Source organism: Haliotis rufescens, unplaced genomic scaffold (assembly GCF_023055435.1).
Source record: "Haliotis rufescens isolate VD_foot unplaced genomic scaffold, xgHalRufe1.0.p SCAF_119, whole genome shotgun sequence".
NCBI classification, from domain to species: domain Eukaryota; kingdom Metazoa; phylum Mollusca; class Gastropoda; order Lepetellida; family Haliotidae; genus Haliotis; species Haliotis rufescens.
The window spans coordinates 237,057-295,836 of NW_025963801.1; the positions used below are offsets into that span (position 1 = coordinate 237,057).

Sequence of the window (58,780 nt, forward strand, 5' to 3'; positions counted from 1 at the left end):
CAGGTTTTTTGACAATTTCAAACATGCATGACCACCCACGAATATTTTCTAAGTTTATCATCATTTTACCTGTAAAAGTACATTTTAAGGGTAATCACAATGTAATCACAGGCTAGATTAGGTCAATTCGCGTTAATTTTGATATATGCTCTTTTTATAGTCCTGTGACTATATTTATGACGTGAAGCCAGAAAAGCAGTTTTCTAGCATTTCTAGCAACTTTACCGGGTAATGAACCTGATTACAGTAAACTACGGTTATAACGAACACGCTTATAACGAACTGAGCGGATATAACGAACTTACTTTTTTGGTCCCGACTATTTGCTGTAGTTATGCTGTATATATGCTTATAACGAACTACGGTTATAACGAACTAAAATTAGTAGTCCCTTTGAGTTCGTTATAACCGTAGTTTACTGTAATTGTTGTGTTCATTGTTATGAGTCGTGTTCGATTCCCGATAAAACCTTACGACGTTTATGAAAGCGATTGTTTCAGACAACGCTGTTCATGCATGGGCACCTTCGTCGTTCCGCTGACACTGAACAGATATGTAAAGATGGGAACATTAGTATTACTGTTCACTGTATAATCATTGGTCGACTGAATATAATGTTCATTTTGTCCCGCTGAGGTGCTCTCTAAATGCTGATTCAGCGTCAATCAGTTACAGTTCATCCAGTAGTTACGTGGGTAGCTGGCATCCCTCAGATCGTACGCTACGATCCACTTAATGTTTTCCCATACACGTTTATAGTATCGTTACGTAGTTTTTTGTCGAATGGCCAGACATTCATGCCTTATATGTATGTACATGCATGCACAATATGGCCTTAAAGCTGCAATAAAATCACAAGCTTGATCAGTTCCGGAAAGCTAAGTACACGCACTAAGTTAAAACAAGATAACACAAAATTTTGGAAAAGATGGTCCAGTCGTCTAAGGCGCCGCGATTCACTGTGCAGAGTTGCGTCCCCTGGACACGCCAGAAACCTATGATTGTGGGTTCGAATCCCGGTTCACCCTGATTATGTTCCTAGGTTTTTCAGCACCATACCCGTGCTCGTGGGTTTCACCGAAGTGGTAAACGTCTGAGACCTGCATCACTTCGGGCTTTCCTCCCACATTAAACTGACACGCCGTGATATAACTGGAATAATGTTAAAAGCGGCGTTAAACCCAACTCACTTACTCACTCACTCGTGGCGCGGAACTTGTAGTCAAGTCCATGCAGAACAAACAGGCTACCATCTTGCCACAACAAGCCACATGGACGGCCACCGTTAACACGAAAAGTCGTCAGTCCATGCTTCCCGTGCACGATCTTTTGATGACAATAATTGGATCACTGTCTCAGATATAGTTGTTAGTAAGCAGTAGCATATTGCCGATATCAGTACTCGGACGACTAATCGGATGATTGACAAACGCCACCTGATACTGGGTTGGAGACAAACAAATCAGCTGTCTTTAAGTAGCCCCCCAGTGCTCGTGTTTCAGTTGAAGTGCGCACAATAAGTTGATTGTTTCTGGTCAGGGTGACCCTTAAGCTTATTACATTTAGTTCTGAGGTGATCAGTTCTTGATCGAGAGGGATTGTCCTAAATAAATGGCATCAATCACGCGTACAGCACGTATCCATGCTAAAAATATCGACCTGTGAGTAATTGTCGGATACAGGCAAACCAGTGGTTGATAGCATGATGACTTCCCTCGCCGCCGGTACACGGTGGCATACATCCAGACAGGTCAAACATTATTATCACTCATTCATCTATTTAGGCTGTGGGGGACCTATTCTGGCCATTTGGGGTAGGGGATGGATCTGGACCCCCCGGATCCCCCTCTAGATTCGCCTATGCACAATGGAATCCACTTTCTGGAAACCAAGTGAACTCACACTGTCAAGATAGTGTAAGCCTCGTTAATTGGATGCCCCCCCCCCCCCCCCCCCCCCCCCCCCCTCCCTTTTAATTCATTTCCGGTGTGCGACTTCGAGCAAAAAACCTGTTTTAACCTGATATATATATTTCTGACATAGAAACCCTTTCAATGTGTTAGCCAAGATAGGATGACCTCCCAACAAATGTACGTCATGTTTTGGCCGACACTCCCTGTCCATTTCCTGCAACCCTCCCCATGACGCCGAATGAGTTTGTTATCATGCATGATAAGGCGGCGGTTCTCACAAGGACTGCTCTGAGAGTATGATCAGAGGGCAAGTACACAGAGCCAGGAGCTCGTTGACAGGATCCACAGATCTTCTGTATCGCTCTGCGTGGTAGTCTCTGAGCTGGATGTTCAAGCAAAGCACGTGAAAAGGATGTGATAACAAGAAAAAGGAAATTAAAAATAGGTACTGTAGCTGCTGAATGTAAAACAACCCAGTTCTGAACGATCTTGGGTATCAGTCTCAGTATAGTGATTATTTAGTGGGTTGGTCGAGAAGATGCTTGGTGGTTTCCGTTGCTGAAGCCATGCGAATTCGTACATCACCCTAAGCATCACCTGTAACATTTGAGCATCGCCCTAAGCAGCACCTGTAACATTTGAGCATCGCCCTAAGCATCACCTGTAACACTTGAGCATCGCCCTAAGCATCACCTGTAACATTTTGAAATCTCCTTAGGCTTCTTCTGTAACATTTTAACATCACCGGGAACATTTTGAAATCTCCCTAAGCATCATCTGTAACATTTTAACATTACCGGTAACATTTTGAAATCTCCCTAAGCATCACCTGTAACATTTGAGTATCGCCCTAAGCATCACCTGTAACATTTGAGCATCGCCCTAAGCATCACCTGTAACATTTTGAAATCTCCTTAGGCTTCTTCTGTAACATTTTAACATCACCGGGAACATTTTGAAATCTCCCTAAGCATCATCTGTAACATTTTAACATTACCGGTAACATTTTGAAATCTCCCTAAGCATCACCTGTAACATTTGAGTATCGCCCTAAGCATCACCTGTAACATTTGAGCATCGCCCTAAGCATCACCTGTAACATTTTGAAATCTCCTTAGGCTTCTTCTGTAACATTTTAACATCACCGGGAACATTTTAAAATCTCCCTAAGCATCACCTGTAACATTTAACATCTCCCTAAGCATCACCTGTAACATTTGAGCATCGCCCTAAGCATCACCCTTTAACATTTAACATCTCCCTAAGCATCACCTGTAACATTTAACATCTCCCTAAGCATCACCTGTAATATTTAACATCTCATAAGCATCACCTGTAACATTTAACATCTCCCTAAGCATCACCTGTAACATTTTGAAATATCCTTAGGCTTCTTCTGTAACATTTTAACATCACCGGGAACATTTTGAAATCTCCCTAAGCATCACCTGTAACATTTAACATCTCCCTAAGCATCACCTGTAACATTTAACATCTCCCTAAGCACCACCTGTAACATTTTGAACTCTCCTTAGGCATCACCTGTAACATTTAACATCTCCCTAAGCATCACCTGTAACATTTAACATCTCCCTAAGCATCACCTGTAACATTTTGAAATCTCCTTAGGCATCACCTGTAACATTTGAGCATCGCCCTAAGAATTACCTGTAACATTTAACATCTCCCTAAGCACCACCTGTAACATTTGAGCATCGCCCTAAGCACCACCTGTAACATTTAACATCTCCCTAAGCATCACCTGTAACATTTTGAAATCTCCTTAGGCTTCTTCTGTAACATTTTAACATCACCGGGAACATTTTGAAATCTCCCTAAGCATCACCTGTAACATTTAACATCTCCCTAAGCATCACCTGTAACATTTGAGCATCGCCCTAAGCATCACCCTTTAACATTTAACATCTCCCTAAGCATCACCTGTAACATTTAACATCTCCCTAAGCATCACCTGTAACATTTTGAAATCTCCTTAGGCATCACCTGTAACATTTAACATCTCCCTAAGCATCACCTGTAACATTTAACATCTCCCTAAGCATCACCTGTAACATTTTGAAATATCCTAAGGCATCACCTGTAACATTTGAGCATCGCCCTAAGCAGCACCTGTAACATTTAACATCTCCCTAAGCACCACCTGTAACATTTGAGCATCGCCCTAAGCATCACCTGTAAAATTTAACATCTCCCTAAGCATCACCTGTAACATTTTGAAATCTCCTTAGGCATCACCCGAAACATTTGAGCATCGCCCTAAGCATCCCCTGTAACATTTAACATCTCCCTAAGCATCACCTGTAACATTTGAGCATCGCCCTAAGCATCACCTGTAACATTTAACATCTCCCTAAGCATCACCTGTAACATTTTGAAATCTCCTTAGGCTTCTTCTGTAACATTTTAACATCACCGGTAACATTTTGAAATCTCCCTAAGCATCACCTGTAACATTTAGCATCTCCCTAAGCATCACCTGTAACATTTAACATCTCCCTAAGCATCACCTGTAACATTTTGAAATCTCCTTAGTCATCACCTGTAACATTTGAGCATCGCCCTAAGCATCACCTGTTATATTTTGAAATCTCCCTAAGCATCACATGTAACATCTTAACATTTCCCTAGCATCACCTGTAACACTTGAGCATCACCCTAAGCATAACCTGTAACATTATAACATCACAATGAGTTTCACCTGTAACCTATTAACATCTCCCTTATTTTCACTTGTAACATTTTAACCTCTCCCTAAGCTTCACCTGTAACAATTTAACATCTCCCTTAGCATCACCTGTAACATTTAAACATCTCCCTAAGCTTCGCCTGTAACAATTTAACATCTCCCTTAGCATCACCTGTAACATTTTAACATCTCCCTAAGCTTCGCCTGTAACAATTTAACATCTCCCTAAGCTTCGCCTGTAACATGTGAACATATCCAAACGCTTCACTGTAACATTTTAACATCACTCTTAGCATCACCTCTAACATTTTAACATCTCCATAAAGACTCAGCATGGTCTTACGCCTTTAAACAGCAATGAATAAGCAAGCTGCTAATGATCAAATACTTATGTCAACGACGTTAAGTTAAGCTTCTGGTAACAATCTGGCCCTCGGCGCACAAACGTCCCCGAAATCCCCTTCATCTCCCAATGCTGTTCCCCACCTGACTAGTGTGCAGAGGCTAATAGAAACTGGTCCGTCATCAGAAGCCGGGTCGATAAAATCAGAGATCGCATGTTAGGAAGCCTATGCTGAGTTTGCTGTGTGTATGATCACATTACGCTTTATTGCACAAAAGCTTGTCTAGATGTGCTCCACTTATCGGGAGACTGCTCCAATTTGCCGTCGACTGTCATCGACTGAGACGCCAGAATGGCGGGAAGAGCTTGATCACGTGACTGGAGCAGACCATCATGCAGATCAATGCCTGTTATGAAATCATTTTGATATTTTGTTGCCAACTAGTATGCTGAATATATATCGTTGACGAATGGCGGAGAAGGTCAGAAAAAAACAATAGCATTTTGACAAAGCACTTAACAGTTGCGAGTTGATAATGATAGAGTAGGACGCTTGCAGAACCCACACTATTTACGATTTCAAAGGCACGGCAAGACGTCATATTGTAGACTGTAGACAGATTCCATGCGTGTACGATGCATATTAACTGTTGGAAGTATTTCACCACATTTCATATGTGCATACGTCGTCCACAAAAAGATGAATTATTCATAACAAACTCTATATTTTCTCCTGGGTTAGCTAAAAACCGTTTGATATTTATATAGACAATAATGAATAGAGGAAATCCACTGATGTGAATTAAACTGACTTCAGTCATAGGACCGCAACAACCATTAGAAAATTCCCAACAAATGTACGTCATGTTTTGGCCGACACTCCCTGTCCATTTCCTGCAACCCTCCCCATGACGCCGAATGAGTTTGTTATCATGCATGATAAGGCGGCGGTTCTCACAAGGACTGCTCTGAGAGTATGATCAGAGGGCAAGTACACAGAGCCAGAAGCTCGTTGACAGGAACCACAGATCTTCAGTATCGCTCTGCGTGGTAGTCTCTGAGCTGGATGTTCAAGCAAAAATTAGAAAATTCATCGACCACGTCGATGTTAACCTGAATGAAACATTGAAACCGGCGTGTCTAAAATGTTACCCTCCTTGAGACACTAGGGGATCGTTTTGCCCATTTTCCAACGGAATAAATACAAAAATGACACAAATCGCACGAAACACCGCACTCTTGGGTGGTTGTCCTATACAATGTGCACTGTCGGCAATGCTGAGATTACTGAAGAAGCCAGTTTGGAGAAAAAGCTCCCATTTCACATCCCGAAGCAGACCTGGCTGCTTGGGCCACAAGATTTCATCTATTATTCAGAAGAATCAATACCCCTCCCTAATTTGAAAATACATTCGTTGTTTTGCCAAACTCAAATGCAATCGTCGTGCAAAGTAAGGTCCGTTTGTAGCTGTCCTGTCATTTGAAGGATGTCCTTGCTCCAAGACATGAGCTTCGATTTGACTCAGAATTCAATTTCTTGCCAAATCTGTCTAAACCCAGTTATCAGTGTTGAGTATTTGAGGGGTAAATTATACACGCTGGAAGCGAAGACGTAAGTGAACACAGCCTTATGGGAGTCTAACAAGTGCACGCATCGAAAGGTTTCTCCAAAACACTTGGCTATTTGAACACGATTACCGGAGAGACACCTTCAAAGCAGATTACAAAACCTGACATGAGATGTAGGTAAGGCAGTTGTGTGATATATGTAAACCAACTGATATTATATTGAATTACAATTCTTGGTACGGATAGGGAAAGCACATTCATAACCCGAGCCTTGCGTACAAATTGACTCCGGCCGTATCGCCTTGGGCGGGAGAGACAGGAACAATTTCTTTGGAGGAAAAGCTTTTCCAACGATTGCTTGCTTCGTTTGAAACACAGATGGGCGATCTGAGTACTCGTAATGATCTAGCCCTTGGAGACCGATATATTTTTACCAATTCTACACAGACGCGTCTCTAAATCATGGGGTGGTCAGTCGGAAAATTGGAACGATTGTGACAAAGGATTCAAACTAGGGGGTGTTTGAGGGTTTCATTGAAGGATTAAACTCGTATCAATGTTTGTCTTTAGAGGAGGCAGAAGACGCCAGAGGACAAAGGTCTCCAGGAATGTCGAATGTCTTATTGTATTGACGGGCTGTAAGGGATCTGGGTGGAGTGAGACTCCACTAGCAGAGTGTGAGTTTCACAGAAGGACATGTTGATTAGTGTATTGATCAGAGCACGATATGGTCCCCAGAGAAAAATGATGGCTTTGGGTCAGAGTCTATGGCGAGCCAGGGATCAGCAGGCAGCCCCAAGACTGCCCCTAAATCTTTGCCTATCAGCTCCCCCAACTAACGCAATTAAGGCAGGCGACGGGCGTTTTGGTTTCTGCAGTGGGCATATATGACCCTGCTGTGATGCTGACTTTGACAGAAATGTCGACCTGTGGGAGGGGCACATGCCGCGCCAAAATACAGAATTCAGAACCAGGAGATTCCTTTAGAAATAGAAGCATATAGAATAACGCGTAACAATTTGACAGAAACAGGCAAGTACATTTAAATTGAAAAGGAGCCCAAGTGAGATGGGAGATTCAGACCTGAACCAGTGGAAAATCGTTGTTTCATTTAGACCAGTTAGGGCTTCCTGGAAGGTTGACTGACTAATCTCTGTATATTTTACAGAAAAAACAGCTGTTAAATTATTGTTCTAAAATATAATAAAAAGGAGTTCAGAGACTTTCATCATTTTCAGATAATGCAGTAATCTAGACTTGCCAAACATAATAGACTTGCATGGGCTGTAGTGGATATATTTGTTTCAGGGTCTGTATGACAGACTGGGCGGAAGGGAAAAGTACTAGCGAGACAGACTAAAGAACATATATCCACAACGGACCTTAACGAAACAGGACTTGAATGTTACCGCAGATGCACGTCATTCACTTCTTGTGATTGGTTGTAATGTTGGTATACTATCATGAAGGGTTGTAGATTGACATAATACAAGTGCTCTCTATATGAACATGTAACGGCAAATGCAGGAGCGTCCTTCGTCGTATTAATATTCAATCTTGATCCATACATGTCCCTTAAGCGATCACAGGCGGCTCAGGCGCTGCTGTCAAGAGTTTCGTCCCCTGGATCTGATTATGAACCCTGGTCTGCTAACAATGTAGACTTGTTCTTGTCTTACCAACATCATAGACCTTCTCTTGTCTTACCAACATCATAGACCTCCTCTTGTCTTGCCAACATCATAGACTTGATCTTGTCTTGCCAACATCATAGACTTGATCTTGTCTTGCCAACATCATAGACTTGATCTTGTCTTACCAACATCATAGACTTGATCTTGTCTTACCAACATCATAGACTTGATCTTGTCTTGCCAACATCATAGACTTGATCTTGTCTTGCCAACATCATAGACTTGATCTTGTCTTGCCAACATCATAGACTTGATCTTGTCTTGCCAACATCATAGACTTGATCTTGTCTTGCCAACATCATAGACTTGATCTTGTCTTGCCAACATCATAGACTTGATCTTGTTTTACCAACATGATAAACACTTGACAATTTGTGATTTCACTGAACTACCTTAGTAATGCGACGTTAAACCCAACTCAATCATAACAAGCTGATGTCGAATAAGCAGTAAGTCAACTTGGACCAAGATACGCTGTTGGGTTCGTTATCACATTTCAAACAGCACTGCCTGCACATCTGATTTGGGACTCCATTGCAAGCTTCTGAAATGAGATTGTATGCTTTGACATGACCTTTTGCAAATCAAACATTTTGGCATAGTCACAATAGAAGGTTTCAAATGAACTCGCGCGTGCTCTTTCATGCTTCCAAACCCGTTTTATCAGAAGCTGTTGGCACTCATCCACGATCAGGGCTGTGTCAGTAACCACATGGGTCGGCTAGAGCATTTACAGATCATATAACCCCTGGAAACATCAATCGCTTTGGAGACGTGTTGGTCCCTTGATGCGCTAGGAAGACAGTAGGCTGTAATTATCAAGCAAAATTGATGCTGTTGCTGACCGGGACGCGACAGTCACTTTAATACGCCTTGTATTGATTGTAGTGGAATTATGGCAACCGTGGTGTGTTTGTACGCAAATCGGGTACAGTTATGTGCCCCTGGTCACCGTTTCGGCTTCATGGATGCCGTTAACCGATGTTATGCACAAGTAGCTGGTAATAAAACGATTGATTAATGCGCCTCTTCTAACATCTTTGACACAGTGAAACTGATAGTGTTGATTTTTTGCCCGGTTTTATTTACTCAATTAATCTAGGAACGCCTATGTGTTATTTAACAGCTTTTTTCATTCTGTGTATTTTGACATTTTGGATTCTGGAGCAAATGTATTGAGTTGGTAATCTATTTTAGCGACAGCTCGCGTTTCCATGGCTTTAGACGCAAGGAGAAAGAAAACATTCGAAAGAAATCCTGATGTTTTCAGGTATTCGAGGTGCTAGACGTAATGATGACACTCGATAGCTCCTTGATGATTTATGACGTCTCGTGTTTTATGTCAGACGGGATATCGGAATACGTGGACGACGAACAGAAGATTGATCGAGGCCTAACTGATTTTATTTATTCACATTGACCGACGAGTCGAGTTGGAGATCTTTCGCTCGATCACTTGGAAGTTTCAAGGTTGCTTCGGGCAATGCATGAATGCAACTGTATCTCTCTATCACTTGGTCCACATCTCAGTGACATAGTTTATGCGTCACCAATAGACACTCTTCCATATGCAGACTTATTGTTTATGAATAGGAAGATATTATGCTAACTTGTGTTTTCCCAACGATCAAGGTTCCGTATCACAACTCTCCCTACAAATACCCCTAAGGCCCACTGATCGGTAGTTTGAATCGGAGATGTACGATGATTACCCTTGGTCTCCCAGTACGATTATTACCATTGAGTTTCAAGTAAGATTATTACCATTGAGTTCCAAGTAAGATTATTACCCATGATCTTCCAGTACGATTATTACCCTTAGTCTCCCAGTACGATTCTTACCCTTTGTCATCCAGTGGGATTATTACCCTTGGTCTCCCAGTACGATTATTACCCTTGGTCTTCCTGTACGATTATTACCATTGGTCTCCTAGTAGGAATATAACCAGTGGTCTTCCTGTACGATTATTACCCTTGGTCTCCTAGTAGGATTATTACCCTTGGTCTCCCAGTACGATTATTACCATTGGTCTCCTAGTAGGATTATTACCCTTGGTCTTCCAGTACGATTATTATCCTTGGTCTCCCAATATGATTATTACCTTTGTCTTCCTGTACGATTATTACCCTTGGTCTCCTAGTAGGAGTATTACCCTTGGTCTCCCAGTACGATTATTACCATTGGTCTCCTAGTAGGATTATTACCCTTGGTCTTCCAGTACGATTATTTCCCTTGGTCTCCTAGTACGATTATTACCCTTTGTCTTCCTGAACGATTATTACCATTGGTCTCCCAGTACGATTATTACCCTTAGTCTTCCTGTACGATGATTACTCTTGGTCTTCCTGTACGATTATTACCCTTGGTCTCCCAGTACGATTATTACCATTGGTCCCCTAGTAGGATTATTACCCTTGGTCTTCCAGTACGATTATTATCCTTGGTCTCCCAGTACGATTATTACCCTTAGTCTCCGAATACGATTATTATCCTTAGTCTCCCAGTACGATTATTACCCTTAGTCTCACACTACCGTGCCAGTGTTCGTGGGTTTCACCAAAGTGGTGAAAGCAGACCTCATTCTAGATACGACACGGTCACCTGTCCACTAATTCCGAGACTAGTTGAACTCTGTAAGGACTACATGTTTCCCACCATAATTATGTCACATAAACTAGTAATCCGCGCCTTGGACTAGTTCGTATTTTATGGCGTCTACAAAAGGCTTTACGTGTTATGCTACATCAAATCAAATATGTTGAAAGCGGTCTTCCATCCAACTGGTCACTCTCTAATTTCTGTCGTTTCTTCTTTCAGAGGGACCTTTAAATGTGAATGCTAGTCACTCCCATGACGACATCAGGCTTGTTGATGTCATCGAAGAGAATGTGGATATCCAGTATGGCGGCAAGTGGAAGCCAAAATCGTGTTTCGCCAGATACCGTGTGGCGATCATAATCCCCTACAGGGATAGACTTCATCATTTAGTTGTGTTGCTAGCGCACCTGCTACCAATTCTTAGGAGACAACAGCTAGACTTTAGGGTGTTTGTTGTAGAGCAGGTAAGTCTGAATACTACACTCCAACATGGCTTCTTTCCCATGTCGCATTGATGCATGAGTGGATGAGAATGAATGCTTTTATTTCAGGTAATTTGGCCTCCGGTCAGTATTATATCATATTGCTGATACAATATTAAAATCAGTTATGGAGCACCGTTACAAGTAACTACACAATGCACATCAAATATTGGTTTTAATACATTGGAGAAATTTTGAACGTTTCTTTCAGCCTAGAAATATATGTTTGGCGAGACAATTCAAAACAAATACATTTTCTGAAGTGAACAAGCGTGCCATTTTATCGTACCATAGATATAAACACTAATACCTGGGCATAGTTTTTTTCTTAAGTTTTCAAAGACGGTACATTCAAACAATAAATGAAATTAAGACTCTTGAACAGGTACAAAACCCAGAGAAACTAATCTCTGCTCGGATGGAATATTTTGCTTTCTACCCTCCTTAATCGTAGGTCCATGCTTAGAAACATCTGAACTTACATAGCACAATACAATTGACCTCGACATTGACTAGGGATAAATATTTTTCAAAATTATAACATACTTTTGTCCTTAAAACTTCTCATAGGTACGTTTCTGATACCTTACTAAAGTTTCCATCTACTGTTGATGATCAATGTCAATACATCGTTGTTTTCAAGGCGACTTTGATTGTCGTAAGAGGCGACTAACGGGATCGGGTGGTCAGGCTCTCTGACTTGGTTGATGCATGTCATCGATCCCGATGTCTGGTCCAGATTATTTACAGACCGCTGTCATATAGCTGGAATATTGCTGAGAGCGGCGTTAAACAACCAACCAACCAACATCGTTGTTTAAAACTAGCAATAAACTATAAAATATGTTCCATACCTTGCTCAATGCAAACTGGTGGGGGCACGGGTGGCCCAGTCATCCAAGGCGCCGCGATTCGCTGTGCAGAGTTGCGTCCCTTGGGCACGCCAGAAACCTATGATTGTGGGTTCGAATCCCGGTTCGCCCCAATTATGTGTCTAGGTTTGTCAGCACCATACCCGTGCTCGTGGGTTTCACCGAAGTGGTAAACGTCTGAGACCTGCATCACTTCGGGCTTTCCTCCCACATTAAGCTGACACGCCGCGATATAACTGTAATACTGTTAAAAGCGGCGTTAAACCCATCTCACTCACTCACTCACTCAATCCAAACTGATGAATGAGTGAGAAAGAGCGTCAGTGAGAAAGTGAGCATGTGTGTACGCTGATTTGGTAATATGGCAGCAATATCACGAGGCACCAGTATTTAGCCTTACCTGTTTTCCCATGTAACGAATCGAACACGGGTTTTCCGCGTGGCGAGCGTACGCGTTAACCAATAAGCTACCCAGTTTAAGTGTTGATCTGCGTCCACATCAACATCACATTAACACTACAAAAATAGTGTATAGTCAGTACTTAATGTTTATATTTCTATGGATGTTATACGTAATCAATTATAATTGTGGTTGGTTTATTTCATTTCGCGATTCAAGTGTTTGAATAGTCCAAAATGTTCCATAGTTGCTGGAAGAGCTACATATACATGTACCTTGATTGACTTATAAGATTTGGGTATTTTTACTTTGGTTAATGTAGATTTGATTATACCTCTCGAGAGTTGGTTGCCCTAGGTGGATTAAAGGCCTTCCAGCAAGACTCCAGAGAGGTGAGGTGAAATGGAGTTTAACGTCGCGTCCAAGATTATTGCACTTACATAGCGACGTGCATGTACGTGTGTGTGTTTGTGTGGCTGCCTGTACTAGTCCGGACTGATGCCGATTTATAGTGCTAGCTCACTGACATACCATGCCGCAGTTTAACATAAATAACCCAGTCAGACACAGTATACTGACTCCGAACCGACCAGTCCTTGTGTTAGCCCCTTAATGCCGAGCGACAGACAGGGTAACAACAAGTACCATCTTTTAACGTCTTTTGGTATGACGCGTTCGGGGATCGAACCCCGGACCTTCCCCTCTCCGGGCGGACGCTCTACCACTAGACCACGGAGGCAGTACTCCAGAGAGAACCATTTGGATCGAACTATGAACTTAAACTTACAATGTTTTACTACAAAGCGTTTCTTTATTATCACCGAAACCCGCGATACGTTAATAGGCGTGCAGGTCGACACAACACTTGATATCCATTGGCATTTAGGCGTTTGGCTCAGTTAGGGGAAGACCTGTCCAAAGAATAGCATTAATTGTAGCGAAGACGTTTTCCCGAACCAGCTTGATTTTTTACCACTGTTTCAATGCCTTTAAAATCATGATGTGGACAAAGACCCTACCTCTGACTCTGATGGCCCATTAGTAAGATGGTGTGCCTTCCATAAGCCTCTCACGGACTGGCTGGGTTCGAATCCCAGATCCCACTAATAATGCCCGTCATCCTGGGTTTCCTGTAGTAAACGTCTATCACAAGTGCCACTTCTTTCGTCACACGCAAAGATATAAATGAAATCCTGTTCAAGGCGACGTTAAACCAAGGCCACCCACACACCCACTCCAAAAGAACATTTGATCTCCTATCTTCTATCTTGCAAGTTCCTTCCGCTTGAAGTAATATAATCCCGCGAAGGGATATAATTGGTCATAAATGATGATATGGAAAAGAAACTGTACGTCACATTGTTATAACGGGATATAGGTGTCATATTATCTCTAAGATCATTGCCCTCAATACGACATGAAGAGAAGATCTGTTACAAATAAGTCCCTGATTATGCTAAACACAGGGATGATCTTTAACCCGAACTACATCGTGAAGAGTTTCGTCCCTGGGGCACGCAAAAAGTCAATGGGTTCGAATCCCGGTCCCCCCCCCCCCCCCCCCCCCTCGATTATGTTTCTAGGTTTGTCAACACCATCCTCGTGGTCGTTGGTTTCACCGAAGTGGTAAACATCTGAGACCTGTATCACTTCGGGCTTTCCTCCCACACTAAGCTGACATGCCGCGATATAACTGGAACGCTGTTCAAAGAGGCTTTAATCCACACTCATTTACTCACTCATTTTGAATTTACATATGATACCCTCTAAAAAACATCCTTTCCGAGGAAGCAGATCAACATTCAGCATCTAAAGATAATTGAGATTCTGAAATTGAGATTACAACAAGCAGCGGGAGCAAATAGTCAATGATATTTGCTCATATTGGCCGACAGCAAGATATCCCCATTCAGCAGCAACGATGCTATGCACGAGTGTCTGCATCAATACCCGTCTCCTGCTTTTAAATGGCGTGTAGAGTTTGTTTCCATACATAACAGTTCGCTTTCGAGTCTGTTACAAATACTGTGCGTACTCTCGACCAACTCACAATCGCTCACCGCTAAATGTCATAGTAAATTCGGCAAGTACAATATAGTCTTTGACACATAGTCCGATCAATGCTTCATCGATCGAGTGAAATGCGATTGCTCTTGAGTAGAATGTTATTCATGTGGGTGTGAATAGCGCTCCAATTCATATCCTTAGTCATTTTTGGTCATTTTAGGGTAAATCTTCGAAGGAGGTTCACCAACGTATTTCTACTGATGTTTGATTTAGTGATGGGGTTTTTCATGGATACATCTCATCAATTACTGATGGGGATATTCATTTAGATTAGAAATGAAATCCTAAACTCATATGGGCCTAATGGTTGGTGTTATTTAAATGCCATGAATATAGAACACGGTCGTATTTCCCGAGACGTTATCTCTGGTCGTTGTCTTTAGAAGTCCTCCATTGAAATCATAATATCGCACGACAGCTAATTTTGCTGTAATGCCAAGCTTTAGCTGAGATTACAGTTGACATATACGCTCAGCCCTATAGTGTTGAAAGTGCCCAATCCTGCATGGTCGCAGTGAGCATGGCGCTATACATAAATAACAGAGACCGGCATCCAATACGAAAAATATGAAGTTTTAACGTGTGTTCGTCCTCTTGAATGGGCTCATCTGTAATATGATCAAGCGTGTTTCGATGTTTCGACATTACCCCTGTGCAAGGCTGTTACCAAGACGCGACCGTGACGGGAAGGGTTCGCGCCCCGGTCGCGTGCGTATAACGTTATTTTGACGAGGAGTGCGCAAACAAACATTCCTATGATCGCAACGACGACGCACAATATTCGACATGAGTCGACAGCGTTGAACGTTTATTTTATGTTGAGCATGGGTGTATATTGGTAATAATAAAGTCCCATGCGTCGAAGAACATTTCCGATTCATAAACGTCTGAGATATTAACAATAAATATGGTTGTTTCTGCAAACGAGGGCTACTCCGTCAGGCGCTATCCATCACGCTGTCGTGTTGTTCCTCATAGGCACAGCCAATATCAATTGATCCCACTGTCAAACCAAACGTGATTACCCCCTGTCTGGCATATTGCTGATGAACGCTCGTAGTCTCCAGAGACAACACGGACCGCGGGTTCTCGAGAAGGACAGACGAGCGCAGGGGACTGCCGACTTCAATTACTAAGATGACTATATTTGTCAATGGTCTTCAGGCTTTTACAAAAGATAACCGTTCCCTGAGTGAGTGAGTGAGTTAGTATGGTTTTACGCCGCTTTTAGCAATATTCCAGCAATATCACGGCGGGGGACACCAGAAATGGGCTTCACACATTGTACCCATGTCGGGAATCGAACCCGGGTCTTCGGCGTGACGAGCGAACGCTTTAACCACTAGGCTACCCGACCGCCCCCGTTTCCTGAACAAAACCAGAATATTAGATAGTCACTAACATTTTTACTGTTCTAGGATACAAAACTTGAAGAGACATACAGTTAACTACGGTTATAACGAACTCAAAAGGACCACTAACTTTAGTTCGTTATAACCGCAGTTCGTTACATGCATATATATACAGCATATACACATCAAATGGCCGGGACCAAAATATAAATTCGTTATATCTGTCTGTTCGTTATAAGCGTGTTCGTCATAAACGTAGTTTACTGATTTGTACTGTTACGTACAGTACGTAAGTCGGTCTCAAACAACACGTATCGGTACTGACTTTTCTTGATTGCACCTTGAAACGAAAAGCGTATGCGACAAGTTATTTATTTTCGTTTAAGACATATTTTGTGTAGAATCAGTGCAACATTATGGGTAAATCTCTATGACTTTACATTAAGCAGGTCACGAAAAGTAGCATTCGATACCACAACAAAAGCTGAGGTGAGGTGAAATGATGTTTAACGTCGCGTCCAAGATTATTGCACTTATATAGCGACGTGCATGTACGTGTGTGTGTGTGTTTGTGTGGCTGCTTGTACTAGTCCGGACTGATGCCGATTTATAGTGCTAGCTCACTGAGATACCATGCCGCAGTTTAACATGAATACCCCACTCAGACACAGTATACTGACTCCGAGCCGACCAGTCCTTGTTTTAGCCCCTTTTAACGTATTTTGGTATGACGCGGCCGGGGATCGAACCCCGGACTTTCCGCTCTCCGGGCGGACGCTCTATCACTAGACCACGGAGGCGGTCATACCACAACATAAATACTGAGAGGTTGTTTGAACTTTTTATCGATGTCATTTTCCTTGTTGTATGTCCAAATATTCAGGACCACTTCTTGCCCCTACACTGTACGTCAGATGAGGAAATTGTTGTCCATAAAATGTATATGCTGACAGGACAGTACATTACAGCTCGGTAATATTGAAACATTTCATAACGTAGGTCTGCATGATATCAGGCTTGTTAGGTTCCTTGTTTTAAATGAATGGATTCGCGGAAAGGGACAGAAAAGCTTTGTGCAATCTCCCAAAATAGTGAGTTGGGTTTAACGCCGTTTTTAACAGTATTCCAGTTATATCACGGCGTGTCAGCTTAATGTGGGAGGAAAGCCCGAAGCCCAGGTCTCAGACGTTTACTACTTCGGTAAAACCCTAGAGCACGGGTATGGTGCTGACAAACCTAGAAACTAATCGGGGAGAACCAGAATTCGAACCCACAATCATAGGTTTCTGCCGTGCCCAAGGGACGCAACTCTGCGCAGCGAATTGCGGCGCCTTAGACAACTGGGCCACCCGTGCCCAACTCCTAACATAAACGAATGTTATACTCAACTGAAACTTTTGTGATAAATGCTGATAAATCACATTTCTGGTCGAGCGATAACTTGGCACCTCCCTCCTCCAGTCTAAAACATAAGAAGATAGTGTTTATACAACCACGTTCGTAATGTGTAGAAAGAACTGGATTCGTCTGCTTTTAAAGGTTACTCGTGATTCATTTTTTGTAAAACTGATATGAAAATGATGGCGACAGACAGAGTCATCAAACTGTACATTATTGCTTTTGATTAAACCAAGAGTCTGTGTTGTGTAACAGAGCAAAGTTAGGTTGGTCTCTGACCTGTCTGATAATTTCAGAATATGAGAGAAATTAAGAGTTGAAATTATTTGAAAACTCACTCTGCTCTTTTGTGTATACAATTTAATTCATCACCGTCCAGTAAGCATAGCTGCACAACGAGTATGTAGTATGTTGGTCTCCCAGTGTTGAAAATGAAGACATTATTTGGCCTAAGTCTTATTAAATATTATTATAGAGGCATCTCATCTTCTGTCAAAATTGACCGCCTCCGTGGTCTAGTGGTAGAGCGTCCGCCCGGAGAGCGGAAGTGCCGGGGTTCGATCCCCGGCCGCGTCATACCATAAGACGTTAAAAGATGGTACTTGTTGTTACCCTGTCTGGTGCTCGGCATTAAGGGGCTAAAACAAGGACTGGTCGGCTCGGAGTCAGTATACTGTGAGTGGGGTATCCATGTTAAACTGCGGCATGGTATCTCAGTGTGCTAGCACTATAAATCGGCATCAGTCCGGACTAGTACAAGCAGCCACACACACACATACACGTGCATGCACGTCGCTATATAAGTGCAATAATCTTGGACGCGACGTTAAACCCAATTTCACCTCACCTCACCTTCTGTCAAAATTAATGAGATCGTATATTTGTCACATAGTGAGAGAGGTTGTACTCCGCATTTAGCAATATTCAAGCAATACCACGTGGGGCACCATATTTGGACTTCACACATTGTACCATCATGGGATTGAGCCGGTACTTTTGAAGTCCTTAACCACAAGGCTACACTCCACGAGAATACATGATGTATTGGTTTACATCAATCATGTTGCTTAGAACAAGATTTATGTGTTTTCCACTTGCCCATTAATCACCACAGTCATTACCACAATATCTACATTGATCGCAATGTTGCAGATGATCCTTGTTATGTAATAACGCACTAATCTGTTACACGTCTCACGCCATCTGCCCGTACATCATCTGTAAACTCGAAGCCTGTAAATAGATGAGACCAGGATTAATACGTCGTTTACCACATCGGAAGAAAGAAGAAAGAGGCTGGCATTATTGCTTATTACATAGACAGCTTGGAGACGTGGAAGCCGATTTCATATTAGGCAATCGATAGATTCCCCGGGACTTAATTACTGCGAGTAAACAAGGAACAATAACTGGTAATCTAATGGGTCTACACTCGCTGGCATTTCATAGAAACCAGATCGTTCAGAGACCTGATGATGTTGTTTGAAGGTCTGTAATGGTCCTTTCTAAGCGGAAGTGATACTGTTGGTACTTCATGTACATCGGGGTTGACCAGTCCCCAGTAAGGTGATATCTGAGTTTGACCGTCGCGCCAATCAATCAATCTTTTTTCAAGCACTTAAATGCCAAAAGAACGTATAGAACAGAGGTGTTACATTAAATGTCCTAGACTACAGAGGTGTAACATACACTGTCCTAGACTACAGAGGTGTAACATACAATGTCCTAGACTACAGATGTATTACATATAATGTCCTAGACTACATAAAATGTCCTAGACTACAGAGGTGTTAGGCAACCTACGAGCACGGGTATGGTGCTGACAAACCTAGAAACATAATCGGGACGAACCGGGATTCGAAACCACAATCATAGGTTTCTTGCGTGCCCAAGTGACGCAACTCTGCACAGCGAATCGCGGCGCCTCAGACGACAGGGCCACCCGTGCCCGCAACAATCATTGGAAATTTAATATTTGGCTCAATAATGTGTAATACGTGTATATCTCTGTCTCCTTCACGGGGAGTAGAAGGACATATACAATGTCAGTGAAGCCCCAAGTCGTGATATTCCTCCTCGATAGCTAGGATACTACACAACTTACACCTTTGATCTCGGAACGTCAGTATATTGCCCACTCACGATGTGGTGATCATGAGAGAAACATCACAATCATGCCCAAGCACTTCGATATATCTTTATGATTATATCAAATAGATACTGATCAGAATATACATTATATTTTAGCATTCTAAAATATTAACTTTGTGAGATAAAGTCAAGGAAAATGACCACGATTGTCATGTATAGAGTCACGTCGAGCAGGATTATCAATCATAACACGGTTTAACGTTTACGTGGTGCTCGTTCACTGTCACATCAATACCGATCGACTCTGTCTTGACCATTGGAGGGCAAAGATGTTAGAGCCATGTCGTGTTCATATTGATCGTTCTCAATTGCCGCTGGACCAATCGGAGTAAGAGAACAGAGAGCTAGGAAGCGTCCGTCTGACAAGACTTTCAATTAAACTCGACAGTTCAAACCGATTGCACCAGAGATCAGAAGTTATGTCGTCTGCCCTGCAGATTGTTGTCTGTTTCTGTTTCGACCGCCATTGTTGATGAGGCCACAACGGATCATGTGGGTCTCAGAGAAGTTGAAATCAATACTTGATGTCATAAGCATTCAGTTCTTGTTCGTGTACCATAGATAATATTTAGAATAGTATGTACGTTTACTCTAGAGATTCACTTTGTGTCACTTTGTGAACTGAGGCTTGGAAACGATTTTCTCCTGAAAGTATGTGAAAATCAAGTGAGGTGAGATGAGATGAAATGGGGTTTAACGTCGCGTCCAAGTTTATTGCTCTTGCAGAGCGACGTGCATGTACGTGTGTGTGTTTGTGTGGCTGCTTGTACTAGTCCGGACTTATAGTGCTAGCTCACTGAGATACCATGCCGCAGTTTAACATGAATACCTCACTCAGACACAATATACTGCCTCCGAACCGACCAGTTCTTGTTTAAGCCCCTTAATGCCGAGCGCCAGACAGGGTACCAACAAGTACCATCTTTTAACGTCTTTTGGTATGACGCGGCCGGGGATCGAACCCCTGACCTTCCGCTCTCCGGGCGGACGCTCTACCACTAGACCACGGAGGCGGTTGAAAATCAAGTAATCTGATGCCTCTGGCCTAAGTCTTCCTCTGTATGGATCTGTCCTCTTTGCAGCCAATGCCTGTCTCAGTCCATTAGGAAGCTGGTCAATTTTGATCAGATTGTAGATTTTTCGAGGCAATTCCTAAGAATAGCTTTGTGACTCAAACGTGGTTCCTCTTGCACTGGCTAGACACCAGACTTGTTGGTTTCGTTATGTGATACTGTCTTGTGTAAATGCTCGAGGAACTCTGGAATATCTGTGACCACACGTTACTGACCTGCTGACAGTTTTAGTACAAAACGAGATCCATGTAGGTATGGACATTTCTGGGAAATTGCACCAATGAGAGGAACCAGGAGATTTCCCTAGTCGAGGCTTCAAGTGAGTCGGATGACAACCTGACAGTGATTTGGCTTAGCGTCAAGTGTAGAATGCTTTGTGTGAGTCAACACTTGACCCTCGGAGAGCGGCTCAGCAGATTGTCCAGTAGCCTGTCTCCCAGTCCCTGGGCCAAATTATTTCCTCATCCGCATAGCCCTTTTTATGACGCAAAGATCCAAAATTAAGCAAGTCTATGTTTTCTTCGGGTTCTTCTCCCATATCATTGGGGCTCCTATTCATAACAAATGTTTTTTTTGTTTCAAAATTATATATTTTCAGAGACAAAGCGTTGGTCTTGTTGGTCAGATTCACATCTACAAGATGACCAGAACATTGCAGTATTGAATCTCAAGACGTCGAATGATTGTTATCAACTTTTCCCTAACAAAAGCATCATTAGTAAATAGAAATCAGATTTGATTATAAACATTGTCACCAATGTAGCACATTGACTCATTATCTGCAATAGAATATCTTGCGTCACCGGTTAGAACGGAAATGAGATGTTAATTAGTTGTACAAGTCTATTACGTATACCCTCGTCTAATCGTTATATAATGTCGCAATTACCGATGATAAAAACCACCATATGTTGCTTTTAACTCAGCTGTGAGACATAATACACTGTCAGATCTACCAATGAAAAGTGGCAGACTGCAAATTGACATCTCACAGCCTATAATAGTACACATGTAGAATGTTCTTTATTGGACTTCCACAAGCAATAATTATTTATTCAAATCATAATTTCTAGATTATGTAAATAATGATAACATGTTGTCCCTGTAAGAGACTGGAGTCCTTAGAACTTAGACTTGCACAAGTCTCTGAGGCAATAATTATCAGTTTAAACCATAATTTCTGGATTATGTAAAGTTGTCCCTATAAGAGACTGGAGTCTTGCACTGTCCTCATATCTAGACTTGCCTATTAAGAGGATAGACTTGCTACACATCCATGGACTTTACTTTCATTACAGACTACGAGCAAGGCTAGTTCTTTATTAGCACTGTTAGAGGTAAATTACGCATTGTTTGTTGATATTGTGACACGTGGGTCAACTCCCTCCTTGTTCTGCTGATGTCTGGGTTGGTAGGTTGCGATCTGTGTGTTAGACTAACGCCAAGTGCCTGGAATGAAAAAAAACAGTTGTTAAGTTACAGTTATAAAATATTGTAAAAAAGGAGCTCAGAAACTTTCTATACTGCGGTAATCTAGACTTGCCAAATATTGTAGTCTTGCATGGGCTATATTGGCTATATTTGTTTCAGGGTCTGTATGACAGACTATTTGTGTATCTTAGAGCTGCCGTTTGGACCCGTGAAGATCCGGGGTAGAATAGGTCTTCAGCAACCCATGCTTGCCGTAAAAGGCGACAATGCTTGTCGTAAGAGGCGACTAACGGGATCGGGTGGTCAGGCTCGCTGACTTGGTTGTGTGGCTTCCATGTTTTCGGGAGCCAATCTATGGTTACGTTCTCATTGTTTTCTGTTGCCGATTCCTTACATTGGGAGGCCTGAGTTTGAATTTGGTCGTCCAACCAGAATCGTTGTTCTGACCAAAGTGCGACCACCTTTGACGGAGAGGCTCCAAGACGCTATCACACGTACATGTACTTATTTGCCACATCAGCTGATTGGATAGTATCGATTACAATACGTAGGAGGTCAAATGGGGGTTGAATGGAGATTAAGACAATCGATAACCTAATACAAAACGTCAACGCCAGGGAACAACCAGTCTCGATTATCCGCCGAAACAGATTCCATTGGGTATAAAAGGCAAAATAGCCTTGTATGATATTTGTTCCAAAATAGATTATTAAACAGAGTGAGTTGGTGAGTGCGCGGGGTTGAACGCCGTTTGAACACGTTTACTACTTCGGTGAAACCCAAGAGCACGGGTATGGTGCTGACAAACCTAGAACCATAATGTGGGCGAACCGGGATTCGAACCCACAATCATAGGCGTGTCCAAGGGACGCAACTCTGCACAGCGAATTGCGGCGCTTCGGACGACAGGGCATCCGTGCCAAGACTATCACCAGCAACTGACACTATTAAGTGAGTGTGAGTGTGTATGGTTTTACGCCGCTTTTAGCAATATTCCAGCAATATCACGGCGGGGGACACCAGAAATGGGCTTCACACATTGTACCCATGTCGGGAATCGAACCCGGGTCTTCGGCGTGACGAGCGAACGCTTTAACCACTAGGCTACCCGACCGCCCCGACACTATTAAGGTATGACATTCGAGTTGACCGGGCTAACTGATCCATATAAACAGAACGCCCCTTTCTGTATGATAAAACTGCTAACAGCTCGCTACAGATGTTCGAAAGTTAGACCGAGGTTAGCCTTGCTTGGGCATAAGGACCGGTTAGTCATCGTACGTGTTTAATCATATCTCAACCTACTCTATTAACCAGACGTTCATTTTTCGCTGTCGTACAGAACGCCCACGAGCTTCTCATCACAACGATAGATTCTGTGTGTGATTATTACCGAGTAGAAGGCTGCTGGAACAACGGCTACTGCAGACATCCGTTGCGAAAACCAGACCCAATAAATATCGACCACAACTGTCGAAAGGCTGAAAACAATAAATAGTTTTGTCAAGTAGTATCTGTCACGTGATTTGTCATTCTGTTCCAGGAGGAGTGATTTCTAGATTAAGACTAGTTTTCAGGAACGTTGTTACAGTGATTGATGACAACAAACTCTATTGATTGCCCGATCCTATTTTAGCGCGACAGAAGTTTAGCCTGTGTGTCCCATACTGACCCTATATAATTGATTTTATACGGAGTCTTCCACAGTTATTTTCTTTTAATAATTGTATCATGTCTTCAGTACAAATATAGCATGTCGTTTTATTGAGGATACTGGGCAATGGCTTGCTTCCCTTTTGTAACGGGGCGGTCGGGTAGCCTAGTGGTTAATGCGTTCGCTCGTCACGCCGAAGACCCGGGTTCGATTCCCGACATAGGTACAATGTGTGAAGCCCATATTGGTGTCCCCGCCGTGATATTGCTGGAATATTGCTAAAAGCGGAGTAAAACCACACTCACTCACTCCTTTTTTGTAAACCACAACATTTACTTTTCTTAAATGCAATGACGATTCCTCTTAGTTTATTATGCAAATTGTGTGAGGGGCTGGTGCTACCAATGGGACAAGACATGATGGCCCTTTTGGCGATCAGCTGGCGTCATCACTGAGTTTCAGTGATCCGTATTCGTAACACAATCGAGAATGGTTAGTCTCTGTCATTGACTTGATATGTTTTCATCAGTTTGGGAGAAGGGAATGTACACTAGTCAGAAAGAATGGCTGTCTACTTAACATTGCATGGTCGGACAATCGCACCAGTCACCCCTACACCCCACCCTTCAACAAATTAATTTGGGGACAGTTAATGTCCGAAGAAACATTAAAATTATTGACCAAGATAAGATTCTTGTGACCTCGATCAAATGATTACTGTGTTAGTGTCGGAATAAGATCAATGCACGTGATTTTATTACGAATCCGTCAGGGATGTGGATTCTTATACAGAGAATCTCACCCAAGTGTCGATAAAAGTTTAAAACTCCGAGGCTTGCAAAGGAGTTTTAAACTTTTATCGACGAGTGTTGATATATTTGATATCAAAAGACACAAGGGTGATATTCTATTTATCATTCTTCCAACTTTTTCAGTTTGTTGACAGTAATAAGCATGTCCTACTGTAAAAAGTAATGCTTGCAGCCTCGGTAGCAGAGCCATAAGTGATCATGTCATTTCATTGTGACTTCATGGTAACCAATGACGCCACAATGGTCTGCAAAGCATTGTGAGGCAATTACATTGCAGCGATATCTACAATGTAAGTATCGCTGGATCTCACCCTAGCGATAACTCCTGTGGGAGCCAGTTTTGGATGGTAAATTCTTAAATACGACTGTGCACGATGGAAATTTACGGATTTTTATGGTTGCTTATCTGGGATGCTGTTGGGAGGTATCATCATTTCATATTTGTGGCGGGGAGTTAGCGTGATGGAATCTCTCGTGGGGGGTTATTATAATGGCAGAGGTCTGTTGTAAAGGGCCAGTATATGCTCCCAAGAATGACAAGAGCATGTGTACTAAATCGATCACGTGTTTCTTGTGTGTGTAAAAAAGGTAAATTTCATTTGAAAATGGTTCCACGAGGCAACCGTTCTTGCTTGCAAATATCGGTAATGTTGTTGAATTGATGGAAGGAATTGCCCTCTCTGTCTGCACACCTAATGACATGTAAAGACGATAGCGTTCTTAAAGAAGTAGGAACAGAATGTGGCTGGAATCATTCTTTGTGTTTAGCTTGAAACGCCACATTGCGACATAAATGTCTTCTGTTCTCCAGGGGCGGTCGGGTAGCCTAGTGGTTAAAGCGTTAGCTCGTCACGCCGAAGACCCGGGTTCGATTCCCGACATGGGTACAATGTGTGAAGCCCATTTCTGGTGTCCCCCGCCGTGATATTGCTGGAATATTGCTAAAAGCGGCGTAAAACCATACTCACTCACTCACTCACTCTTCTGTTCTCCAGGGTCCATTTACACGTGACGATATTATGATATTACACTGTCGGGCAAAAGAAAGTACACATTTGAAATCAGACTGAAAGGGGCGTTCTGTTTATATGGATCAGTTAACCCGGTCAACTCGAATTTAATACCTTAATAGTGTCAACTGCTGGTGATAGTCTTGCTGGGGCACGGGTGGCCCAGTCGTCTAACTCGCCGCCATTCGCTGTGCAAAGAAGATTGATTCACCCCAGCAAAATCGTATTTGTAAATACAGAAATGTACGGAATAAACGTAACCATATACAGTTCTGTTCGACATTTGGCCCAAAAGAGTATTTTGCTCTTCGTTTCCTTCCGTATCGCTTCGATTGCCGAGTCGTCTAAGGCGCCGCAATTCGATTTGCAGAGTTGCGTCCCTTGGGCACGCCAGAAACCTATGATTGTGGGTTCGAATCCCGGCTCCCCCCGATTATGTTTCTAGGGTTGTCTGCACCATACCCGTGCTCGTGGGTTTCATCGAAGTGGTAAACGTCTGAGACCTGCATCACTTTGTGCGTTCCTCCCATATTAAGCTGACACGCCGCGATATAACTGGAATACTGTTTTTAAAAGCGGTGTTGAGCCCAACTCACTCACTCACCCACTCTCATAACAATCGATATTCAAGACATAATTAGAAACTGTGTGTGAATAGTATATTTGAGTGTTATCTTATAGAGCCGAATGATTTGTAGCCCTGATTGTTTTCAGAAACACACATTCAAGGAAACCGGTATCTAAACACTGGGAACGTTAGGCAATAATTATTGAGCAAGCAGACATTGCATCGGTGCACGGAGCTTACTGAAAGTAGTTCCTACGAGATGGCCTCGTTTGCATATTTATCGAATCGTGATAGCTAGTTTATCGGACTGGTTTGTCGCATCGATAACACTGTCCACTTTGAGATAAATGCCGATATCGACATATGTCACACTGAATCGATTTAAGGCAACGCGTTACAATAACAGGAGACTATTAATTGTGTGGGTCTATCAACTTCAGTCAGACATGGTGGAGGTGCCATGATTACTTGCTGCAACCATGGACAGCCGTAGGTCGTATTTGTATGACTTGCTAACGTTAACGGTGTCATGTTCTAGCATGCTTGCTGTAAAAGGCGACTAACGGGATCGGGTGGTCAAGCTCGCTGACTTGGTTGATGCATGTTATCGGTCCCAAATGCGTGGATCGATGCTCATGATATTAATCACTGGATTGTCTGGTCCAGACTCGATTATTTACAGACCGCCGTCATATAGCTGGAATATTGCTGAGTGCGGGGTAAAACAACCAACCAACCAACCAACCAATTCAGCAACTAAACTGCCGGGGAAGAGTAACCAAAACACCTGAAAATTAGTTTTGATCTCAATATTTATCACTGCTGATTTGAAGTCCAAACCACAAGCATGTTGCCCGTATACCCGTTGTACCCAACTGTTTACGTATCACATATCAACATTTTGAGTTTGCAGTTTCACATTTAGTGGTCAGTTGGATACAGATAATCAGCAGCATCCAGAAACTGAACACAGTTTTTCTGACCTTCTTGGTGTTGGTCCCACAATCTGATGAGTCGGTTTTCCTTCTCGCGATACACTCGCTTTCTGCCTTGGGGAGAAGCATCAAAGTCAATTTGACGCATCTTGGCAGATTCAGACTTCTCAATCTGCTTGATAAGTTCAACAAAACGATAAATGTCTGGATGATGATGTGGCAGAGACTTGCTCAGTCGGTAGTGGAAGCCTTCCAGATTATTGTTCGTGCGAGGTCCAATGTTTCGGTGGTGATTCCATAGAGGGATGGGGAATCTAGCATCATCATCAACCCAAGATGTTACAATATAATCATTAACTCTCTGAGCGTTGTCTAGTTCTGGCGTATCGTCCATGGCGTCGACCCAGGCATCTTGGACGTCAGCTTCCGGTAACAGAGCCAGGGATGATGCTGTACATCGCCTAGAAGCAACATATTCCACTTCAATCAATCCTGCCATGATAACAAGAATGATATGCTAGAGTCTAAAATATAGACACTTTTATGTACTAGTTTGTGTTTTTTTAACTCAGTTAAGAACAGTAAATAGAGATGAATCCTGTACTTGTTCCTAAAATATCATAGGTATTTTTTTTTTTTTTTAAACTAATCCCAAGCTTTCTAATTAGTGGACTAATCCATTTTGACCAAAGGGTATATGCCTATTGTTGTTTTAACTAATCCTTCATTTGCTGTATAACTATTGGGAGTATGACTAATGGGACATGACCTGTTGTGAAGAGGTGAGTATATACATGCGGTTATGTAACTACGATAGTGGCGTAGGCGGCTCTAGAGGGGGGGGGGGGGGGGGGGGCATGGACTCCGGACTATGGACATAGACTCGTTAGTCCAGCCAAAATGTAGCGCCGGAATTCTAGCCTAGTTCGGAAAGGTTGAAACTGGACTTTTATGGTCAGTCAGCTCCTTTGCCTCAGGAAGATGGTATCGTGTTGGCACCTACAACTGTAAATGTATCACAAGGCAGACACAATTTTTGGATAAAAACTTCTTTAATTACTGTAAAGGCGACGTTTCGGTATAAATCCTTATACCGTTGTCCAGCAACTTCTAAGTAATGCATGTCAAACAATGTGTATGAATCGTAAGTATCGCAATGCATTGTAACACGGTAGGCAATATTTAAGAAGTTCTTCAGACACATGATTTATAAGCCGAATATGTTGCCTCATCGTACATGTCATATGTTAGCAGTGCATATTTGTTATTAATATCAATAATATGATATTTACGATACGGAAACCTATGACGCTAATATTATCTTTATCATATAATGCCATTCATAAACTGATGGGTGATTAAGAGTCTGACGTAATTTCACTCTAAAAAGTAGTTTAACAAACCGTGTACCAATACAATGTTTGAGTGAACCGCCCGATGATATAGTTCCAAGTTACTTTCATCTACCGTTAATGTTTACCTAATATCTAAGCATATTTGGAGACTTAGTCAGTAGCTGATAGAGAGAGAAGGCATTGCATCGATGTTTGGAGCTTGAAAGTAGTTCCTTCTGAGAGGTTTTTCGATTTATCGTGATACCAAGTTGATCGGATTGGTTTATCGCATCGAAAAAACTATCGATATAAAAAACAACAACTGTTACCGATACAGTTAACTACTGTTATAACGAACTCAAATATACCTCTAATTTAAGTTCGTTATAACCGTAGTTCGTTATAATCATACATACAACATCTATACAGCAAATTGTGGGGACCAAAAAATAAGTTCGTAATAACCGTCAGTTCGTTATAAGCGTGTTCGTTACAAATGTATTTTACTGTATATGATTCGTGAGCTTGGAACGCCTACAACACTTCCTCAAGCTGCCCACGGTCCCTTAATCCAGCTTTTACATCATTTCACTGTTATTCCAATACAACGATGATGTTATTTTGTATGTTTATGACACTACCTGGGGTTCTTTTGTTTTGTGAAGACGGCAGCCACACGGCATCACCGAGTCTGCGAAATGTGACACAATGGTCGTTTTTTCTGTGTGTGTATTGTACAGCAAAGCAAATACTTGTAAATATCCAGGCGCTCAATGGTCTTGTCTTCGCCATATGTCTTATAAAACATTCAGATCTCGCGAGGAAACGGCCCGTCTATATTCAGGGGACACCTGGGAATACAATTGAGACTGCGCCCAGTCAGCAGTGGTGCATTGTCACGGCCATCGTTGCGCATCAGTGTACGGTCAGCTGTGTTTGTGCTCAGTTGCCCCTCTACAGTTGGTGTGTATCCCGGCTCTGGATAAAGGTTGTGTGGACAAAAAGCTGATTCTTTCAAGAAAACAGACTAGGAACAGACATGATACTACATGTATCATCTTGTTTATATGCATTTCCTACATTTAACAAAGGCTATTGATTGACCAATACTTTCATATGGAATCCACCCTGCCCATTTCGTAACGGTGTCAATACCACGGTATCAATATAGCGTATTTTTCCGTAACGATGTCTGCACAGCCGGGTTGAATGCCTACGCGCATGGCAGTGACAGTATTCTAAATGGACACTGCGTGCGTCTTTGTTATTGGTGGTGACATGGTAGCCAGGTGATTAAGGCGTTTGCTCGTTAAGAACGATTCGGTTCTTAAGAATGTCGTAACTATGTCTGCTGTCCCACACCACGATATAGCCTCAATATTGCCGAGAGCGATGTAAATAAAATACGACTTACTCTTGTTTCAATGAGCGTATACTTCTGTATTCATTCAAAGCGACGTCTCCGTAAAAGAAGTCCTGTCAACTGTTCACATCTAGTCACAGAAATACAGTTTTCTTTATAAAAAATGTATCTATAAAATAAAAATATAAAATCTGAAGGGAACCCAAAACAATGCTTAATTTCAGAGCTGAGGCAATCTAGATTTTTTCGAATCATTTCTAGGTAAGAATTGGCTTCCTTATCAAATTTATCCTCAAGTGTATATAGGAGACTGACTAGTGAACTGTATTCACCAACAAGTCGCAGTTGAGCATATGCCTCTCACTCTCTCCTCGTACCCGTAAAGATCCGGGATAGAATAGGTCTTCAGCAACCCATGCTTGCCGTAAAAGGCGACTGTGCTTGTCGTAAGAGGCGACTAACGGGATCGGGTGGCCAGGCTCGCTGACTTGGTTGATGCATGTCATCGTATCCAAATTGCGTGGATCGATGCTCATGATGTCAATCACTGGATTGTCTGGTCCAGACTCGATTATTTACAAACCGCCTTCATATAGCTGGAATAGTGCGACGTAATAAACAAACACACAAACTCTCTCTCTCTCTCTCTCTCTCTCTCTCTCTCTCTCTCTCTCTTTCTCTTAATCCAACAAATACTAAACCACAATGCTCTCGCCCTGATCCGCTTTGTGAAAACTACGTTACCACTTCCATCCACATACGTTATATTTGCGTGACATGGTTAACCTCTTTCCAAACAAAAGGTGAGCGAGTCCGCCATGATGGATGCACACGCTTTGGTCAGCAGGTTCTTCTGGCCCAATATCACCTTGTAAATTCACAATCAGCAGTCTAGGCCAAATCGACATGTATCGATCGGGCGAGTTTCATTCGCTTCGTTAGATCAACATAGTCCTAATCAAATTGGTAGCTTTCCTAAACTAGCCTGTTAATGGTTTTGTATCTCTCATTCAGATGTAATCAAACAGCTTGGAAATTTCTTTTCGTTTTCCTTCACGACTGCATTGCGTTTCTTTTTATATGAATTGATTTCACAATGCAAGCTGCAGTCAATGGCACCCCTGTCAGAAGACTTACATGTTGACGGGGGTCAGGTTTTTATCGGACCTGCGCTACACCCACTCACACATACTCGGTCCTGATACATCACGTCGTGGGTGACGGATAACACCGAACCTGGGAACCATGTCCTGAGTCGAATACTTATATCGTATCATATCTCCGATAACACCAGATCGTGGACTCTTCTCATCTACTTCGTAGAAAAGTAGATTATTGCATATCATATCTGAGATAGCACATCAAACCTTTGACTCTTCCCATCTAGTTCGTAGAATAATAGATTCTTGCATATCATATCTGAGATAGCACAACAGACATGGGACTCCAACCATCTAGATCCTAAAACTTCACCCATCTAGTTCGTAGAACTCCGCCCATCTAGTTCGTAGAATGCCAGATTATGATAGAGTATGATGATGAGAAACCAAGGATCTCGATAATGGGTGAATCGTGGAGGCACCGGTTACTCCTTTATACCATTGATACGAGACAACTCTAGGCGTACAGAACACGATACATCGTTATAAATGTGCGGAATCGGTCACCGATCTTCAAGTACTTCCTGTTTGTTGTAGTGAAACAGATCTTACTATAATTCGCCTCTACAATGAATTTTCATTCACAGTGTTTAAAAAATTAATGACCCAGCGTTTTTTCTGATTTCGGGAAACATTATTTTCACATTTAGTTTTCAAATGCCAGGAACCCTAATGCATTTTGACAGTGTTTGTATTAGCTAGTGATATTTTATTCGTTGGGAAGTGATTTGGATACCCTCCAAAACACTGTGTCTGGACTAATAAATGTCTCGTAAGTACTATTCCCTATATGTTTCCAGTGTTAACTTGACTTTATCTTACGGACTGGTCGTGCATTTAAAGGAATAGGATGCAGTTCTCAGACATTTACCATTTGGGTGAAACCTACGAGCACGGGTATGGTGCTGACAAACCGAGAAACATAATCGAGGCGAACCGGAATTCGAACCCACAATCATAGGTTTCTGTCGTGCCCAAGGGACACAACTCTGCAAATCGAATTGCGGCGCCTAAGACGACTCGGCCATCGAAGAGATACGGAAGAAAACGAAGAGCAAACTACTCTTTTGGGCCAAATGTCGAAGAGAATTGTATATGGTTATGTTTATTCCGTACATTTCTGAATTTACAAATACGATTTTGCTTGTTGTTAACGATTTTTATTTGACACAGGTACAAGTACCCTTGTACCCACTGCTCAAATAATGCTCAGCTGGGAAGCCCGTTCAGTCATATCTCCAGTCACTAGTCTTGGAGATTCGATGTTAACATTGCATAGCACAGCGAACCTGCACATAAACATCTACCTGATTCATGCATGTGTCTCGAGTAGATTAGGGCGCCGTGCCCGGGGCACCCATGCACTATGAATGAAGAGCAGCCAATCTGATCGTGTCTACATCGCGTGTGCTGCGGCCCGACGGTAAGGAAAAGGGGTCATCGCGGGTCAGGCGGTGCCGCTCTATCGTTCACCTCTGATTAATTCACTTGTATAATACAGTGACAAGCCATGGTTGTCCAGGCAATCCCCTGACTACAGGCCAAGAGGGAATTTGATTGCTGTGTCCTATATCCCGTGCAAGAAACGACTAGTTAGCGTGTATTCAAATCTAGCTGGTTGTAGATTGATCTTGGGATTAGACAGAGAAACACTTCCTGTACGTTGTGTAACCTTGACGGTGGTTTGATGTGGGGGAGCGTGTGTCCATGGTGCACGCTATTGCGCAAATCTATACGGGTTCTCTAAATGGCGTTCCTGGCTGCTGACGATGGCACTGCCAATTAGTATATCTGGTTTTTAATGGAATACATGCAGTTGTTGAGTAGATTATGTGGTTTCCTGTCTAGATTCGCACAGCGATCCCAGAGCTACAGCTGACCTGCGTCTCATTGTTGACCGGGAACATGGGTCTGTATGTTGAGTGAGTGGTAGACTTGCCAAAGTCTCTAGGGCAATAATTATGAGTTTAGATCATAATTTCGAGATCATGTAAATAAAAAGAACAAGTTGTCCCTATAAGAGACTGGAGTACTGTCCGAATATCTAGACTTGTCTATTAGGGGCATAGAATTACTAAACACCCATGGACATTTTCTTTCAGTACAGCCTTGGAGCAAGGCTTGGTGTGTGGGTGTTAGTGAGTTTAATTTTAAGTCTCTTTTAGACATATTTCTACCTCTGTTACAGCAGGGGACAAAACAAGTTGATTTCACACATTTATACAACGGGGTCCTCAGCGAAACGAGAAAAGTCTATCCCCATCGCCCTCGTGTGTTTAGTTTAAACCACGGTTGTCGTACTGCCTCGCCTTTCGCCGGAAAATGGTGAAAGTAGGATTTAGGATGTTAGACAGAGGACGTAAAAAAGCACGCCTGCTTTACTCATCTGCAAATACACTGCACCATAATATTCCTATCCCTAACAAATACCATTTTTGATATCGTATTACATAGATAACCCTACTTACTGAACAGGAACAGCAGCAGGCCTGTTATCTCTATCTTGTAGCGCGATCTCTGACAGACATTGTGTTGACCTATATAAGCTCTTCTTGACCGGGCGGCACGGCGATTCGCTGTGCAGAGTTGCTTCCCTTGGGCACGCCAGAAACCTATGATTGTGGGTTCGAATCCCGGTTCGCCCACATTATGTTTCTTGGGTTGTCAGCACCATATCCGTGCTCGTTGGTTTCACCGAAGTGGTAAACGTTTGAGACCTGCATCACTTCGGGCTTTCCTCCCACATTAAGCTGACACGCCGTGATATAACTGGAATACTGTTAAAAGCGGCGTTAAGCCCAACTCACTCACTCACTCACTCTTTCTGATCGATATATGTGTCTGTTTCAGTTCGGCAATGATACATTCAACAAGGGCCGTATCATGAATGCTGCCTTTAAAGAAGCGCTCAAGATATTTGACTTCCAGTGCGTTGTCTTCCACGATGTAGATCTTATACCTGAAGATGATAGGAACATGTACTCGTGTCCGTGGCAACCTCGCCACATGTCAGTTGCTATAGATGAAATGGACTATAGGTAAGTTACAAAGAGGTTGCATGTGGATCATGCGAATATGTTTAGTGCTGTTGCGACATCCCCGTGACTATCTGGGTTATCTGATTTCGTGTCCCTTAAAATGCTTGAATCTGTGTAGGTATATATAGAGGAATCATCACGAGTGTTTTTTAATATGGGAAATATCAACCGAGTCTTAATTTATCGGTATTTGCCGAGCCTTTGGCGAGGCAAATACCGATGAACGGGACGAGGTTGATATTTCCCATATTAAAAAACACGAGTGATGAATTCTATTTATCATTTTCACATTTTTGCTTCCAAATTAAGGAATAATTGCATTAAACATTAACATCAGCAACTTGTCGAAATCTTACGTATAGATCGTGCGTAGTGATACATGTTTTCCATAGCCATGTAAACCAAAATAAACAATTCGCTGAGAAAAAAAGTTCCTCGGATTATTTTAAACAAAATACTTGAACAGACTTTTGCAGAATAATTGAAACTTTAATAACGGTAACAACAACGATTCTGTGTAATCTGATTACATCTCTGGTGTAACTTCACTTATAATATATAGTTTCAAATCAAACCGCTCGCTCTTCCGGTTATCTAATTTGCATATCTAATTTGCATACTTATGTCATTGGGGTATGACATACATGTTTTTATGTCATAAGCTTATGTCATGGATAAATGCTTAAGTTAAATGATAAATATATATATGAACTTTGCAACAAGCCTTTCCTGTTCGGCCTTAAGTATAATGACGGCCTTTTCTCGTGACATCTCGTATACATGTACATGTCCTTGACCTTAGTTGTATGTTTTGCTCACTAATAACGTTTTATCGTGTATACTATTGATTATGTAATTATTAAGTTCCATACGTTTGGAAAAGATATGGTTTACCTTCGTGTATTGTGTATATGTATATAGGCGGTTCCATAAGATATGATTTACCTTCGTGTATTGTGTTTAAGTATATAGGCGGTTCCATAAGATATGATTTACCTTCTTGTATTGTGTTTAAGTATATAGGCGGTTCCATAAGATATGATTTACCTTCATGTATTGTGTATATGTATATAGGCGGTTCCATAAGATATGATTTACCTTCTTGTATTGTGTATATGTATATAGGCGGTTCCATAAGATATGATTTACCTTCGTGTATTGTGTTTATGTATATAGGCGGTTCCATAAGATACGATTTACCTTCTTGTATTGTGTTTATGTATATAGGCGGTTCCATAAATTCTTATTCTTTTACCCCAACCTACATGAAAGTTGTGACAGCGTAAACCCCGCATTCTGACATCTTGTCCCTATTCTTGTCGTTTGGTTGAAGTACAGTTAACTACGGTTATAACGAACTCAAAGGAACCACTACTTTTTGTTCGTTATAATCTTAGTTTGTAATAAGAATATATATAGCATTTATACAACAAATGGTTGGGACTAAAAATATCTGTCAGTTCGCTATACGCGCGTTTGTTATAAACGTAGTTTACTGTATACTACTCAAAAGAAGTTAAAGAACATCCGCTTCATTCATATTACTACGGTTAATCTGTCATGAGGTCCCATGCCATGGCAGATTAACCCTAGTGTTCCTTTACTTCTTTTGAATAGTATATTCCAATGTCCTCACTGGCGTTGTCAAATTGGTTTCTTCCAAGGTGAACAATCTTTGAGTATAGCTACATCACTCTAACACTTTTTCATGTCAGACAGCTTATTTGAATGCGAATTAAAGCCGACGAAAGTGTCTTGTACGCTCTTTAGCCTGAGAGCAGACTTAAAATAACAACTTGGTAATGGTTTTAAAGACATTTCGACTGAAAGGACATTTACAGGTGGTGCTTCACTTCAGACACAACTTGTTTTCTCACCCTAAATGTCTTTGCCTGGGGCCTTAAGTAAATACTATGTCAAATACCTCAAAGACATTGCCGTTTTATTCACACCAAGTCTTGTGCCGGGGTGAGGAATGAAATATTTGTGTGAAAAAAACTCCAAATACATACAAGCTAGAGTCCTTTTAATTGATTCTATGTGTTTGTGAGATTTATTTTTTACACGGCATTTCCTCCTCTCCCATAAAGTTATGCTTGTTGCTAAAAGGTGTTGCCGAAGGGTTACTATAAGAATGTGGAGGTCTGTAAACCGTCCTAAACTCACTGCCACATTTGCCTAATGGATATTTAGAGTGGCAGGTCGTCGCGCGTTTTTACCTGCCATTGGTGTACTTCTTGAAGTGGGTAGCAGTGTAATTTGTAACATAGAGGACATATGCCAAGGCTTCGTGTTTAGATCTATGCGTTAGAATCAGAGTGTTAAAAAACCTCCATTTACTGTATGACAAGAGGGATGACTTCCCCTTTCCACTCGTCAACTTCCCCTTCATGTCGAGCAATATTCCAGCAGCTCCTCCTTTCGGTGTCTACGTTTCACAACTTTGGAGGTACATATATACTTTCTTTGAAGATTTCATAGAGCGGATCTTGACCAAACGTTGTTTCAACATTAGATGCTTCAGAAAAGCTTTAAAATGGCCGATGGAATTCCCAATTTTATAATTGTACCATATGTTCCCGTGTTTAGGTGACCTGCCTTTGCATGTGTTTGTGACGGGTGCCACCGGTTGGGCAGGATACGCTCACCTTTTCGCAAACACCTGGTATCATCACTGTTTGATAGATGTGGTTGGACTCGTACAGTCGACTCTGTTTTTGACTGATTTCTTCTGAATGTGGAAAGGGTTTTGTCGCTTATATTCCGCTGGGTCTATATTCTGTATTGCTCCGTGTCTTAACTGTTGGATTGCAAATTACTCTCACGTAAGTGTGTGAAGAGGAAACCACACCGCGGGTACACTAACGCGGAGTCTCTGATAAAGAGAGTGAGTGAGTTGGGTTTTACGCCGCTTTTAACAGTATTCCAATTATATCACGGCTTGTCAGCTTAATGTGGAAGGAAAGCCCGAAGTGATGCAGGTCTCAGACATTTACCACTTCGGTGAAACCCACGAGCACAGGTATGGTGCTGACAACCCAAGAAACATAATGTGGGCGAACCGGGATTCGAACCCACAATCATAGGTTTCTGGCGTACCCAAGGGACGCAACTCTGCACAGCGAATCGCGGCGCCTTAGACGACTGGGCCACCCGTGTCCCCTCTGATAAAAAGATATCCTTTTGACAGGAACAAGCAGCTACATTTATATTGAAAGTGGCCCCAGTAAGATAGCATTTGAACCTAGACTTCATTTTCTGATATAGCATTTCCGTAAGGGCTGGACGAAAGGGAAAATAACATGGTTTTAAGGACTGTGTTTGTTTGTTTGTTTTGTTGTTTAACGCCGCTTTCAGCAATATTCCAGCTATATGAGTGCTGTCTGTAAATAATCGAGTCTGGACAAGACAATCCAGTGATTGACACAATGAGCACCGATCCACACAATTGGGATACGATAACATGGTTCAACCACGTCAGCGAGGCTGTCCAGCCGATCCCATTAGTCACAAGCATAGCCGCCTTTTACGGCAAGCATGGGTTGCTGCATATCCCTGTCCGTCTTGTAATTTTGACATTAAGATTCTACTCTAACTCATTTTATTGCACACACTCTTCCTTCGTGTAAATATATTTATGGGCCTCTTACATAGTATTCAAACTCGGTTCAAGATTATCTGAACAGAACAGGAGGCTTGAGTGACCCTTTCGCTGAGGGCATTTCAATTTGCAGTGCAGAGCTACGTACCTGAGTCGGATTGAATGATCAAAGGTCGAGTCCACCGTACACGCGCTGCGCTCGTGGGTTTCATCAAAGTGGTAAACGCCTGTATTACTACGGGCTTTAAACTTGACACGCCGTGATATAACTGATATACTGTTCCTCACCGAGTTAACCCATTTAACTCTTTCACCGTTAACAGAAATGGGTAGATTTTAATCCATTGATGCCATTCCATTCAGCATTATATTATGTGAAGAAGTATTAGACTGACAGGAGTTTCTTGAATATTACATCTAATTAGATGCAATCATTTATTCTTATTAATCCCTGACTGCATAATACTGATGTAATATTATGACCTCTGACCACCTGGTGTCATTCTGCACTGGTTATGGACAATGAAAATGAAAGTTTGTGTCCACAAATATTAACACAAAAACATGTATTCTAGAATAAGTAACAACGAAATCACAGTCTTGCCACATATCTTGAGACGTGGCCAACGTGATAGATTTGCACAAGTCTCTAAGGCAATAACTACTTTAGATCACAAATTCTAGATTATCGGAGTGAGTGAGTTTGGTTTAACGCCGCTTTTAACAGTATTCCAGTTATATCACGGCGTGTCAGCTTAATGTGGGAGGAAAGCCCGAAGTGATGCAGGTCTCAGACATTTACCACTTCGGTGAAACCCACGAGCACGGGTATGGTGCTGACAACCCAAATAACATAATCGGGGCGAACCGGGATTCGAACCCACAATCATAGGTTTCTGGCGTACCCAAGGGACGCAACTCTGCACAGCGAATCGCAGCCCTTAGACGACTGGGCCACCGTGCCCCCTCTAGATTATGTAAATAACATGAACAACTTGTCCCAATCTTATACTGGAGCCCTTGTCCACATATCTGGACTTGCCTATTAGGAGGGCAGCATTACCACACATCCATGGACTTTTCCTTTAGAACAGCCTTGGCGAAAGGCTACTAAAATGACAAACACATAATGTAATGCAACAACTTAATACCACGTGAAGTTGTCTCAATGCTAGCTTGTCGGGAATTGGTTAGCAAATGTTCATACAGTAATACAATTAATACTAACAACGCGTTGGTCTTGTGACATTAGTGGCTTTGTGGATGTAAATTCTGAAGACTACGCCGAAGTCAGTGTCACAGCTGACAAATGTTGGAAGGACGATTCCGTCGTCCAGGGGCCGAAAGCAATAAACACCGTAGCATCCAACATGGCAGCAATGCAGCGATGTGACAGATCAGTCTGTTGTTATTCACGTTACATGTAATCTCATGACATAGGATTATATTTTGACAAGTAGCCCATTCGCAATTCAAAACAGGTTAACATTGGTAGCCGCGGTGTAATAAATACTTGTCGGGAAACAGCTTCTCACGTTCCTCATACTTGTAGGGAAACAGCTTCTCGTGTTCATCATACTTGTAGGGAAACAGCTTTTCATGCTCATCATACTTGTAGGGAAACAGTTTCTCACGTTCCTCATACTTGTCGGGAAACAGCTTCTCGTGTTCATCATACTTGTAGGGAAACAGCTTCTCGTGTTCATGATGTTTGTTGGGAAACAGCTTCTCATGTTCATGATGTTTGTAGGGAAACAGTTTCTCATGTTCATCATAGTAGTAGGGAAACAGCTTCTCGTGTTCATGATGTTTGTTGGGAAACAGCTTCTCATGTTCATGATGTTTGTAGGGAAACAGTTTCTCATGTTCATCATAGTAGTAGGGAAACAGCTTCTCGTGTTCATCATACTTGTAGGGAAACAGCTTCTCGTGTCCATCATACTTGTAGGGAAACAGCTTCACATGTTCATCATACTTGTAGGGAAACAGCTTCTCATGTTTATGATGTTTGTAGGGAAACAGTTTCTCATGTTCATCATAGTAGAAGGGAAACAGCTTCTCGTGTTCATGATGTTTGTTGGGAAACAGTTTCTCATGTTCATCAAAGTAGTAGGGAAACAGCTTCTCGTGTTCATGATGTTTGTTGGGAAACAGTTTCTCATGTTCCTCATACTTGTTGGGAAACTGCTTCTCATGTTCCTCATACCTGTAGGGAAACAGCTTCTCATGTTTCTCATACTTGTTGGAAAACTGCTTCCAGTGGTCATGACAATTCCAGGGAAACCACTTCACATGTTCATGATTCTTTCAGGGAAACTGCTTCATATGTTCATGATGCTTCCGGGGAAACGGTTTCATGATGTTTGCGGGGAAACTGCGTCAAATGTTCATGATATTTGCAGGGAAACACTTCACGTGTCCAAGATGCTAGCAGGAAAACTGATTCACGTGATCATGACGTTTGTTGGGAAAGTGCTTAACATGCTTAGGGTACTTGCAGAGAAAGTGCGCCACGTAGTCAACATTCTAGTCGGGAAAATGGGCAACAAACCTTTTGGGAAACTGATTCATATATTTATCCTACTTCATGGAAAACATTTGCTTGATATGAAGTAGGAATGTCAGTTCCGAAATAAGACATACACCATCGATCGGAAACGTAGGATGTATTTACAACGGGAGATGTCCAAGACCAAACACACACCACCATCTGAAGGTCAACCATAGGCAAACTCAAGACCAAACACACACCACCATCTGAAGGTCAACCATTGGCAAACTCAAGACCAAACACACACCACCGTCTGAAGGTCAACCATTGGCAAACTCAAGACCAAACACACACCACCATCTGAAGGTCAACCATTGGCAAACTCAAGACCAAACACACACCACCGTCTGAAGGTCAACCATTGGCAAACTCAAGACCAAACACACACCACCATCTGAAGGTCAACCATTGGCAAACTCAAGACCAAACACACACCACCATCTGAAGGTCAACCATAGGCAAACTCAAGACCAAACACACACCACCATCTAAAGATCAACCATGGGCAAATTATCACCTAACGCAGCTGCAGCTACATTTACATAGGCCACTTAACACAAGTCGTGTCCAACCTCTTACACATTCTAAACACCTAAACAGGTCTATTATGACATGCGGGAACTGAAGAAATATGAACAGTATTGTTGCTTTCTTGTGAAAAACACGATCTATAGTTTCCGAGATAAGCAGGGATCGATATCCTGAATGGTTCATGGAAGACGGGTCAATGACTCCTGGAAACAGCGGTCTCGATTGCTTAGCATTTATATAAGACCACTGGCTATATGATTATATTTTCTGTCTTCCCTGTCATATTCATAGGTAATTGGTGAATTTAGTATCCAGATCAATGTCAAGCTCTCCTCATGAAACACTGACGATCACCTAACCGAAGGCTATACCCTGACGTTGATGACACGATGATTGTCGGATATATGAAATCGATATCCAGATCACCTTCTCCACACTTTAACCGCATAATAAACGTGCTTTGACTTGCGTGTCTAGCAAATGTGGAAATGAAGTCTGTCGGCAAGTATCCGCATGACGCTCTCTCGCGGATAGCCTTGCACAAGACTCTAAAGCATTATGAGGTTAGATCATGATTTCTAGATTTTATGAATAATAGGAACAAAGTGTCCCAATTAAGACTGGCGTTCTAATGTGTCCTGTCCGCTTATCTAGACTTGCTATGATTACAGATCAAGAATAACTGTACATCCATGGACTCGAGGTGTACTGATATATAATCCAAGGTGAAGGCCGACTGGCCTGATGGTCCCGTGGTCGTTGAGATCAGGGATCATCTGGATTCGATGTAATTGTGGTGTGTCTTCTCCCCGGTGTCTGTGCGTGAGCTAAGGACATTGAAGCTTGTCATTATCTGTCTAACAGATTATCTTGATACCCAGCCTTGCCTGCCTCACACATAATTTCCGGAGGAATCCGACGACATCACCATAGCCCGGGGTCTCGCTCAGCTGCATCTTGGAGGGGAAATTAACGCTAGAAAAACTTCCAAATTACTCATGCTAGCTGTTTGCTACAAGGAATCGATCCCGGAGGCTTCAATTTATGTTGTCGTACTGACCGGACTGCCCTGGTGAAAGTGTCGTCTGCTCCGACGTTTGGCGGGGTTAATCTCGTCTCCTGGCCTCCCTCGTCTGGCTCACACTGACCAAACCACACTATGTCACCTGGAAGGTCATATGGTTGAGCAACTTCCGGTTGTAGAGCAATGTTAGAGATCATTACATAAGTGTTGAAGATTTTGACAGAGTGTAAAGGGAGATCTACAGGTGTTTCCTGTTCTGCTGTTTGTCTAACGCGTAAAAGCGTCCTCCCTCCACCACGCGCACTGTCTGTGACGTGTAGGCGTCCATTGACAGGCTGTGGTGGCTGTAGTACCATTTGTGACACTATTCGTGGTGGCTGTAGCAACAGTACTGACCCTAGTATCAGAAACGCTAACAATAATAGTGACCCCAGTTGTGGAGGCTGTAGCAACAATTGTGACACTATTCGTGGAAGCTGTAGCAAAAATAGTGACACTAGTATTGGAAGCTGTACAACAGTAGTAACACGAGTATTGGAAGCTGTACAACAGTAGTGACACTAGTATTGGAAGCTGTACAACAATTATAGTGACACTACTTGTGGTAGCTGAGCACCAGTAGTAACACTGTTCGTAGTGGTTGTAGCACCAATAGTAAACTAGTACTGGAAGCTGTACTACAAAAGTGACACTATTCGTGGTGGCTGTAGTAACAAAAGTGACACTAGTATTGGAAACTTAGCGTAAATATTGACACTATTCAGGGCTGTTGTAGCATGGAAAGTGATACTGATTGTGGTAGCTGTGACAACAAGAGTAACACGAGTTGTGGTAGACCCGACAACAATAGTGACACTAGTTGTAGAAGGTGTGTTAACACAAGTGCCACTATTCGTGGTTGCTATAGCAATAGTGATAGTGACATTAGTTGTGAAAGCCGTAACGTCATTTGTGACACGAGTCGTGATAGCTTTGACACCTTGTACATAATTGTATTAAGGTGTTGTGCTATTAGTAAGTTTCAAAAATAATATTTTGTTGTTCTCTTTCTTTCAGGTTAAAGTACGATATATTAGTTGGAGGTGTACTTAATCTCCGTGTAGAACATTATCAAGAGCTGAATGGCTACTCTAACATGTACTGGGGCTGGGGAGCCGAGGATGACGACATGGCCTACAGGTAAGTGCACGACGAGGATGACGACGACGACGACGACGGTAGTGACGATGACTATGCTGATGACTGTGGTGGTGTAGGTGGTAGTGTACGGATAGGCAAACAGAGGTGCTCGTGTTGTTTAAGATGATGGTGATGAAGTCAGCACATATATGCGTGTATAGCATTATTGGGTTGCGGGTCCTTAGGGGTGTGCACTGCGGTGTGTGGAAGTCTTAAGTGAAGTTGGTGCTTTTAGAGATATTTAGGTTTGAACCCCCATGCATGGATTCGAAAGGACCGCTTTCACAAAGCCATCGTAGCGCTACGACTGCGTATCTGCCATCCTTAAACATAGACTTACGGTTGTTTTAAAGATATGATCGCTTCTGAAATTGGCACAGTGCCTAATATAGTTTGAACAGAGAATCATTGAGAATTGGCCATCAATATTTACCATATTTAAGATGTATGTAGAACCCTTTCTGCCTTTGATTCGAAAGAGAGACAACTCCGCGTGTCATATTGGTTAAGTATGACCAGAGTTGTTTCCCTTGGTAAACAAGCAGGTAGACGGCTAACACGACCACTGTGGAAATGGCAGATTTGGGAAAAAGAACGATTATTTCAGAATTATACAAATAAGGAATCATATCAGCATAGGTTATTACAGAGAGAACAGAATTGGCTGGTTGTGTTTCATCGCAGTCGGACGACGTGGATCGTTGCTCACAATATCAATCTCTGGATTGTCTGACCGACCTGATAAGGCTGGAATATGTGCAGCGTTCAACATCCAAAACAATCTATACATGGACAACATAATGGGTAACCATATGCTTAAAGGCACTGAAAGCAGCTATCTGGAGATGGGTTCGTTAACCGCAATGATCCGTTGGCTATAGGTTCGAACATTCTGACCTTGACCTGTCAGCAGGTTAACGTCTCCGAACGTTATTATTCCACCCCGTGATATATCTGTCATTTTGTTTTGTTGAACCAAACGGCGATCTAGATTACACACAGCACGGTTTTATATTAATTAATGTTTCTGTCGTAATTTGAAATCGAAAAGAAACGACAAAACTGCGCTGTCATTCTAATTTCTCAAAACCTTAGCTCTTCGCGCCATGCCAACGTCACAGAGCTCAATGTGTCATCTACGTGACAGGATCTTCCCACTAATTTGATTTTGTGTTTTTTATCTTTCAGAATTTTACATGTCGGTTTTAAAATCACGAGACCACCGTCCACCATAGCTCGGTATAAGATGATCAAACATCAGAAGCGGCGACCAACGTCCTGGCATACGAGGTAATGTTCTCGTGACTGGTTTTGTGAAGTATCTGGTATCGTCACTGTTTCATAGTGGTTCATAAACACATGCTCATGATATTCAGCACATAACTTGTCCACACAGTATTTCAGTGTCACATATAGCGTTTAAACACAACACTGGGGGAATCGTCGGAGTCGTACAATCGACGTCTTTAGTCGCCTTCGCCTGGGAGGGGTACATTGTACCACTGTCAGGCGTCGGGCAACAAACAAACACATTGTTATGCAAATGGTGTGAGTGGCGGGTTCTGCATGTGGGGCAGGACATGCGTATCCTTTTCGCGAACACCTGGCTCCATCATTGAATTTCAGTGATCTATTCATGTTTTCACCGTTAATTTGTCTTATAAGACGAATGAAATATGGCGGCGGAAAATGGCGGAGACGTTATTCCCAAGCGATGACGTTTTATATATATTATGATTACGGAAATGTTCTTTGTCGCTTTTATTTGACATTAATCTTACTACACCCAGTATTTGATTTTATGGATATTCTATTCTTTTCAGAGAAACTATCATAGCGCGATACGATTTATTTTAGTGTATTTAAGTATCCCCGAGTTGCTCAGTGAAACAAACAACACCAACACCATTGATCAAATAGCCTATGTAGTTGTCCCTGTCGGCTTTCCATACGAGTATGACGAAATGAGACGCGTTTAGCTTTAATGGCAGATCATGTATAGTTTACCCGTATGTATAAGATCGATATATCAATATGATGCTCCGATAACACATTGAATTTATACACCACCCGATCCTAACCCCAATGCCCACCCCACCGCCTCCAATCGACTTGAACGTCAATACGATATGTCGACCAACAGAACACGAAACTGCAATTTCCTCTATGCACTGTGTAATCAGTTTTTGTGTTGCCCTTAAATCATATAATAAAAGACTCATAATTGTTATTGATGATTTATTCAATCACTTGTATTATCTGTCGAAAATTAGAAATATAATTTTTATTTCCAATGCCCTAACAGTAGTTATAATTGACAACGTTATAATACTACGTCATGCGGGAAGAGTTCGCGTCGTTTTGACATGTGCGGAGCTCACCGCTACAGCTGGATGTAACGTTAAGTCTGTTGTCAATTTGTGTTCATTTTGACGTCGCTGTGGTCTGATCCAATGGAAGTGTCGGAGATTGTGTTATTAATGCGACCACTTCAGTCATCTGCACACAGAGACAGCCGTGAATGTCTGGAGGAACAGTACTACGGTTTGAGCTGATATGGTGAACGTTAATATAGTGCTTTGATCTTGAGATGGGGAGATTGCCATTCCATAATACTTGATCATGTTCCCATTATCCCCACTAAACAAAATTCTGGTGGAAATCCTTAACACGCACTTGACTTGCTACAATACCCCGTGGGAATTCCAGGTTCGATTTGGTCCCTAGCAAGCTTTGTTGATTGTTAGAGGCTTTCATTGGTCGGGTGGTCAGACTCGGTGACAACCCACGCACGCACACAATTGCTACAATAACACATTCCGACATTCTTTATGACATACGACTGTATAAACGCCTGTTTTACCTCCTGATTGACCCAAACGTTGGTATGTAAGTATTCCAGTTGATATCGGAAACAGTGACGCCTGTCTATACGTCTTGATGGTACAGCGGTCGCTGGTCAGGAAATTCAACCGGGTTCCACTCCCGACTCTTACTAATCATGTCTCAATCAGTCGACACAGAGATACACGTCATTTTCGTCGACTGTTTGTAGTCTGGTGATTGTTAAGACGACAACACTGACTATGGATCGCTGGTCTCTGTCTAGCGATAGGGCGTTGGTTGCAGGCTGAAAGAGGATGCTGGCCGTAGTCACTGTCCGTTGGCCATATTGTCACGGACCGTTGGTAGTATTGTCACGGTCCGTTGGTAGTATTGTCACGGTATGCTGGCGGTATTGTCACGGTAAGCTGCCCGTATTGTCACGGAATGCTGACCCTTATTGTCGCGGTACGCTGACATTGACTGACTACAGAACACTTCTGTGGGGGACGGTATTCTTTGGCGGTAGATGGTAGACTGATCCAAGTCCTAATTCTTCTGTCCAAGGAAAACAGGTGCAAGATTCTGTTTATCTCGGACGGTTGTCACCGGACTGACCATGACATACTTGATCAATGTTTTGTGTAACTCGGGCGTGCTTTACTCGACTAACCATGTTCGCTGCTGACCCTGACACACTGGTCCAAGATTCTGTTCACCTCACGATGTACTCCTGTTCTGCCCTATACGAAGTCACAATGTGGTGACTTATTGCAAGTTAAGGTCGTCCGAAAGTGATGAGCCCTGCTCATCCCTTCAGTTACAGACCACAAGAGCAGCACAAGTACGAGAAGGCCGCCAGATCACAGGGAGCAGAAAAATTCTCCGTGACTTCCCCTTTAACTACCGCAGACTCCTGGCATCGATTGAGAAGCATGTTTGGTAGCCATAACGCAATAAAGCCGTTAAAAGCCGAGGGTTTAAGCGATCCAGGCAACTCTTCGGATTCGTTTCGAACCACGCGGAGATGGGTTTGAATCACTTAGGTAACTCTAGTCTTCTCCCACGATATCATGGCAGTCATTTCTACAGCGCTAACTGCCTTTTACTGCAAGCTCAATGCAGCGGAACCGATCCTAAAGGACAGCAATCTTTGGAACCATTGCTTCAGCTATGTTTATGTCAACGGGAAGACGCCATATTTGCATAATTAGATCAATGGTTAACACGTAGTTAATTTACACAGTTTTCAAGAAAGTGGGGTACAGCCTTGTAATTTGTCGATTGCAAATCGTAGATTTATTGGCACGTGCAGTGGTTAAAGGGGAGGGGACGGGGACGACATATTGATCCACAGTCATGCCATACCACTGACAACATCCTCGGGCTGCAGATCGGGTCCATTGTTACTGGGGACTGGCTGGCGCTGTTGAAGGGACTGGTGATTGGCTGTTCGCAAAGTCGGCTCCCCGGTGGCTTCGCGCCAGAGGCAAACCTTGGGAACCATGGACATAAAAATAATCGTTTCGCCGGTGAAGTTGTTTCCCAAGGCTACAAGGCGTTAAGTAATCAGGAAACGATTACACGCCCGTTTCCGAGTGTTTCCGATTCCTCATCGTGAGAATTTTGGTGCCTGACGATTAAAGGTGTCTTCATTCTCATCAGGTTATCTTGTTTGTAAATGCCTTGGATTTGAATGCCTCGTCCTTAAAAGGGATAATTTGACAAAGGGATAAAGTCAATGGCTTTTCTATTGATCTATTGGACCCATTAAGCGTGAAGTGCTCAATATCAGTAACAAGCAACGATTGATGAATAATTAGATTATGCAGCTCTGACGAAGTGATAGTCAAAGTTTGTTGCATTTATATAAATTCGTAGTTTAATGATTCTTAGCTTTCAAATTACTTTCTTTAAAAGTGGCAGTCTTTACTACTCCTAGTGGTTAAAGTTCTAACTGGTCACACCTGAAGCCCATTCTTGGTTTCGCAGTTGTGATGGTGAATGTTGCTTCACTCGGCGTAAAACACTCACTCACTCACTCACTCACTCACCCACTCACCCACTTAATGTCACATGTGCGATAGAGGACGGAATTGTTTAAATTTTGTATAGAATTTAACGTTTATCATACATGTCATCTCATCATTTTTGTTTTAAAGTGACCTCATAAAGATATTGTTGATGGTCTGAAATAACACGCATAAAATTATTTTAGGGACGAGTCGAATGGCTACTTTACTTTACTTAATAGAGTGTCTACCAGGAGAGCCTCTCTGTGGTGTAGTTGATTGAGTGTCTGTGGTACCGTCATACCAAAAGACGTCCATGCCGACCCTCACCCCCTCCCAACCAACACACACACACACACACACACACACCCGCACGACGTTAAACCCTATTGTTGAGGATAAAGTTTACAGAATGGTCAGGGGGATGGAAAAACCGTTCCTAAATTGTTCATATTTGTCCACATTTGTGCTATCGACGGATCCGTTGAAGGCATAACTTAATAACAAATAAAAACGATTTACCCCTTGGCACGAAAAACGGGACAGTGCGTGCCATGCATTATGTAAAACATAAGCCATGAATACTCGAGTACTCGAGGAATTATATCACTACTGATTATCGTGACTTTAAGCCTTGAATACCCATTTCATACCAATCAGTGTGTCTACAGCATTAACTCCGCTACCGCTACAGGGATAAAAACAACAATGCCTTCTTTTGAAATCGACGCTGCACATACATAGCTTCAGTCACCGCGGCGTATGGCATTGTGACCAGGAGGGACCGGAAGCTCCAAACAACTCACTTCCGCTACGACGCGTTGACTTTACGACATCGCGCTTAACGCTGTTAACGTTCTGTTTAGACTCGGGGCTACAGTATTGACTTTGAACGTCAATCTTTTCTGAATAATCGCTCATAATCTTGCTTCCCTCTCCATCAAATTACCTCATAGGCGAATCCGACTCGTCCGGAGTGGGAGAAGTTTGAGACAAGACACGCGTTATGAGTTTACCGAGATTAATGTAATAGCTGACCTGTGTAGCCGAATGATCGCCCGAGTTGGCCGAGATTATTCGATTGTGCGATCGATTTGAAAGGTCTTTATCGCTGATCGTGAATAGAACACTGACGTTACAGCCGAACGGTAATGGCCAAATTGATCACATGCACACATTGAAAACAATCATTGAATGTTTTTGAGGCTGGGACATTAAATACTACCTTGATCGACCGTGTATCAAACAGGTGGCTCGTTCTTGATCAGACAGAGAGTCTGTGTTTAGGGAGAGACACGTGGATTACGTTACTTCACACCCGGGGGTAATTGGGTTCCAGGCGTCGAAATTCGCTGTTGCGTCCCTTTGTTGAGCCAGGATCCGCTGACTGGATCATCACACTATGAACAGTACTGATTATGATCCTTGGTTTATGAGCACCATTCGCGTGCTCCTGGGTCACCAATGTGGTAATCGTGTACCACGTGGGTCATTCGGGGAGTATCGCACACATTAAACTGGACCCGTAAAGATCCGGGATAGAATAGCAATAGGTCTTCAGCAACCAATGCTTGCCGTAAAAGGAGACTATGTTTGACGTAAGAGGCGACTTACGGGATCGGGTGGTCAGGCTCGCTGACTTGGTTGATGCATGTCATCGATCCCAATTTCGTGAATCGATGCTCTGATGTCAATCACTGGATTGTCTGGTCCAGACTTACAGACCGCCGTCATATAGCTAGAATGTTGCTGAATGCGGCGTTAAACAACGAACAAACAAACAAACAAACAAAACGTTATACTGACCCGCGGGGATATATGAATGCGACACTGAACATTTCATTCACTCACTATTTCCCCTTAAAGCAATGCATCCCACAGAGTATACCGCATAAAAGTTTGACTTATTCGCGTTGTATATTTAGGGCATTATGCTGTACGGGTGAAAGCACCTGTATTGTTTTTGACATTTCCACTACCTTTTGATGAAAATTGCGTGAGTGGCGGGTGCTACAAGTAGGGTGTTTTGCGAACACCTGGCGTCATCACTGATTGGCTGTGATCGTCATATACCTTCTTCACCGCTATTTTGCCTTTTGCGCTGGATGGAATCTGTTTCGGGAGATAAAGAGACTTGTTATTCTCCGGCGTTAACATTCTATGTTTCCCGATATCGTATGTTACTCTTCCTGTGTCCAGCTTTAAATTTTTCCGGATCAACTAGTTATTGGCACTGGGGTGTTGTGACGGGTTTTGATGTAACTACGATTGATTAATATTTATTTGAAAGACGTGGCTTAAGTGCATGGTGGAACTAAATATCTTTGGTCTTACACATGCTATGGCTTATCGTTATGTACCAGATACACGTTCGTACCCCTTGGTTTGTGATCGTGGATTGAAAGCCCAGATGCAACCTGATTATAAGCCTTGGTTTGCCATCACCATACCTCCTCCTAAAATCTGCTCTGCGTGATTTGGGAATTTAAAATTGATGTCACTGAGATAATGGTCATTCCGAGGTTGAACGAGACTTCACTCACTTCACTTCACTCACGCACACACTTGCAAGCTTACTACCCAATGAAAATTGTGTACAAATACCTCCTTTATGCAATAGAAAAGGTTTAAGGTATACAGGAAAATTGGGGAACAAAAATCTTGTTTTTCACCCCTGGCCAACTGACTATTACGTTTATCTAGCTGCAAGGAATACAATGTCTAAGACTGTAAGCTACGTGTAAACTGTAGAGAAGGGCATGTTCAGATCAGATGAACACCTGACTTGCCTTTGCATGTGTTTGTGACGGGAGCCGCTGTGAGAGGGGTGTGTGGGGGCAGGATGCGCCGACGTTTTCCTGAACCCTGCCATCACCACTATTTAATAGTGAATCATAAACACAGAAGCCACAAAACAATTTCCATAATCATAGAAAATCTCTACCAAAACCAGAGTCCTTTGTTTATTTAAAGAAATGCTTATGACATCGATATCGTAATCGTAAAATGATTATGCAAAGACCTTTGTCGCTTATATGTATATCGTATTCCCCTGCCCTTGTCTATTTCCTATTTTGATTACCACGTTCTTCAATGTTAGGTACATTTAATTAGGGGTGACTATTGAGGCATTTTTGACTATTGCGATACTATTGCGATAGTTAAAACAACTATTGCGATACTATTGCGGTAGTGGCCCTACTATTGCGATTCTATTGCGATAGTTTTCACTTGCAATTATAGCAGGCTTTAGCAGCATATATTTCAGCATTTTGACTGACACCATCAAACTAATTATAGCTTTCTGATACCATGTGTAAAGAAAACAAGAAATGAAAAGAAAACAAGTAAACAAACTATCGCCAATAGTATCGATTGTTTCAAGTTGAAATCGATAGTGTACTATCGTGAGACAAGCAATCGCAATCAATCGATAGTTCGATGTATCGTTACACCACTACATTAAATACAGCAGCACAGGCGCTACAACGTACATCTCACACGTAATATCAACATGGCGTATTTTGTTATTAATACGAAATTCTGTCTCTTTTCAGGTCAAAACTTCTCCACACGGCCGTGAAACGGTACAAGATGGACGGTCTGAACAGTGTGAACTATAAACTAATGTTTATTCACGACGAAAGACTGTTTACACACATAATGGTAGATGTTGGAAAGCCTTGATGACGTTTTGTGATGTAGGTAATTCATGAGGCCTTCCGTCACGTGTGACCTCTCAGGTCAAGGTCAAGGTCGAGATTGCTGGCCCTGTAGCCACAGTGATGGCGACTATGTTAAGGCACGAGGAATATGAATGACCCAGGGAATAATAATCAGGAAGGAATGCGATCGGAGGTCAAGGTCAAGGTCACGACCTTAAAAGAATTGTGAAATATGTGACTCATTGTGTGGTGATAGGTGAAATATATTCATAAAGGCCTTTGCAGTATTTTTGTGACTGACTGCCAAATGAAATCCTGATAACATAATCAGAGACAATTGAACTTTATCCGGAGAAGGGGAGATGGATTTAGCGTGAAGAAACACATCTGTGGGCAGATGTACCCATCTGGTGGAAACAATAAGAGTAACGGCATGTGTTATTGGAAACGTGGACGTCACAATCAGTGCCAGAGTGACGTCACTGCCCCCTCCTTGTGATCATGCCAAACATCTCATGCATTTAATTTATTCAAACAGCTGATCCAATGCAATGAACCAAAAGACTCATTTTATCGGTGGTGCATACTTATCATATGTTTTGTGCAACTGCAAACTTGTGCTGTGTGTGACTGTACCAGGTGTGACCGTCATGCTCGCGTTGATGCTACCCTGCTGGGACGTCATCATGAACAGTTCCCTGGTTGTGTCGATGTATGAAGCCAACAGCTTGAGATGATCACAATATTATTTCGGAAATTAATTTATCGGCGGTGAGGTCGGATTGGCGAAGAGCCGGAATTGTTGAAGACTGGTTCTTCGGTTACGTGTTAAATAATATTTGGAAACAGCATAATCCATTAAAATGTGAAAAAGGAGAGGACGTGTCCTTGTTGAAAAAAAACATACTGGAAACGTGGGTAGGTTGATTGGTCGTTGATCAAAATGTTTTTCACGTTTTCTTCTTTGACGTAATATCAGCCTTGTCTGTTACTTCCTGTGTCCCGGACTTTCGAATGCCATGTACATTTCACAACCTCCGCCACGTGATTATGTGACAGGAACACTGCTACCGACAACCCAGAAGAACCCTTCACACCCGAGTGATTGGCAGGTGCGTGTTTCAATCTGTCAGCGGCATGCACTGTCGTTGGTGAAGACAAACAGACACAGCTGGTGGAACCGTTATCTTCAAGTATATCGTCTACTTTACACAAGATTGACAGATGTGAAATCAGCATGAATCGGTTTCAGAGCGAGAAGCTTCACTTGAGATTTATCTCCGTTTACCAGAAACACACTTTGATACTTATTTACGTTTTTCTTTCTTTTTGCGAATGTGTGGTTTGGGTGTGACGTCATTATATCAATGTGCCAAATTGGGGAATGCACAGTCAATCCTGCTTCCAAAAGTATTTTAGTTTGTTTTTTAGTTCCATTATAACCAAAATACCCGGACACATCCACCTGGTGCAAATATATAACAAGAATCTCGATTATAAATATGTAATCAAATATCTAGTCAGTATGTTTGTTAGGAAAAATAAATATATTGTTGTTAGTATTTTTCATTTTATGTAGCGGAAGGTTTATTAAAATTGCAATCCATTTTCGCATTGACAGGGTATAATTTTCCATGTTCCAACCCAAACATTGTGGTCCGTGGATAACGGTATTGCTGAATGGTAAACTGCTTAATAAGATTAGATATACTATGTACACAGAACACACTATCAGAATTGATAAAATACACACGCTATAACCGAAATCTATATTGCTCATAATCTGAACTGGTAATTGCGTCCAGATGGTTTTCCTGTTCGGGGCATCTGTTCATCGTTTTCGATGTTCTAAACCTATCCAAATCGATCCCAAGCATGTGTTATAATTATAACAGTAATGTACCCCGTGTTATATCGAGCGTACAAGGTGCAAGTCACGTACACGTGAAGGAAATCGTCATGAAACCTGCTACGGCTATCATTGCACCGGGAAAGGAACATATATTATATATTGACAAGTGGTCAGTCTTGCCAGCGATTCCCTGGTGGTTTTACTACCAAGGATTTTGATCATTTAAATTTTGAAACTTAATGAGCGTTCTTGCAATATTAACAAGTCAAATATCAATATGCCAACAACTTCTGCACAAATTAACTTGATTGCACCCACTAAGCTAACAAACCACTCTCTGATATCCTGTTTAGTGTCGGTTCAATTGTGTACATCGTTGCATTAGAATTTGCCCATTAACAAGTATCATGAAACAATACCATGCGAAGATTTCATGTTATGAATATTTTTTTCGGCTTTGTTATTAGAAAAAAAATAATGGACTCATCAAAGATTCATGAAGTGATTCGTCAAAGATTTGTTTTGTCAAATAATGCTTCTGTGTGATCTTATTTTTGTTAAATCAAAGCATTTGAGTTTGAATTGGAATGTATGTGATACGTATACATATCACATATCGGGATAAGTCATTCATGCTACAACTCATCGACGTTGTACACAACAAGAGTCACGTGTCACGGTTGTATAAACTGTTGTACTGGTGTTTTACCTGTGTATTGTTGATTGTTATATATCAAACATACCTGTGAACAAGGGAGGGCACGGAGGATGTATGTTATGTTATGTGCCTTACCGATGACACATGTACATGTACATGCGCTATGAACACTCTCTTATTTCAGAATTGATTGACATGTGTGCTTATGCCAATACCACGTAGCAGGTATATGTGGGTGTGGCAGTATGTTTGATTTGATATTGGCAATATTTCACATCAAACAAGACAACTTTACATGTAGCCTCAAATGAATCACTAGAAGCAACTTTACCTGCGTGGAAATACTGTAATATTAGTGAATGAGTTAGGTTTAGCGCCGCTTTGAACAGTATTTCGGTTGCATCACGGCGTGTCCGCTAAATATGGGAAGAAACACGACGTGATGCAGGTGTTAGACGTTTACCACTTTGGTGAAGCCCACGAGTACGGGTATGGTGCTGACAAACCTAGAAACATCATTCGGGATTTGAACCCACGATCGTTGGTTTCTGACGTGCCCAAGGGAATTACCTCTGCGCAGCGAATTGCGGCCCCTGACACAACTGGGCCACCCGTCCCCCCACTCTAATAATCGATTCAGCCTGGACAAGAATTATGATGTTAGCGGTATTTTGAATCAATCAGTGTAACAGCCAGGTCTAATATGTCCCCGAGAAGTAGTCTTGTCACAGCACTGTTTTCTAAGCTGGAAATAGAGGCCGTATCCATTATGCATGGTTACAGTCAGTCATACCTTTTAGTGATTTGATCGAATCTCATTTTCGGTGGGCAGCTTTTGATAGACCTGCGCGAAACTCGTCGCATCTGATGTGATACAGCAATCATTTAAATGCTGCTTCGGAATATCTCTTTTGATCGTTTCAAATATCTGCTGGCTATTCATTTGATGGAATTAGAAAACACAAGCATGATTTAACTAAATGCTGTTGACAATCCCTGGAGAGAGTTTCGTTTAAATCAGTGTGAACTGTATTTTAGAATTCTCCTGCGGTTCTGATGACTAGTGTAGGCGAAACGTTCATTTTGTATGACAGATGATATTTGTTACTGTATATTTGTTGATCAGATGGTCACAATGACATTACATTTAGATCGTGTACTCCGATAACACACCTCTCTGCGTGATGATATGACAATTTCATTTCTCTACCACCTCGATTCGGAAATTTGGAACAAAAGAAAATCAAGACCAAAAGTATTCGTTCGATAGTACTGCCTTTTGTATGAAGAATGCCATGGCGCTCAGAAACGACAGGGTGTAGAGAATTCTGCATATTATGGCACGGCCTCTGGTATTCACATCGGAAGTGGTCGTTAAGGTCCGTTTACGAGAAAAAGAAATCAGTAATGTGGCTCCATGCTTCGGTGACTCGAGAATGTAGAACCCTCGACGTTGATTAGAAGGTTCACCCGGTTGACGTGACATAAAATGGTTGTAAGATCTTCACACAGAGAAAGATCATATAGGAGTAAAAGATCTGATTTAATAAGATTGATGTGATCACATTTTGATACAAAAATAGATCTGTTTTGTGTAGATTGTCAATGGTGTGTAGTTATGACTACGTCTGCCATATGTTCTATACAATCGAAACTAAATCTGCATAATTTGCAAAACATAAGTATTATGACTGGGTGGTCCTACCGCCCAGTGTTTAGCCAAATCAGTATATCTTAGTTGTTCAGACTGTATACCTGATCTCAACATCTAGGTGGACTGTTGTGTACCTCAATCAGGAAACGTCTATCCAAGTTATGATTTCAATATATTCATGAAGGTTATGTTAGGACGAGCACTGTTTTTACAACTATTCATTCTCGGAAGACATCTTTATTGGGGTCTGTTTAACCGAGATACCGTAGTGAGGTGACACATTGTACACGCGATCCAAGAATATTCAGCTGGGGATGCGACAGGGTGGGCTATTCGGGTCTTGTCTTTTGTTGGTGTCGCATACCGGTGTTGATAATTGTCAGGACGAAATACCACAGACAAAGGGTAACCCTGGTGTATTTTGGTTATCGTGATATCACTAACTAATAATATGATATATATGTTTGTTATTGTGAACTCGCTCTGTTTGAATGACATGGCATTTGGTCCAAGTTGCAATCATGTTCATCACGAAGGTTGAATTGAGTGAATGAGTGATGGTTGTTTTACGTCGGAGTTAATGTTACAGCTATACCAGAGTGTCCTGTAAATATGGAGATGGGCCATGATTGATACGATGCAATACAATAAGCCAGGTCGAATCCTGGGACCAGATCATCCTATGTCCCTTTGGCGTCAAAGACACCGCGAGTTATCTTCTCCTTGAATCACACAAAGATTGGTGGGGGTAGTGGTACATATGATGATGTTTGGGTTGCTGTTCTCATTCTTATGTAACATATTTGTTTGTTTCGGATTAAGGAGTTCTCGTTAGGATTGCTGTAATACACTGGTAATTTACAATTACATTGTGTCACCTCATTTCATGTCGTGAGGTACTCGGTCCAACTCGGAAACTTCAATGTTGACACTCAAAACTGACCCTCAAGGAAGTATTTATTCTTATACAGTTCTTGAACGGCAAGTCGATGCATGATCTGCTTAATGAGTGATGAGTTATTCCTACCCTTTGAGTGAGTGAGTTTAGCGCCGCTTTTAGCAATATTCCAGCAATATCACGGCAGGGGACACCATAAATGGGCTTCACACATTGTACCCATGTCCTACCCTTTGAACAATTTGCAACCATGAACTGGCTGTTTACAGTGAACTGTACTACGCAGAAGTAGATAAACAACACCCAATTCATTCATATTACTATAGTTAATTTGACTTGTACCGACGAATTGTTTCTTGTTGAGAATGTTCATCGAGTTTCCAAGAATCTGCAGTCGTAATGGAGAAATGAACTTTGTAGAAAGTGAAAAAACTACAAGCGTATGTTGTTTATGTTGCGCTTGACAGCCTCTTATCAAACTAAATGTAGGCGAGATGATTATGTCTAGTTTGGAAGGTGTCTTGGCACGGAATTTCTTCAGAAAATTATCTTAAGGACTTTATGAGTCTCGCGTTAGTCCTGTCGCCTTTAGCCATGGATATCTATACTGATTTAACGTTACGTAATATAAATGAACAAGGGTACAGTGTGGCATTGTTTATTACTGAAATATACAGAAGTGTGGGCTGGAATGAGTTTTGGCTTGACGGGTATATCTCGAGACATAGCATGATGGGCGGCTTGTGTTAGACACTTGATAGTGTCGTGATACAGAACTATGCAACATTAGAACATGTCTTTCCTAGGCATTATTGTATACAGGAATACTCTGCCCCGATAGAACCTGTAACTCCGACTCCTCCATGTCATACTGCAATAAATCATTCACGCACTTTAGTGTTGCTTGTCTATCGTTTGTCGTCTCCTGTCGCCTCCCGCGGGTAGAAGGTTGTACAGCGATACCGTGGCGTCAACAGATCGTCTTGGAGAGATACAGATTAAAGGACGCCTGAACATCGAAATGTCAAATTACAAGTGAGTGACTGTTGTTTTAGGGCGCAGTCTCATCAATATTCCAGCGTTTTTATGTCAGCCTAAAGAGAATCAAGAATGTCAAGCTCCTCACAGCGATAGTCCGTTCGCGGAGCTCTCTATACCATCGCTGCCACCAGTCAAAACTCCCCACTGTGATAGGTGTCCCCAACCATGCTTGGAGTTGAACTCGCAACCGAATGACCGTTATGTTTACAAACAAGTGACGACTGTCGTGACGCCGAATACACTTACCGCTGATAAATTACTTTGTTTGTTTGTAAATTTGAATTTCTATTTCATTAAAACTATCATGTTATTGATATAGTAAGTATGTAAGGCTGAAGTTGGTTGATTTTCCGTTAGTCTGCAATCTCGAACCAATCTGATTATACAAACAACAAAGAAAATTGATCTGGAAAACATGGTTAGTCGTTAACTTTTTCAAAATGAAATTTGATGGCATTCCCAAAGACATAAACAAAAGTATAAACGGTACTACATTTGGGGTTAGAGGGCAAATTTCAAGATTCTTGTAATGGCCGCGCCCACACCGGTGGCAGCGATGTTACCGAGAGTGTAACGAAGGTTTCACGCGCTGGGAAGGAGCTTGCAAGAATGTGGTCCAAGGGACGTAACTCTATTTCCTGTAATCTTTAAACTCAAGGACCGCGTCAGACTGTCGGCCAGGTCAGACGCGAGTGGTGAGTCACTCTCGCGGGTCAGATATCGTCAATATTTCGTCCTTTATGGTTTTAACAGGATATGATATCATCAAGATATTTTTAATTTATTGTCAGCATGAATGTTGACTTACTTTGTTGTCATATTTGCTATAATTGTTGTATGTGTTGTGGCAGGGACTTCTCGCCCCATACAGCTGGTGGTATCAGCTTTCGTGGGTGTGTTTTGGCGAGCTGGTCGTCGGATGTAAACCGCTTCAATATGGATTGCCAAAATGAAGGGAATGGGGATATCTATTTGATAAATCACATCTCCTGCTTGATGTCTCAAATTATATTTTGAAAAGTTTACATTTGAAAAGAATAATGGGTAAAATTCTTGTAATCTTTACTATTTTAGCACGGGAATTCTCAAAGTCTGGCGACCGCCTCCGTGGTCTGGTGGTAGAACGTCCGCCCGGAGAGCGAAAGGTCCGGGTTTCGATCCCTGACCGCGTCATAACACAAGACGTTAAAATATGGTCCTTGTTGTTACCCTGTCAGGCGCTCGGCATTAAGGGGATAAACAAGGACTGGTCGGCTCGGAGTCGGTATACGGTGTCTGAGTGGGATATTCATATTAAACTTCGGCATGGTATCTCAGTTTGCTAGCACTATAAATCGTGTATGCACGTAGCTATATAAGTGCAATA

The 58,780-nt window shown here is 42.1% G+C and overlaps 1 protein-coding gene across 1 annotated transcript; it reads left to right on the plus strand.

Moving 5' to 3' along the window:
• The first annotated feature begins 5,433 nt into the window (after positions 1–5,433).
• On the plus strand, positions 5,434–57,270 carry LOC124150672 (beta-1,4-N-acetylgalactosaminyltransferase bre-4-like). The gene is made up of 7 exons (XM_048393221.1): positions 5,434–5,445; positions 7,271–7,409; positions 11,045–11,289; positions 33,738–33,925; positions 42,689–42,811; positions 44,000–44,101; positions 51,204–57,270. Exons 1-7 carry the CDS (start codon positions 5,434–5,436, stop codon positions 51,331–51,333), a joined length of 939 nt encoding a protein of 312 aa, XP_048249178.1. The 3' UTR covers positions 51,334–57,270.
• The last annotated feature ends 1,510 nt before the right edge of the window (positions 57,271–58,780 follow it).

Coding starts and splice junctions, on each gene's coding strand:
- LOC124150672 (XM_048393221.1), top strand. Junction 11,290..33,737: donor GGGTGTTTGTTGTAGAGCAG/GTAAGTCTGAAT, acceptor TGTCTGTTTCAG/TTCGGCAATGATACATTCAA. Junction 44,102..51,203: donor CCAACGTCCTGGCATACGAG/GTAATGTTCTCG, acceptor GTCTCTTTTCAG/GTCAAAACTTCTCCACACGG.